Source organism: Dioscorea cayenensis, chromosome 7 (genome assembly GCF_009730915.1).
Source record: "Dioscorea cayenensis subsp. rotundata cultivar TDr96_F1 chromosome 7, TDr96_F1_v2_PseudoChromosome.rev07_lg8_w22 25.fasta, whole genome shotgun sequence".
NCBI lineage: Eukaryota > Viridiplantae > Streptophyta > Magnoliopsida > Dioscoreales > Dioscoreaceae > Dioscorea > Dioscorea cayenensis.
In genome coordinates, this window is record NC_052477.1 from 26,144,678 (window position 1) to 26,195,251 (window position 50,574).

At 32.7% G+C, this 50,574-nt stretch overlaps 7 protein-coding genes, 1 long non-coding RNA gene and 1 pseudogene across 8 annotated transcripts; 6 read left to right on the forward strand and 3 right to left on the reverse strand.

The window, feature by feature from the left end:
• Window positions 1–5,869: 5,869 nt before the first annotated feature.
• Window positions 5,870–9,881, forward strand: LOC120265250. Its single transcript, XM_039273130.1, has 3 exons — window positions 5,870–6,037; window positions 8,854–9,217; window positions 9,303–9,881. The coding sequence occupies exons 2-3, from the start codon at window positions 8,855–8,857 to the stop codon at window positions 9,879–9,881; spliced, it is 942 nt and encodes a 313-aa protein (XP_039129064.1). The 5' UTR covers window positions 5,870–6,037; window position 8,854.
• A 1,031-nt stretch (window positions 9,882–10,912) lies between these two features.
• Window positions 10,913–12,116, forward strand: LOC120265251 (ferredoxin--NADP reductase, root isozyme, chloroplastic-like). The gene is made up of 4 exons (XM_039273132.1): window positions 10,913–10,923; window positions 11,040–11,250; window positions 11,337–11,499; window positions 12,013–12,116. Exons 1-4 carry the CDS (start codon window positions 10,913–10,915, stop codon window positions 12,114–12,116), a joined length of 489 nt encoding a protein of 162 aa, XP_039129066.1.
• A 3,635-nt stretch (window positions 12,117–15,751) lies between these two features.
• LOC120265252 (ferredoxin--NADP reductase, root isozyme, chloroplastic-like) lies at window positions 15,752–20,216 on the forward strand. The gene is made up of 5 exons (XM_039273133.1): window positions 15,752–15,757; window positions 18,525–18,878; window positions 18,961–19,117; window positions 19,593–19,698; window positions 19,901–20,216. Exons 1-5 carry the CDS (start codon window positions 15,752–15,754, stop codon window positions 20,214–20,216), a joined length of 939 nt encoding a protein of 312 aa, XP_039129067.1.
• Window positions 20,217–26,993: 6,777 nt separating this feature from the next.
• LOC120265253 (ras-related protein RHN1-like) lies at window positions 26,994–27,986 on the forward strand. The gene is made up of 6 exons (XM_039273134.1): window positions 26,994–27,094; window positions 27,160–27,237; window positions 27,304–27,471; window positions 27,562–27,610; window positions 27,688–27,763; window positions 27,914–27,986. The coding sequence occupies exons 1-6, from the start codon at window positions 27,056–27,058 to the stop codon at window positions 27,984–27,986; spliced, it is 483 nt and encodes a 160-aa protein (XP_039129068.1). The 5' UTR covers window positions 26,994–27,055.
• Window positions 27,987–28,278: 292 nt separating this feature from the next.
• Window positions 28,279–29,838, forward strand: LOC120264433. The gene is made up of 3 exons (XR_005537428.1): window positions 28,279–28,339; window positions 28,831–28,931; window positions 29,558–29,838. It is a non-coding gene; the product is annotated as an uncharacterized LOC120264433 (long non-coding RNA).
• Window positions 29,839–30,221: 383 nt separating this feature from the next.
• LOC120264434 lies at window positions 30,222–32,180 on the forward strand. The gene is made up of 5 exons (XM_039272248.1): window positions 30,222–30,339; window positions 30,440–30,649; window positions 31,172–31,255; window positions 31,340–31,466; window positions 32,106–32,180. The coding sequence occupies exons 2-5, from the start codon at window positions 30,452–30,454 to the stop codon at window positions 32,144–32,146; spliced, it is 450 nt and encodes a 149-aa protein (XP_039128182.1). The 5' UTR covers window positions 30,222–30,339; window positions 30,440–30,451; the 3' UTR covers window positions 32,147–32,180.
• Window positions 32,181–33,301: 1,121 nt separating this feature from the next.
• On the reverse strand, window positions 33,302–36,540 carry LOC120264420 (probable adenylate kinase 1, chloroplastic). The gene is made up of 4 exons (XM_039272233.1): window positions 36,141–36,540; window positions 35,348–35,488; window positions 34,662–34,934; window positions 33,302–33,707 (listed from the first exon to the last, which is right to left on the reverse strand). The coding sequence occupies exons 1-4, from the start codon at window positions 36,447–36,449 to the stop codon at window positions 33,564–33,566; spliced, it is 867 nt and encodes a 288-aa protein (XP_039128167.1). The 5' UTR covers window positions 36,450–36,540; the 3' UTR covers window positions 33,302–33,563.
• A 2,809-nt stretch (window positions 36,541–39,349) lies between these two features.
• Window positions 39,350–40,774, reverse strand: LOC120265254 (annotated as a pseudogene).
• A 1,363-nt stretch (window positions 40,775–42,137) lies between these two features.
• Window positions 42,138–46,637, reverse strand: LOC120265951 (polyamine oxidase 5-like). Its single transcript, XM_039273900.1, has 10 exons — window positions 46,484–46,637; window positions 45,408–45,523; window positions 45,155–45,243; window positions 44,950–45,063; window positions 44,569–44,656; window positions 44,389–44,474; window positions 44,187–44,289; window positions 43,233–43,330; window positions 42,628–43,057; window positions 42,138–42,544 (listed from the first exon to the last, which is right to left on the reverse strand). Exons 1-10 carry the CDS (start codon window positions 46,509–46,511, stop codon window positions 42,233–42,235), a joined length of 1,464 nt encoding a protein of 487 aa, XP_039129834.1. The 5' UTR covers window positions 46,512–46,637; the 3' UTR covers window positions 42,138–42,232.
• Window positions 46,638–50,574: the final 3,937 nt, after the last annotated feature.

Below are 50,574 nucleotides of genomic sequence, written 5' to 3' on the forward strand. Positions count from 1 at the left end.
GGAGATCCCCATGTTTATAAAAAAATAATAATAATAATGATAATAAATAAATTAAACGAATCTCCTAATTTAAACAAAATATTCAAAATACACAAATCTCAGGACCAGTCGAGAGCACCGATCTCAAGACGGTCTAAAATACTCAAATCTTAGGATCAGCCGAGAGTACCTATCTCGAGGCGATCTAAAATATCCAAAATACACAAGTCTCAAGACCAGCCCAGAGCATCGATCTCGAGGCAGTCTAAAATACTCAAATCTTAGGATCAGCCGAGATCACCGATCTCGAGGTGATCCAAAATATCCAAAATACACAAATCTTAGGATCAACCGAGAGCACCGATCTCGAGGCGATCCAAAATATTCAAAAAACATAAATCTCAGGACCCGTCGAGAGCACTGATCTCAAGACGGTCTAAAATACTCAAATCTCAAGATCAGCCGAGCGCACCGATCTCGAGGTGATCCAAAATATCCAAATCTCAAGACTAGCTGAGAGCACAGATCTGAAATCAGTCTAAAATACTCAAGTCTCAAGATCAGCCGAGAGCACACATCTCGAGGTGATTCTAAATACACAAATCTAAAGATCAGCCCAGATCACACATCTAGAGGCAATCCAAATCCCAAGATCAGCCAAGAGCACCGATCTCGAAGTGATCCAAAATATACAAAATATCCAAATATAAAGATCGGCCGAGAGCACAGATCTCAAAGCAATCTAAATACTCAAATCTTAAGATCAGCTCAAATCTAAATTTCAAGATCATCCAAGAATATAGATCTCGAGGCGATCTAAAAATTCTCAAATCTTCGGATCAGCGTATAGCGATCTTGATGCAACCACAATACCAAGATCAACCGCGAATATAAATCACAAGGAGAAATATATATATATATATATATAACAAATATAATAGATTAAAATAAAAAAATTAAAAAAAAAATAATGATTAGTTTAAAAATAAATCAAATCCTAAATATATATATATATATATAACAAATATAATAAATTAAAATAAAAAAAATAAAAAATAAAAAATTAATAATAATTGGTTTAAAAATAAATCAAATCGTAATATATATATATATATATATATATATATATATATAATAAGATAAATTAAAACAAAATAAGCAAAAATATATATAATTAAAAATAAAATAAAATTCGATAATAAAAAAAATCAATCAATCAAATCAAATCGAATTATCATATGATAATAAAAATAATAAAATATATATATAATAAATAAAATAATATAGATATAGATATAGATATATATAACAACAAATCAATTAATCAAATCAAGTAATAATAATAATAATAATAATATATATATATATATATATATATATATATATATATATATATATATATCTTAAAAATAATAATAATAATAAATAAATAAAATACATATCTTATAAATATATATTATATACAAAACTGAAATCAGATATTGAAGATAATATATGTAATAAGGGTAATAAATTAATAATATAAAATATAAATAAAATAACTAAAACGATAAAATAAAATAATAAAATAAATAAAATAGAATAAATATTATATATATGTATATAATATAACAAAAATATATATAATATTATATATATATATATATATATATATATATTTAAGAGAGAGGGAGACGTGGGGTGCATGAGAACGTGAGAGGAATGGTCGCCCACGCGTCTCACAACTGCACAACCTCACGATCTTCATAACGGCCCACGTCCATGGTTTTTAAAAGGAAGAGTGGTTCGAAGATTGAAAGGAAGGGAAAGAACAAGTAGAAGGGCGAAGATCGAAGGAGAGGAGCGAAGAAGAAGGTTTTTTTTTCTCTTCAAACTTATATTCATATATATACATATATAAAGAGAAAAGAAAGTCGTCGCCTGCTGTCGCTGTCGTTGCTGCCTGCCGTCGCCTGCTGTTGCTGTACGCCGTCGCTGGGTTTGTGGTCATTGCTTGGTGTTGTTGCTACTCCCCTGCCGAAGCCGAAACCAAAAAAAAAAAAAGAACAGAGGAATCAATAAGCAAATAGGAAGAAGAACGTAGAGGAAGACGAGAAGAAGGACCTCGGCCATAGATCTTCGCTGGAGGAAGTCCAGAAGGAAGAGATCAGCCCGGTGAAGAGTCCTGTCCGAAGAAGGAGAAAGCCGAAGACAGAGACTTCCGAGACGAAGCCAAAGGAGGCGGAGGAGGAGAGCGCGGAAAAGAAGCAGAGGAGATCGTTGGACACGCCGTTGGTGGAGAGACCTGCGAGGGAAAGGAAGGCTGTCAGGAGGTATGCTGCGTTGTCACCGAGATGAGTCACGCCAAGCAAGATCCCGCTCATTGAACAGGGTCCTGGAACTAAGCTGAGGAACATCCCAAACGTGTTTTCAAATTATCGAAAAGAAAAGTTCATAAAAATCTTCAAGCGCTGCATACCATACTCTTTGGGGAGGAAAGCTAATGCACATTATTTGAAGAGGAGGTTTTGTTTGGACAAGTGATGAAGAAAAAAAAAACAGAAGACTATGGTGAAGGAAAAGCTTGATAAGTGCAACAAAGATAGGTTGCTGGATTTCTATGAGCTACTTGGTGTATGCACTGTGAAAGGCACTACAAAGAAGGAAGAACTCTCTGTGAAGTTGATGGAATTTTTGGAATTCCCATATTGTTAGCAGGGATGTTGTACTTGCTGAAAAAGAAAAAGCCAAGAAGTGCAAGAGGAGGAGAAAGGGGCCTCCAAAGACAACGTCAGGTGAAGCATCTTCAGACGAAGATGAGAAGACTGAAGGAGCTGGTTGCTTACAACATGAGAATCTGAAAGACACATGGGCAATTACAATACGAGGAGAAGAATGAGGATGCCGAGTTCTTGAGATGATATCATAACCTTTTATTCCAAAACATTTCAATGTAGTTGATCCCTTACGAATCAATAATAACCATGGTCACCAACGTGAACTATATGACTTAAATACTAATAATAAATGAATAAATAAGTAAGTTGCATGGAATGGACGTGAGCTAATTGCCTCGAACTTAAGTTATTTTCGCTTGATGATGATATCACAACCTTCCAATCATGATCAAATCTGAATCTTTCATGTTGCCTTGAACTTAAACTATTTATGCTTGATGATGAAATCATGGCCCTCCAATCTTATTTCCTGATGATCGAATCAGAACCATTCATCTTAAAATTGCCTCGAACTTAAGTTATTTTCGCTTGATGATGATATCACAACCTTCCAATCATGATCAAATCTGAATCTTTCATGTTGCCTTGAACTTAAACTATTTATGCTTGACGATGAAATCATTGCCATCCAATCTTATTTCCTGATGATCGAATCAGAACCATTCATCTTAAATTGCCTCGAACTTAAGCAATTCTTGCTTGATGATGAAATCACAGCCTTCCAATTATACAAACATCTGAATCACTCATGTTGCCTCGAACTTAAACTATTTCTTCTTGATGATGAAATCATAGCCCTCCAGTCATACCGCCTGATTATCAAATCAGAACCGTCCATCTTTATATTGCCTCGAACTTAAACTATTTCTTCTTGATGATGAAATCATAGCCCTCCAGTCATACCGCCTGATTATCAAATCAGAACCGTCCATCTTATATATTGCCTCGAACTTAAAATATTTCTTCTCGATGATGAAATCATAGCCCTCCAGTTATACCTCCTGATTATCAAATCAGAACCGTCCATCTTATATATTGCCTCGAACTTAGACTATTTCTGCTTGATGATGAAATTCTAGCCATCCAATCCTATCTCCTTGATGCTAAACATGATGATATAATCAGGATGATGATGATGCTATCATGAATGAAAATGATGAGAAGCATAATGAGAAGCATGTTATTGTGTGCCAACCATGATGATGATGATGCTATCAATGATGATCCTGATGCTAAAAATGATGATGATGATGATGATGCTATCATGAATGAAAATGAAAGGAGAAGCATATCATTGTGTGCATGCATGCATACGTGAACTAAAGAGAAGAATCTAAAGGCGGGTTCCACCATTCAAAGGATACCCATGGGATGGGTATGGATTAATATATATATATATATATATATATTATATTTTTGAGAAATGATATATTAAGATGATCATTTGAGGATGCATGGACTGGACTACATTTAATGTTATATTGTTGCACATGCTTTGCAACTTCAAAGCTTATATCAATCCAAGTGAAGATGGGAGTTATCTAGAATTGATGTATCAATCCAATGCAGTGAACTCATCCTAAAGCAATGGCATGGAAGATTATCTCGAGGCAGCGGCAATATCTAAAATAAATATACAAATTTCAAGGCAATAATATGTTCTATATTTTAAGGCAACAACGAGGCATGCAACGTAGGGCATGCAAGGCATAGGCAAAGAACACTAATATAAAGATATATATATATATATATATATATATATATATATATATATATATATATATATATATATATATATATATATATATATATATATATATATATATATATATATATATATAAGTTATATTTTGTAGTCCATATATATATAATAAATATCAAAATTTATAATTCGCACATTTTCTCGCCTTTTACTTGTACTTGAGCCCTTAATCGGAGGTTCCTAAGATCTCAGTCTGGGGTAATTAATAATGGAGGCTTGCCTCTATTAGGAATGGAAGAGCCTACAAAGATAAAAATAAATAAAATAAAATAACATTTGTGACTTGATATATTGCCTGGTGTTTCGTAACTGATACGATGCCAGGGCGCGTATTTTCGATCCCACACCCCATACTAAACCAAACCACGGAATCACAAAATTTCTCAGATTAACGAGATGAAACAACTCTAAAGATTCATAAATGCACCAACAAACTCCTAAATAAAGACAAATAAAGTAAACATAAACGAAGAAAATCTCAGATCAAGTAAAACAAGAGGACGATACCTATCGTTGCTGTTGAAAATATCCAAAAAAAATTTAAAAATAAAAAACAGTAAAAAAATAAGAGAAAAACGAAGATGAGAAGTAGACGAGCAAGAAGAATGTTAGATTTCTCACTTTTGCTTCTTGGCCGGAACAGGCACCGCAGTCTTCGTCAACTTCCCGAAAAGTAAATATCACCCAAAACCTAAAATTAAGATCACCAAAAACCCAAATAAAAAATTTAAAAAAAACTAAACACCAACCCACAAAAAATGGAGAAGAAGATGGAGGAAAAGAAGATGAACAATCAAAAGAAGGTGTCGCCGTTGTTGCTTGGCCAACGATGCCAAAGATTGGAGGAGAAAAGGTCTCGGAGATGAGAATAGCCAGCGATGAGAAGAAAGGGATGGAGGAGAAGCGTGGATGGAGGAGACCTTACAAATCCCGTGAATCGCTCACATGAGTCTCATGTGAGGGATTCAAAACTCATGGATTTTGGAATTCGGCCATTTTGACCGAATTCCAAAATCCCTCATTTTTGGGATTTGGAAATACAAGGATTTCTGAAATCCTTTGAAACAAACAGGGGATTTCTAAAATCCAAGGATTTCAGAATCCAAGTATTTGCAAATCTTGTAAAACAAACAACCACTAAGGCTCTGTTTGTTTGCCTGGATTCCAATGACATTGGATTTGTAAATCCCTGAAATTCTCAAATCCTTTGCTTGTTTGCTTGGATTTCAAAAGTGATTCACTTTCCAAATCCCACATATGAGGGATTTCATTTGTCTTCCAAAATGGATGTATAACCAACTCCAACACTTTGGAATCTTGCACATGGGCAATCACGTGGAGGCTTCACAAGTCATCTGATAGGGTGAAAGGATCTCATCCTCACCACTTTCCCTTCCTTTCATCCCTCACCATCTTGTTCAGCTGCCAAAAAATTCTTCTTCTTCTCATTTCTTGCAATCCGACAGGTCCGGCTTTCGTTAGATCTGAGTTGGATCTATTGCCATCAGACAAATCCGGATCTCATCTCGTGCCATCCGACAGATCCAGCCATTCAAGAGATCCAAGTCTCTTTTCTCATGTATGTTAAGGGTTTTATACATCATTTCATTTTCTTCATAATCTAAACCTTTGCATGGCATTATGTTTTCTCTTTCTTCTGTGGGAATTAATCAATCATGCCTAGCTTAAGTTTGGTGTTGACAATACACCCTTGCATTGATGTTTTACCAAGTTTCCCAAGTCCCACTTCTTGTTCGTAGACACATATAATATAATATAAATGCTCCAAGTTTTAAGTGTGCCAATTAATAAATAGACAATAAAGTTTGTTTTGATAGGTTGGAATAGTGCTTTTTAATGATGAACAAGTGTTTTTTTCCTATGAGTTTCTCAAGTTATTAATACATCAAATTCTTTCTTTCTTTGAAGTGTTCTATTTGATTTCATTTTCTTCATAATCTAAACCTTTGTATGGCATCATGTTTTCTCTTTCTCCTGTGGGAATTAATCAACCATGCCTAGCTTAAGTTTGGTGTTGATAATACACCCTTGCATTGATGTTTTACCAAGTTTCCTAAGTCCCACTTCTTGTTCGTAGACACATATAATATAATATAAATGCTCCAAGTTTTAAGAGTGCCAATTAATAAATAGCCAATAAAGTTTGTTTTGATAGGTTGACATAGTGCTTTTTAATGATGAACAAGTGTTTTTTTTTTCCTATGAGTTTCACAAGTTATTAATACATCAAATTCTTTCTTTCAATATATATAAATATATATTGATGATTAGCATAACTTTGTTTAGAAGCTTTCTTAATTAATTAGCTTTGTCTATTCACTGATTATTTAGTTTAATTCCAACACTAAACTTTGTTAATTAATTAGCTTTGTCTATTCACTGATTATTTAGTTTAATCCCAACACCATGCTATATCTCATGCTAAAGATTGTTTTGCAATCCTGATATCCCATCCTTTTCAATTATATATTATTTCACATCTTGACTATGTTTTTTTGTCATGTTTTTTTTTTAAATTAATTTTCATCATTTCTTTTATGTTTTCCTGTTTTCTATCAATTATTAATATATTATGTGTTCCATATAATGTGATTGTGGAAGCATCTCCAACAATATTTTTTTGATTAGATGCATGAAGTATTCATGTAGGATTACTTATTCTAGCAAACTATTGTTACATTCTGTATTTCTTTTCCCTTGATGATTATCTGATAAGGTGTAGTTCTAGTCAACATAATGTCTTATGTCCGATTTATATGTTGAAAGCTAATTAATCTCCTATCATTTTGTATTAGATGGATCATTTCGATGAAGATGATGAACTATACCTCCTTCAAGTAACAATTTTAGCTGTGGCATATACTGTGTTATTAATGATACACAACAAGAGACGTAGAATTTGTAGAGAACCATGGCGTGAAAGGTTCGAAATAAGGGAAAAGTATTTGTCTAGGTTGATTGATGGAGACGATGCCACTAGCATCAATATGGTCCGCATGAGAAAATCTACCTTTTTTAATTTATGCAACATATTATGTGGGAAAGGGCTTCTTAAAGATACAATTCATTTGAGCGTGGAGGAGCAATTGTTAATGTTCTTGCACACCATAGGCCACAATCAACGCAATCGAGTTATTGCACATAATTTTCTAAAATCTGGTGAGACAGTTAGCAGATACTTCAATCACGTGTTATTTGATATCGGTGTATTACAACATGAGTATATACGACCACCAAGTAGTCAAACTCCAACATACATAATAGCAAGACGCACACTATATCCTTATTTCAAGGTAATATTGTATAAGATTTGAAATAATTGTATTTATTAATGATTAATTCTAATCTAAAACATTGAACAATAGGACTGTGTCGGGGCCCTAGATGGGACACATATACATGCTTATGTCCCCGCATCCGAAGTAGCTGCATTTCGAGGAAGAAAACCTTACCCCACACAGAAAATACTTGCAGCTGTAGATTTTGACCTACGTTTTACTTTTGTTCTTGCTGGTTAAGAAGGATCAGCGCATGATTCCTTAGTTCTTTGTGATGCACTAGAACGACCTAATGGGCTAAAACTACCAGAAGGTATCCACCTTATTTGTTTTATACACCCACTTTTATGACAATGACACTTATTAAAGTTATTTTATGTCTTGTATTAGGGAAATATTACTTGGTTGATGCCGGTTATGCTACAAGACCTAGATTTATACCTCCTTACAGAGGAGTTAGGTATCACCTAAAGGAGTTCGGCTCCCGGACTCCTATGAATCCTAAGGAACTCTTTAACTTGCGACATTCATCTGCACATACCTCTATTGAGTGAGCGTTTGGTTCTTTGAAGGGCCGCTTTAAGGTCCTTGCATCTAGGCCTTTTTTTCCATTGAAAACACAAGTAGAGCTTGTATTGGCATGTTGCACCTTACATAATTATATCCTTAGTGGTGGTGAGGATGACTTTATACCTACTGAGGAAGATTGGGTAACTCAACGATTGTCACAAAACACTCTTAGGGAACAAAGAGAAGAAGCGCAAGAGTGGGCCACTCGTCGTGATCAAATTGCAAATGAAATGTGGGCGAACAAGTAGATTTTACTTTGTACAACTTTGTACTTTTGTTTGACAACTTTGTTATATGTTTTTTTTTTACTTTGTATAACTTTGTTATGTGGGCTAATTATCGTGTGCATCTATGTTATGTATTGCTTTTTTACTTTGTACAACTTTGTACTTCTATTTGACAATAGTATTTAATGTTAGCATGTAATCTATTGGTACAGGTTTTGTTATTATCAGTATATTTTCCTTCTAATATCTTGTAATTTATATCTTGGATTAATTATCTACGTACTAATCTATTAATGTAGAATGGAGAGATATAATGATATTGAAGGCAACCGAGGAGCATTAAAGACCACATCAAGGTCATCGGGTAACAAGAGATGGACATCAACTGAAAGTCGTTTCTTTATAAGATTTATGGCAAGTCAAGTTGAGCAAGGCTTAAAAGTAGATAAAAGCTTTAAGCCACAAGCGATTCATGGTGCTATTCGAGCCATGAAAGATACTTTTGGGGTGATAGTCACAGAGGCTAATGTAAGCAATCATCTTAGGACAATACGGAGAAGATGGGCAAAGATAAAAAAGTTGAAAGAGATGAGTGGCATGGGTTGGGATGATAACTTGAAAATGATTGTGATGGGTGAGGCAGAGTATATAGAATATATCAAGGTATTTCCTATTCAGAACACTGTGATTTGATTCATGTGTAACGATTAACTTTCAATTAATCGTTTTTTGTTTTGTTGAAATGTAGATCCACAGCCAGGACGAGCCATATTTAAACAAGCCTATTGAGGACTACGACCTCATCGAGACAATATGTGGAAATGATCAAGCTAGTGGCCAATATTCCATGATGTCTGGAAGTCGTATTGGCACACAAATGGATTACAACTCAGATCAAGACGTATCTCCTCATGCACAACGCCTTGATGATATGTCCTTTGGAGAGACAAATGGTTATAGTAATGCCTCACCATTCAGTCAACCCAATACTTCTAAACCTATGTCAGCAACTAGTCCAACACAAAAGAAGAAACAAAAAGGCAAGCGCAAAGCACACATTAGTGATGATTCAGTCAACAATTTGGCCAGTACTATTAGAGATGGGTTTGCATCTGTTAAATCCAGCCGATCTGTGAGTTTTGCACGAGATCTTCAAGATGAATGTATGAATTTGAAACAGTATGGGTATTCCATTGAACAAGCTCTCATGGCATATGAGTATTTGATGGCCGATGATGTACAAGCTCGAACCTTCTTTGGAATGTGTGAGGAATTTCGTCAAGTGTGGGCAAGTAAATTCTTTTCCACCATCGGTCGTGACCTTTGAGGTGTGGGAATGGTAAGAAATTCTTTGATACGGTAGTTATCAATCTTATTGATGTTATTTGACATATTTAGGCTTCCATTAGTTGTAGAGATTACATCATTGATGGCATGATCCTTGTTTATGAATTGATGTTAGCTTACATGAGAAAAATAAATTAATAATTGTTTTTTGGTTATCTCCAGTTGCGATCAATGAAACCTTTATGGATCTGTGTCTCTTTGTAGCGAGGTTGTGATTTTAGTATTTTTAATTTACTTATGTTCAGCCTTTACCAAATCCAAACATTGGATGTATCTAAACTTATATTGGTTTGTATCAAATTATATTTGGTCATGATCATAGAATATTGTGATGTGTGGTGAAGAATGATTTGTAAATGGCAGCCATGTTTCTTTTTTCTTTTCAACAAATGTGCTTAAAATGTTTAATGATGTGTTGCATTTGTTTGGCTTGGTTTTGGTCAATGGATGATTATGTTTTGGCTAAGGAATAATAAAAATTGTTTTGTAATAGTGGTATTTATATATGCTAATACATTCGGAGTCACCCTAGTGACACATTTGCTTTGTAAGTGAAAGACAAAATAAATAAATAAATAAATAATAAATAAAACCATCTAAATTATGATAACAAAAAATTATAATAATAATAAAATAACTATATTAAGCACATTATAAATAATAAAAATAAATTTATTTTATTTATTTATTTAGCATATAAATAGATAATAAATAAAATAAGATAATAAAGAAAATAATAAATTTATAACATACCTAATAAATAACTATGGGGTAATCTTACGAGGGTTTCCACATCTTGAAAATCATTAGACAGCAAGTTTTTCAGTCCAGGATTTATAAAAGCGTGCATTACAGAAGCAGGAATTCTATAATCCAAGGTTCGAATCTGATCGTGACTGTTTGAATTTCAACTCTCATATTTACGAATCTGAGAATCTACAATCACGAATCAGGCTCCGTTCGGAAATACGTGGCAAAGCCCAGCTACGCTTTTGTAGTTAAAACTCCGAAATGGCTCTCAAGTATATATCCATTTCACTGGCATATCCTTAATTTGTATTACTCTGTTACTCATGGTATATACATGCTTGGTTATTTGGTCAAGCTAAGGCTTTGGTTGTGATATGATTGATTGCAGGGCTGAAATCAAGTCTTTAAAAAATGAGGTTGCTAAAGAAGCACCATCGATCATCCACAAAGCTGGCAAGCCTTACAGTACAAAAGTTGTTTCCGTGGACACTCTTGTTGGCCCCAAAGGTGGGCTAGGAGAGATTTGCCATATTATACTTGATCACGGAGGCCAATTTCATTTTGTGGAAGGCCAATATCTTGGAATAATTTTACATCCGGTGAGCTTGTTTTAGTGCATTAATTATAATGTTTGTGATTTAATTTTATGCTTTTCTCTACTAATTAATTATATATTATCTTGCAGGATGATGATGATGATTCATTGCATACCCCGTTTCGCGTTATAATTCACTCTTTCTCCATTGCATCAGGCAGAGATGGAGATTCTTCTGATGGCAAGAAACTGAGTTTGAGTGTTCGTCGTGCAGAACTGTCACCGCACGATGCCAGTAACTTCCTCTGTAACGGTAAAGAAGGAGATGAAGTTGACATAATAGATTTGAAAATATATATATATATATATAAACTCTCTTAAATTTTGTGTTTGATTACCAGCTAGGATTAATTTATTTTAATTTTGTTAGAGTTGACATAAATATTTAGATATATTATGTGTTTCAAAAATAAGATACAGTTTGTATGTGTTTAATTGTTTGGATTAAGTCAAAAAAACAAGCTCGATTAATTAATTTGAGTTTTCATGAGTAGAATTAATTCATTTCATGTAACTCCTACAAGGACACTATATATATAGTAAACTATTATGAAGGTGGCGGTATGATCTTATATAGAAACATTGGGTACAGGAAGTTTGTTGAGATATCAATGGGGTGTAAATTTATTGCTTTATCAATATATATATATATATATATATTTGTATGTGTCTTTCTCTCACATAATTAATTTTTCTCACTATAATTAAATTTCACCATTTTTTCAACTGTAACAAAATTGGTTTTTGTCATATATTTTTAATGCAGGACCTTTTGGGAAAACAATGGTATTCTCAGAGAATCTGGAAGCAATACATATCATGGTTACAATGGCAACTAGTATTGCTCCTTTCCGTAGTAATATCCAGTGATTGTTTGTAGATTTTTTTTTTTTTTGAAAAGGTGGATAAACCACTTCAATTAAAAAACAGAATGAGGAAACATAACAACATGCCCCAACTACCGGCACACCTACCGACAGAGGGGAACAAAACAAGAAACAACAAAACAACCATAAGAAGTGGTACAACACAGAGTGAAGATAGCCCAAAAAGACACCACAACACAAGCCACAACTAAGCGGCAGAAACAAAAACTACAACAACAACTAGCCCGTGATCTGAGTCTGAGCTTCCTCAGAAGGAACATCGCCTCCTGACTCCTCCATCCTCGGGCCAAAAAAATCCAGACTCCGGCGGATGGCAACAGTGAAATTCTTCATCTTCTCTCTTGGACCCTCAGTAACTGTAGAGAACCAAGATAACAGCATTTGGTCAATTTTAATGATAAGAGCATGCACAGACAAGCAATTGGCATTAAATATGCAATCATTCCTAGCCGAAACCGGATATTCGCAGCAATAAACTTTTTACTACAAGATCAGCCACATCCCCGCAAGCCGATCTCACGCTAGCTTCTCCAGGATCCCCAAGCCAAGGACAAGGAAATAGGAGGATCCGAGAGACGAAGTACCCTCACGAAAAGATAAATTCAAAGGATCAGCTTGGTTGATCAATGAAGCTGACAATTATAACAGCCTTATTTACAACGGGGAATTCACTAATATCTTGAAGAGCAATCCTAACCACTTCAAGTTAGTACTTGGGATAAACAAGCAATCAATCATTTGTAATTATTAATTATTAATTAAAATTTTGCAGGTATGAGACGGCCTGAATAACTCTGTGGCTGACCGCATCTACGAGAATGGTGATGAAATTTGTTGAGGTTTGGATTTGAGAACTGAAGCGAAAAACACCACTGTTTGATGAAATGCTCAGTATATTGGTAAGTGTTTGATGAAATGCTCTTCTATTTCATCACTGGGTTCTCCTGGTCAATAATAATACAAGAACAAAGGCTTGAGAAGAAAAGTTAACCAACCAACCACACACTCCCACTATCTATTAATTTATATATCAAAAGTTCGTGAGATAGGGGGACACAAAACATAGCAACCATTGGGCAACACACTGGCCTTCACCCCATTGATCATAACATAACCTTAACTTGATCCAGCATTGGTCAGGTGCTAACTACTAGAGATTACAATAATAAAATACTATTTCTTTTCTCCAAAACACATCTACTTCAACTACCATGCCTGAGAAACATGTTGACTTGCTTCTCAGCCACACCATACTCCACCATCCCAGCCAAGACACAGCGCCATCTTTGTAAGGATCCCGTACTTCTCTTCGCCTACCTCCTGCAAGCACCATGCGGCAGAGACCCCCTCACCACACCTGTGATGGTCGCTAGCCAAGGACACCAACACCCACAGCCTGTGACCCTCCTTCAATCAAATCCTCAACAATTTTCACGCTTTTGGACACAGGTGCATATATATATTTTTCTGGATCAAAGACAATGATGCCCAGAATTCTGGAGACATTTCAGAAAATGGCTAAGGAAAAAGGTGTGATTTGGGAAGAGATGTTAGCCCGGCTGAAGAAAAATAATCAATGGCGTGTTGAAGTTTACTAGACCATAACTTCAATCCAATGGTTTTTAAGTTAAATCAGCTGTGGCAATGGTATTGATTAATGTCTTTTATTTATCATAGTTTAATGAGTTCCACTTGCGTTTGTGTTTGTGTGTTTGTGTCTGCATCTGCATCTGCATGGTTTCTAAGTCCGGTGAGGATATTAATAAATGTATTTGGTATGAGATAATGTTTTACTCTCTTTTTGGTTTCTAATGTTTGTTGGTATGTTTTGTTTTATTGGAGCTAAAATTTACTTAATTAGTTTAAGAGATCAAAGATAATATATTTTTACGTAATGGATCGCAAAACATGTACAGATCCCAATTCAGTGGTGTTGAATTAGGTTTAAATTATGTAAAATTGATTTTTTTTCATTAAATATATATAAATTTATTATAAATTTGTACAAAGAGAGTCTTCCTCATGACTATAGAAATGAATCTGGTTGGAATTTAAGGTTTTTCGTTCATTGCTCATATAATAGTTATAAAAAATGTTACTATCCTATAGCTAGCATTATATGAGGTTTGCTTAACAAAAAGCTCATCAATTGTTTAAGCTCATTTTCATGTTTGTGATTAAATTTGAAGTGTTTCTGTAGTGATTATTCCATACCTACGAGGTAAACAATGATCTAAAATTTTCAATCCAAAAACCCTCTCGATCAACCTCTCGTTGATCATGACTTCATCAATCTCCACCACAAGCACCATGGACAATAAGCTCCCTCTCACTCTCACGAGACAGACTGATACTTCCATACCTACTCTCTCTCTCTCTCTCTCTCTCATCATAAATCCATAAGCAAGGCCTTATATAGTCCTTCATACAAATCGTCTCTTAACTGAGTTGCAATTTGGCCCGCCTATTAACACCAACTCAGTTCCAATTTGACCTCAGGCCCTCTTTAACGCTCCTAATTTAATTGAAGATGGCCGAATCTTCCTGAACTCTAGTGACAACAATAACCAGTTGAACTCCATTGTCATACTAGCAAGAACACTTCCGGTTCTTCACAGACGCCCATACACGAATCATACTATAATAGGTCTTCACATGTGATCTTCATCAATCTCAATCTTTAATTTACCAAATTTGGTCTTCACTCATGCATCCAAATTTGGCCTTTAATCCACCCTCAATTAGCTCCATGTGATCTTCATCAAATCTCCAACCGGCTAAGTTAGTCTTCAATTAATCTTGGTCTCCACTAATTTGAGCCGCACCTAATTTAGCCTCATGCAAAAGTTCTGCCATAAATATCTTTTGGTTTCTATCTTTGGTCTTCAATTTTCTATGCTTGGTCTTCAATTCATTTTAAAGTTTCCCTAAAAATAGCTTGAAGACACCCTACTTATTTAGCTTCATTCAAACTCTGGGTGCATGATCTCCAACCAATTAGGTGCTTACCAAAGATAACTTGTTCAAGTTTGGCCTTTAATCAATCTTTACTCCAAACTTGGTCGCTCACAAATGGGCTCTCATCAAATATATTCTCCTTGGGATTTTCTTACCACCTTGAAGCTCCTCCAAAGATAATCTTTATCATCTCGTCACATCATCTTTTGTCGTGTCATCATCACTAGACCACATCATCATCAGCTACCTCAGTATGTGATGCATCTCCATAAATATATTGCTTATAACTATTGTTGAATAATAAAAAAATAAAATTCTTTATTTTCCATATCTGTCGTGTCCAGTGATGTTGATAGTGAACAATGCAACCAAGGCCGCCCTTAGGTATAGGCAACTATGACATGTGCCTAGGGCCCTACAATTCATGATTTTTTAAAAAATTCTATTTAATTTTTTATTTATTATTATTATTATTATTTTATCAACATAAATCTTAATTTTTAAATATAAAACTTTGATTTATCTTATATATTTATGATCTATATATATTTTTTTTTATCATATAATTTGTTATTTAATAAAATTATTTAAATTTTACTTCATAATTTAGTTTAGGGCTCCGTTTACACGAAAGATCAACCCTGAATACAACTATCAACCATGCAGGTAAATTGATATCTATGACAACAATCAAATTGATATCCTTGACCTCAATATAGTCAATTTCAAATTTTCCCATTATAGAATCATATATGTCACTTATCTGTCCATTCTAAAACCATAAATGTTGAAAATTACACCAAAATAATGGAGTCAAATTAATTGAGAAGTAGATCAACTGTTGTCCACTTAAAATTTTAATCTCTCATAATATAAGCCCTAACTTAATATAATAATCTTTGCAATATCACAAGCCAGTTCCTTGGCAGGTGATGTATTTATTTAAGATATTAGTGTCTATTAAGATAAATGTTTATGTAAATTGTGGTTGATAGAAAAGGCTCCTATCATGTTTTTATCCACAGGGGATGATTTATTCCAAATGTATATGGCTTTGTTTGGGTTAGCTTTAAAAAAAAAAGTGTTTTTTTTTTAAGTTGTAGAAGCACTTATTTTAAAAGTACTTTTGAGAGTAAGTTAAGTGCTTTTTAGTGTTTTATGTTTGGGTAAGCTAATGTAAAAGTACTTATATATATGTGAAGTTCGTTTTGATATGGATTTTTTAAAAGGGCTTTTTAGAGTGTCAAATTACTAAAAAGTGGGCATTCATTGAGTTATTTTTATACATTGCTATTAATAGTGATTATTAAAATATTAATGATAATAATAATAATAACTTAATGTATTATAATTATAATTATTATTATAACTTAATGTATTGTAATTATAATTATAATTATAATTATAATTATTATTAATTATTATAACTTAATGTGTTATGATTATAATAATAATTATTATTACTAATAATAATAATTATTATTATAACGTAATGTATTAATAATAATTATTATTATTATTATTATAGAATTATTATTATTATAGTTAAGTTTTTGTTGTTTAATAAGCTAGGACTAAGGGTATTAGTTTGTTTAATTGTTGAGGGTAAACCCAGTAATTTACAAAAACCCAAAACAATCTTTTTAAAAGTCTTTTTTCAAAAACACTCTTTACTGTACTGAAAAAGTTCGAATTTGGCTTTTTAATGAAATCTTTCGCTGCAGAAAAGTCTAATACAAACATCTTTTTCTACGTCTAAAAAGTGCTTAACTTATGAAAAATGCTTTCTGAGCAAAGCTCAATCCAAACAACCCCTATTATCCACAAGGACCACAACCGATGAATCCACCCTCATTACACAATAAGGAAATAAAATCACAACCACACTATATATATATATATATATATATATATATATATATATATATATATATATATATATATATATATATATATAGTCTCCGTCTTTAAAGTTTAAATTGCATATTTGAGTCAAGTCTTGCAAAACAACAAGCTGACAACAAACTAAACATCAGCCACAAATATTGTCGAAAAAAAATGATAATCATTAAATATATTTAATAATTAATTTAAAAATATTAATATTAATCAATATATTTTAAAATTGATTAAAAAATAATAATCACAATATTCAAGCGGAGAGAAGTGAAATAGTCAACTTCTTATTCACTTTTTGTGTGTTATGTACAATATTACATGGGAAAATGAATAAACATCCACATAAATTAATGTTTCATAACACAATATTAATTATTATTCAAAAAATTTTAATATTAAAATATTTAATTTTTATGAATATTAATTAATCTAAATGATGATCAATTTAGATAAAAAATTTTCTTTTTACTATTGTATTTTATTAGGGGGAAAAATTAAAAACTCTCATGAAGTTCTGTGTATTCATGCAAGATCCACGCCATAGGTGTTCACACGAACTTGTTTTATACGTTGTTGGTAGGGATATCAGCTTCCGATGTTACAGATGATAAGACAGCGAATTAATCTGCCAATTCTTTTGCAGTGGTAATATAGCCTATATTGATCAACAATAGCTCAAAAGGTCTAGGCATTCACACCCAAATGAGAAGGGGTACGTGACCCCAGACCCCAGTCCCCCTCATTTCTCTTCTATATATAGCTTTAGGGTTTGGAGTCCCTCGCTGCACCATCGACTCTTCATACCTTTCAGTTTGCGTTGTTGAAACTCCGAAATGGCTCTCACGTATATATCCATATATATATTAATTCACTAACATCCTTTGCATTAATTATTCATACACATGCTTGTGTTGTTAATATATTTTTTATATCTATATATATATATATATAAAGCTAAGGTTTTGGTCGTGGTTGATTGCAGGGCTGGCTTTTGCAGTGTCATGCATGCTGAGATGCGCCCTGTGAGGGGTTTAGGGCTTCATAGTCCTCGCTCACGGGTGAACATGTTTATCCTTTTATAATTTTCTCCTTTTGTTGTTGTATTTTGTTAGCAAAAAAACAATAGAGAATTGCAAGAGAAATCAAAAGAGAGTAAAAAGACAACGCAAATACAAAGTTTAACAATGTGCTAACACTCTCAGGAGTAAAGTAGTTGTATTTTTCTTATTCACTCGTCTCCCATAAAAAACAACAGAGTTATATATAAAATAAAAAAAAATTCAAGCCTATCCAAGATCCTAACCATATCGAGATCCTAAACTATTTAGATGCTCAATTTATACCATACAAAATCCTAGCCCTATCAGATATGAATCCCTACCGTGAGATATGAGCCATATATAGTCTATAATTTGTTCTATTTTGTACGTGTGTGTCTATATATGAATTTGGAAGGCATAATGTAATAATTATTAATGAAGTAGTAGCTACTAGCTAGCTAGCTCATTCATTAATATATTTTCTTGTTATGCAGATTTTCAGTAATCTGAACTTGAGGAACAATGTGCCGAAATCCTCGCCGTGTTTATCATTGACAAATGATCAGATACAACAGCATTTCAAGTATAATTACCACAAGGATCTCTGCATGTCTGCACAACGAGCTACAAAATGCAGTGCTGCAGGCGAGGCTACAGAAGCTGAGGTTGCCAACAAGGCAACTCCGAACATCGACGAAGCAGGCCAACTTTACAAAACAAAAGTTATCTCAAATAAGACTCTTGTTGGCCCCAAAGACGAGCTGGGAGAGATTTGCCATATCATACTCGATCACGGAGGCAAATTTCATTTCGTGGAAGGCCAATATCTTCGAGTAATTTTACATCCGGTAAGCTTGTTTTAGTGCATTAATTTTCATGTTTGTGATTTAATTTTATGCTTTTCTCTACTAACTATATATAGTCTTGCAGGGTGATGATAACGTTTTCTCCATTGCATCATGCAGAGATGGAGATTCTTCTGATGGCAAGACACTCAGTTTGTGTGTTCGCCGTGCAGAACTGTCACCGCATAGTGTCAGTGACTTCCTCTGTAACTGTAAAGAAGGAGATAAAGTTGATATTAAAGGTTTGAAAATATATAAACTCTCTTCAAATTTAATTTGTGTTTGATTACGAGCTAGGCTTAATATGTTCCAAATTTGTTAGAATATATGGACATTAATATTTAAAAATTATATGTTATGAGTTTTAAAAATAAGATACAGTTTGAATGTGTTTAATCAATTGGATTAAGTTGAAAAATAAGCTCGATTAATTAATTTGAGTTTTCATGATTAGAATTAATTTATTTCATATGACTCCTACAAGGAGACTATATATATATATATATAGAACTAACTATAATGAAGGTGTCGATGTGATCATATATAGAAACATTGGGTACAGGAAATTTGTTGAGATATCCATGAGGTGTTAATTTATTAGTTTTGCATGTGTTTTTTTCTCACATTAATTCTTCTCACTATAATTAAATTTTCACCATTCTTAATTAATTAACACCTGTAATAAAATTTGATTTTTGTTGTACATTTTTAATGCAGGCCCTTTTGGGAACACAATGATATTCCCAGATGATCCAGAAGCCAAACATATCATGATTGCAACGGCAACTGGTATTGCTCCTTTCCGCGGCAACACTCAGCAATTGTTCCCAGATTGACACCTACCAAAACATAAATTCCAAGGATTGGCCTGGTTGATCAACGGAGCTGACAACTATAACAGCCTTCTTTACAACGAGGAATTCACTCATATCCTAAAAGGCAATCCTGACCACTTCAAGTACGTACTTGGGATAAACAAACTATCAATCATTTGCAATTAATGATCATTAATTAAAATTATGCAGGTATGAGACGGCCTTGAATAACTCTGTGGCTGACTGCATCTATGTGAACGGTGATGAAATTTTCACGCTTTTGGATAAAGGTGCATATATATATTTCGCTGGATCAAAGACAATGATGCTTGGAATTCTGGAGACATTTCAGAAAATGGCTAAGGAAAGAGGTGTGATTTGGGAAGAGATGTTAGCCCGGCTGAAGAAAAATAATCAATGGCGTGTTGAAGTTTACAAGATCATAACTTCAATCCAATGGTTTTATGTTAAATCAGTTGTGGCAATGGCATTGAGTAATGCCTTTTATTCATCATGTATAGTTTAATAAGTGCCACTTCCGTTTGTGTCTGCGTCTATGTCTGTGTCTGTTTGTGTCTGTGACGATCTGCATGGTTTCTAAGTCCTGTCATAATATTAATAAATGTATTTGGTATGAGATAATGTTTTACTCTGTTTGGTTTTTAATGTTTGTTGGTATGTTTTGTTTTATTGGAGCTAGATGCATTTTGTTCTTAAGCCTAAGTGACCATACTTTAGTCATTACATACAATGGCAATTTTATTTATTTATTTTATTATTATTTTGTAAGAAAACAGTCGTTTTTTTAAACAATAAAGCACATTTGTTAATAAATATCATTTATATCTTATGAAATTAATTATTTTTAATAATATATTTTTTATAAAAAAAAATAGAGGGAGATAATGAGATGAAACAAGTAAAAAGATCATTTAAGCTCTCTTCTCTGTCGCACCACGACTTTTGAAAAAAATTACATACAAACTTTAAATTTTAAATAAATGTATATAAATAATTACAAATTTTGTAATGATATATATATTGAATTATAAATGTTATGGAATTCGTAAGAGATCTAGAAAGATAAAGATGTAAACAGACATGGTACACAAAGAGTAGTATAAATAGTACTAAAAGCATATACTTATACCGAGAACAAATAGTTGGGTCTCTGATGAGACAACTATTTATGATACTGTGCATCCCCTCCCTGCTATTTATTGAACTGGTGAGTCTATTATGTCCGAGCATTGTGCATCATCACTGTTCATAAAAAGAGTTGCTTTACAGGTTATGCATGAACACCTGTAAAAAAAACGGCCTCATATATATATATATATATATATATATATATATATATTCAGGGGCGGAAGGAAGGGAGCACCCCTTTGGCCCAACTAATATTTTATATATATATATATATATATATTCAAAGGAATAATTAGATGCATCTATTCACCCGCAGCACCCTCTCTCTCTCTCTCCCACTCCCTCTATCTCTCTTTCTCTCTCTCTCTCTATATATATATATGTTTAATTACTAGTTTATATATATTTTTAGAGAAATAGTTTGATGTATTTATGCACCCCTCTCTTTTATAACACACACACACTCTCTCTCTCTCTCTCTCAATCAATATATATATATATATATATGCATAATTCATTGGATATTTATTTTTATTTTCTTAAAAATATTATTGTTTTTACAAATTAATACTGATAGTAAAATAATAATAATAATTAGAATAAAAATAAAATTTATTATTTAGATATTTTATAAATTATTTTATTTAATATAAAAGATTTTTTCAAAAAATTATTATTTGGTCCTCTATTTATTACAAATTAATTTATATAGAAGAAAAATTATATTTTAAAAATTGCAAAATATTTATTGGTTGAAACCGTGGTTTTTTTATTAGTTGGATATACCATACAAAATATATTTAAAAATATAAATATATATATAGAAAAAATAATTATAAAAATTTATTATTTTGCCCCTTAATTTTTTTTTGTTTTGGATAAAAAAATTGTGAATATATATTTTTAAATTTTAAAAAAATTTAAAAAATTTATAATTTTTAAATAAGCACCCCCTTCTTTGTTCTTCTGGCACCACCACTGTATATATTTATATACACCTCTCTAAGACTACATATATATATATATATATATAATTAGTTCCGATATTATTTTAATGAGGTAAAACCAACAAAATTTGTTTGATTAGTTTAAGAGATCAAATGTAGTATATTTTCACAAATAGATCAAACAACATAGATCTCAATTCAGTGGTGTCGAATTAGGTTTAAATTATGTAAAAATGATTTTCTTCATTAAATATATATATAAATTAATTATAAATTTGTTCAAGGAGAGTCGTTCTCATGACTATAGAAAATGAATCTATTTGGAAGTTAAGGTTTTTAGTTCATATATTGCTCATATATTAGCTATAATGTTACAATGCTAGCATTATATGAGGTTTGCTTAACAAAAAGCTCTTGGGCCATTGAATTATCATTTATTTGGTGGTGATATGATACCAAGAGGGATAAGTTTTTTAAATAAAAAAAAAGTATAATTCCTTCAACAATCTATCTATTTTTTCAAATTTATTTTTTTAGTCCCTTTATTTTAGATTGTAATATTTTAGTTTTTTTCATTATTTTAATTGAGTCATGTCAATTCTCCTAAACCCTAAACTCTCAAGAAACTACACTAATATGACTCAATTAAAATAATAGAATGGCTAAAAAATTATAATTTAAACAAAAAAAAACTAAAAAAAATATTTTGAAGAAATAAAGGACTTTTCAAAAAATTATACTAATAAAAACAAAGCATACATACTGTACACCTAAACTTACATTGTCTTGTGAAATAAGAAATGCGTGTGAAATCTTTTCTAAATTTTGAAACGGGACCATTAGTTCCATATCTAAGTGATTTGGTGAAAAGGTTTTTAGAATATGTCTTTAACTTGAATTATTAACATATTAGGGAAAAATATTATTAAACTAAAATTTTTCTCGTAGTATTCTATCCCAAGGATATAAATCAAATACAATGTGAAAATCTAATTGAAGAAATAAATGATGCATCTTAGTAGAAAATTGCTTAAACTACAGAGAAAAAGTCTTTATTTTCCACATCTTTCATGTCCAATGGTCTTTGATAGCAAGGCAATATAAGAATGGGTCACTTCATGTTTTCACATACTAAAAAAATAAGTTTTGGAGGGTTAAATCTACCGGGGATATCTTTAAAAGAATGCTATATTTGCTCAACAGGAAAATCTACTTAGGCCACTAAATTATTATTTATTAATTGCTACATGATATTAAGAAGGAAAAATTTATTAGTTTCGTTAAGGGTTGTGGACTAGTAATTTTTTGATGATCAAGCACGCATGCACCACAACAATCAAAAGAAGAGGCACAAACATTTGGCAACACAGTTGGCACCATGTGCTTCGTCTGCGGGGCCAAGTTAGGAGAATCAAATCCACTTGAAGTGGCAACACACAGGTACAAACTATCTTGTAAACATATCCTCATCACGAAGTAAACGGTGATCTAAAATATCCAATCCAAAAACTGGCTCAATCAACCTCTCGTTGATAATGACTTCTCGTCAACGTGACATGGCTTCATCAAGATCTCCACCACAATCACCATGGACAATAAGCTCCTTCTCACGAGACCGACGTACTGATGCTTCAATACCTACTCCTTAGGGCATATTTTTCTCTCTCTCTCTCTCTCTCTCTCTCTCTCTCTCTCTCTCTAGCATCATAAATCCATAAGCAACGCCTTATATATATAGTCCTTCACACAAATCGTCTCTTAACAACTTTCCTCTTCAATCTAGAAGTACAACTCTGTTGTAACTGTGCTGCAACTTGGCTCATCTACTAACACTAACTCAGTTCCAACCTAGTTACAATTCGACCTTAAGACCAATCCAATCATCCTAATTAAGTCCAAGGTTGCCGAAACCTTCCAAACTCTACTGACAACAATAACCAGTTAAACTCCATTGTCATGCTAGCAAGAACCCTTTCGGTTCTTCACATACGCCTATATATGGCAATCATACTATAATAGGTCTTCACATGTGATCTTCATGCTAGTAAAATTCATTCACAGATCATGTAGCAAAATCGATGTTGGCGTGCGAACCTTGTGTAACCCTAAAATTGCTCGCACACCTCACGCTGACCTTAGTGCGCCTATATGCGGCCCGCATACCTTACTTCTATAGTCTTCCCAAGCCTTCTACAACTCTTCAAAGCTCTCAAAACAAAGCTTAAAAACACTACTAAACCCACTTAATTAGCATTAGAATGGGATGATCGAAACATCCTGACAATCGAGAGCAGGCGATTTTTTGCGTGAAAACCGCTTCAAATCGAAGGAAAAAACCATGGGATTCTTTAGGCCTTTTTACAAAACTTTCACTATGTCGATTAATGGAGATATGAAAGGTTCTTTCTAGCTAACTAGAGGTTTACAAGAGGAATGAGAGCATAACAAGTTAAGAGCTCATTCTCAACAGCATATACATCATCACTAGGGATGGATCTACACAATAGATCAAACCCGGTAGATTAGGAGAGCCACCCGCAGGATTCTCTACCCGAGATTTGGGCAAGATCCCGAGTCTTGATTTGTCAGTCAGATAGTCTTGCTTTGCTCAAGCCCTAATCCCTTTTTCTCCTCCTCTTCTTCTTGGCTTCTTACCTCTCTTTCTTTCACCCTTTCCCCTTTCTTTCTTTCTCTCTCTCTCTCTCCAATAAATGAGAGAATTCATCAAATAGAGTTTCATGTGAAAACCCAACTTTGCCCTTACCCTTTTCACAAATTGACATAGCTTCATTTTTTTCATTTTATATTGGGTCAACGCCCAAGTTATTTTTTCTAGCCCAAATGGGCTGAAACCCAATACATATATATTTCACTGGATCAAAGACGATGATACTTGGATTTATGGATGCATTTAAGAAAATTGCTGCCAAAAAAGGTGAGGAATAGCCAAAAATGCTAGCCGAGCTGAAGAAGAATGATCGTTGGCTTGTTGAAGTTTACTAGATCATATATAGCTTCAATTTAATATGTAGTAATGGTCTTATATATGTTAAATTGGTGGCAATGACATTGAGTAATGTCTTTTTATGTATCTGTTATATATAGTTAAATAAGTGCCACCTGCATGGTTTGTAAAATGTAATGTAAGTCTTGTGAAAAATATTATAAATGTACATATTGGTGTGAGATGTTGATATTTTACTTTGTTAAGTTTCTAGTAGTTGTTAGCATGTTTTATTTTATTATAAGATATATATATATGTGCGTATGCCAATTCTTAGTCACGGAGTACAACTAGAGAATTTGTTAAAAAGTATCATTTATTTGTCTTCGTTATTAATGTACTTTAATAATAGATTTAAAAAGGAAGTAGTAGCTTTCCTTCACTCTCATCTAGGTGATATAGAATAGAAAGAGAGGATATATATATATATATATAGGTATATATATATATATATATATATATATATATAAGACCAAAGCCTTGATTTGAGATGCAGGCACGACCACGCAATTCAGTGTCTTTTTTATAATAAATATAATATAAGATAAAATCCAAGGATTCAGAGCATCTTCTTAGCTAACGCAAACGTAATTAGGAAATAATTATATATAAGAAATGTTTTTTTTATTATTATGCATGATATTAGATTTGGAGAAATTCCAAACAAATCTATATAAGTAATTACAATTTTTTTTTAACAAAAACAATAAACATCATCACAAGGACGGACAAACATGGAAATGTATCAATTATGATAATTTAACTATCTCTTAGAGATAAATTTCTCTTATTATGCAACCTTGGGGTGAAAACACTGTTTTTTCTCACAATTGATCCACACCAAGACCAGAACAACAATAATGAACAATATTATTAGATCCTAATATATAGTGTGTGAATAATACTTATAAACAATTATATAGGAGTAAGATTTTAAACCCTCATCTCCTTGTACACTTTGTGATTAGTTACCATTGAATTATCAATGTTTTAAGTAATTAATTACAAATTTTGTGATGGCATACATAACAAAATAATTAAATATGAGAGGTTTATATGTGTGTATACCCTTAAAAAATTGATATAATTATAGAAAGCTTGAAAAATTCAGAAGATTCACATATTTATCTTGTGCATATATATATAATCATATACAATAAATATTTATATAAATTACTATGTAACATAAAAATCAACTAAATTTTTAAAAAAATTTAAACGCAGTTCATGAGCTATATATGGTTTATGAACAAAGATAATGTTTATCCATGCCTTTAAATTGTTAATGATTTTTTTGTTTGACAAAGACCATAAGTGTCGTCCCATTAAAAGATTATTAAAGAATAAACATGTATAATAGTGCATTAATTATAGTGGTTAATTAACCACGTAAAAATTTATTAACTCTATCATATATTACATGTGGTGATGAAAACCCTATTACGTGCCCGCACGGAAGACTTTTAAAAACTAAACCGAGCTAATAAATTTCTCTTACCTTAAAACTCTGGAAGAAGAGGGATATAATTAACACCACTCACAAGGGATCTAGCTAGTTAATTTATTTGAAATAATACCATAAACAATATCTAGGCCTAGTACGCTATATGAATAATTAATACAACTACAAAACTTGTACGGTGTCACTATAATATTGTAATAATACTCTGGTACACAGTCAAAACTTTACACTTTTACTCACCCATTGCATGTAATTATCACTGGGCTAACCAATAGTCATCATTGTTAATCAAAGTAATGTGATTAATGTTTGGCATATTCACTGCAATATTAATTTACTAAATTAAAATTAAAAAAATTTATCTTACTTAAAGAGCCAAAATTAATATATTTTTATACGTGGCCTGACAGAAAGAATCAAACAGGACTTTCATTGATAAAAAAATAAAAAAATTAAAAAAATTAAAAAAAAGGCCGCTTGGCTTGCAAGCACCACCGTCTATTTGCCGAGGCCGTTTTAAACCAAGTGAAAAAGAATTTTACAAGTGAATATAAATAATAAATTTTCATAGGGCCATACATGCAGATTTTCCAAATTAAAAAAAAAATAAATAAATAAAAATATAAGTTGGAAAATAAGGAATTTTATCATTATATATAAATTATAAAATTTTACAGGGTCATATATGCAAAGTTCCAAATTTAAAAAAAAAAAAAGTTGGAAAATAAGGACGACAAGACTTCCATTTCAGTCATTCTCTGGAACAACAACAAAAAACCTTCGCAACTTCTCCTTCTCCGGCGATGGCGACCATCGGAAACAACCACCTCAACGCCAAGCTCGTAAGTCCTCCATCTCTTCCGACCTTCATCTCTCATTCAACATCTCCATCTCTCTCGATTCGCAGGTGCTTCTTGGTGACATGGGAACCGGCAAGTCTAGTCTCGTCCTTCGCTTCGTCAAGGGCCAATTCCTTGAATTCCAGGTCTTTTTTTGATTCATTGCGGATTTAGGGTTTGGGGCTTGGTTTTCAGCTTGATTTGGATTGCAGGAGTCGACAATCGGGGCGGCTTTCTTCTCGCAGACGCTCGCCGTGAGTGATGCCACAGTGAAGCTTGAGATCTGGGACACCGCCGGGCAGGAACGATACCATAGTCTCGCTCCCATGTATTATCGCGGTGCCGCCGCCGCCATCATTGTCTACGATATCACCAGCACTGTAAATGTCACTGATTAAATGCTTGAATGTATGAATTTCGGTTTCCTTTTCTGGTTTTCTTGATGAAAATTTGTTTTTTTTTTGTTGTAGGAATCGTTTGAGCGAGCGAAAAAATGGGTCTTGGAGCTCCAGAAGCAAGGTTTGTTGTTTAATGTTGTAATTTTTGTGCATTTAATGTGGCTCTGGAATTGAAAGTGTGGATGTGTTCAATCGCAGGCAATCCAAACATGGTGACGGCTTTAGCTGGAAATAAGGTGGATTTGCAAGATAAAAAGAAAAGGTCACAACTGAGGCAAGTTTGCAAAAATCAATCTTCTTGTCAAATTAATGTGTCCTTGAGTTCTTATGCTCATGCTTTCAAATTGTCCTCTCTGCAATAGAATTATTCAGCACTTTGAGAAATTTTTGCTTTATGACTTGGTTTTTTTATGTAATTCAATAGTATTGCATTTGTTAAGCGATCTGGTGATCTTAATTTAGTTTTTAGTTCACTTCAGTTTTTGGTGGAAATCTAGGATCAATCAACAGGTGGTTTGACATCTTGAATTATATTTTAACCTGGAATTGTTCCATGTTGGAGTGTGTAACTTATCTTCAAGCGCTGACCTATTTCTTGTCAAAGGATGTGTAGAGATATATGGATTCCTGAGTGGGAAACTTATGCTTCACTTGTTAATGAGTCGCTGATGTACCTAAGTTTATTATTGAATATTGGCTTTAGATCTTATTTGAGTTACTTTATGTTTGTTGTTTCTAAGTCATGACTAATGATGCAGGAAGCACGCTCATATGCTGATGAGAATGGTCTTTTTCATGGAAACATCTGCCAAGACTACTGTCAATGTGAATGACATTTTTGTTGAAATAGGTGAAGTCTTTTCTATTTCCTTTATCTGGTAGAAAATGACTATCAGTTCTTGACTTTTTCTAATTTTTAGAATTCACTTGTAGTTCTGTTAGGTATCATGATGGAATGTTCAGATTTGATTATACATAAAGGATATCTCATTTGTTTATTGTCCTAATAATGGTTTTTATTGTAATAATGTGAATGAAGATAGTTGCATTTGGAATTTTGCACCTCCTAGAAAATCCCATTTTTGTTAACATATCTAAGTAAATGGTGCCACAGAATTTTTCGTGTGAATAAGTTTTGTAGATTATTTGCACTTTTCATTATCTTTTTCGCATAAACTGCCTTACAATGCATTGCTGATATCAATGGTTGAGATACATGATTTGATCTTCTATAGGTTATCCTGCAAAATTGCTTCCAAAACTAGTGTGTCTTTTTTATTCCTGGTTATTCAACAAAATGAGTTTCGTATTTCATGATGCAAGTATTTTTCTCACATACAGCAAGAAGGTTACCGCGTGCCCAACCAGCTCTGAACCCCTCTGGGATGGTCCTTGCCAATAGACCTGCAGAGCAAGTGCAGACTTCTGCATGCTGTTCTTAGGTATTACTAGATGAAACTATGGCCTACTCATATCATGAGGAATGCATTATTTGTGCTTTAATTGAAATGTCATTAAGTGGTAGGATAGGATATGACTGCATTAATCGAAGTTAGTAGCCGCATATAACACAGGGTGACTTCGTTTCTAGGTTTTGAAACAAACAAACAAGAGAAGTAGGAAATCAATTTAAATAAAGTTTTTGAGGCTATTGCTATTCCACTGCTGTTAGGAAACCATCCAAAGTTGCACGAGTACAGGGTTAGCCATGAAAGCAAATCCCCAGCGTGCATTATTTGGTTTGATTTAGTCTAGCTATTGGACTACTATCACTCTTTCTTCAATGCTAGTCTACACTGTTTTCTCCACATTTATTTGGAAGTTCTTCTCACAATATCAGTAACAATGGAAAACAATACCACTTGAATGATTACATTTATTTTACCGTATAGTATTGATTATGTATTTTTCTTTAAGTTTGGCATATGTGTGATTTACTTTGTCAATCAAGACTAAATTGGAGCATTTTCATCCAACTTTTAACCACTTTTAGCAATGATGTAAATGCAATTACTAGTCTTCAATTTGATCTTGTTTGCTTTATACCTCACCGATTGTTACTGATCAGGTTGTTGGCCTTCAAATGCTTGCTTACTCTCCTACTTCCATGTGATGCAAGTGAAAGAATATGAAACCATTGAATGGGAGCTTGCTTTCAGGTTGGCAAATTGGTTTGCATTTGGAAATATCACTTGTGTTCAAGTTGTCCATCTTTGTTGATCCTGTAAATGTTCAAATGTTATGCTGTGAAATATAAATATAATTACTGTCCATGAAAGCTGTCAGAATTTCTCGTGTTTATTTGTTTAAATTTATGTATTAATCAGAGAGATTTATGTAATTTCAGTGTTTGAATGAGTCTATTGTGTTATATTCTTATTGTTATTTGAAGGAAATAAATAACAATGAAACGCACACACACGAATCCGAATGCATCCGTGTGTAAATCCCGAGGCAACTCCATATGACGTCATCTTCATATCGGATTCGGGATTGATAACGGATCTTGTCTCAAAAGAATCCGAACCCGTTAAGGAGTTTCAAATCTGTGGATCGATCATCCCTCGCTTTTTCTCTCGAGACGAAGCTCCAACACCCCATTTTTCCAGTGCTAGGGTTAGGGTTAGGGTTAGGGTTTTTGGTTCTCTCGCTGGTGATGGATCTCTCGCCGGAGACCGATGAGTACATCCGTGAATCCATTGAGGACTCTGTCGGCCTCCCCCATCCCCTGCTCGGACTCTCCGCCTCAAACTCATCGCCTCCGAGGATGAGCGCCACCGCCTGCAGGACCATATTTTTCTCCTCGGTGATCGCCTTGAAGATGCTGAGCGGCGGCTGGAGGAGTGCCGGGTCTGATCCATTGAACCTCTTGTTTCCCCGATCTTGATTTTTAGGGTTTTTTTGGTTTGGGCTCTGATGGGTGATCTTGGGGCTCTTCGTTGTGGAATAGGTGGAGGCGAGTATGAATGCACTGGAGCTGAGGAAGTGCATCGAGGAGAAGGCAGCGATGATCTCGGAACATCGGGCATTGACCGAACATTGCGCCTGTCTGGAAGAAGAGTGCTTGCGGTATGAGCGGGATCTCAAGAGGCTTATGGAGGCTTGTGATGAGTTGGGAAAGGAGAACGATGCTCTCCAAGAATGTATTCTGGATAACTCGGTGAGATCACTGTCATTGCCCTTTTGGAATTTGATGGAGATACTAATCTTGCTTAATTGAAAAAAAGGGTGAAAAAACAGTAATCTTGCATTTTGTTTTTTCAGTTTATGTGTTTATATTCATTGAATTACCTTGATTAGATAATTGGATTTTTTTTCGGGCCTGAGAATCCCCCAATGTGAGAAATTGTTAATGATATTATCTTGAGTTGATCCTCTTGTTTTTCTTTGTTATTGCAAATGATATAATTAGCTTCTATACAATGAGGCTATATAGCCTTCTCTATAACAAACCTAAATCTGGTCTTGAAGTGGGAATTGTTCTAACCTGTGTGATTCTGAGATCTATATTTACTCAATTGTGATTTTAATTGGGAAATTGTTTAGTTGAGTATAAAAGGCAAGTTTTGGACTGTGCAATGCCCTCTCTATGATCAGAGACTTGTTTTTATTACCTTCTTGTCTTAAATTTGAGGATTTTATATGATGGTGATTTTGTTTCAAAATTTTCTGTATGCGCTAGGTTGTGAGATTAGTGGATGAAATTGGGTTACTGAAACAGGATAAGCAACAAATGAGGGTCAATCTTTGCAGAGCTGAAGACGAGGTAAAAATGTAAATGAGCTTTTTTTATTTTTCTTCCCTTTTTTGTGCTTGCAAATCAAAATATAATCTGTTTGCTTCCTTCTAGGTTAAGGCACTCTTTGAGGAAAATAAACTCCTGGACCAAGAGAATAGGAGGTTGTTGACGCAGTTAAAAAAAGAAAGACAGCACCAAGAAACTGATGACCAACATTCTGCTGGTGCTTCTGTTGAGGTAAGAAAAAAAAATTCATATTTTTTAATTTTGAGTTTTGCTGGTCCTAATTCTGAACGAAAAAAAAAAAAATGGTAGATGTGCTTACTGGAGCTAAGTCATTGTTTGTATCTGTAAGGCATATAACCAGAGTGAGTAATTCACACCCATCAAAAACAATTTTTGAATTCTCTGAAAATCAATGGTTCAGGTGATTTTTGAGTAATATTATGTCATTCATATATGTAGCTTGGTGGGTCTATAGGTCCTTTTAGTTGTTAATATCCGCATGCCATTCTTAGGTTAGTTGTTTGACGCCCACACACCATTATTCCCAGAACTTTAAAAGTTGTGTCAAGCTGGATGAATACAGAAAATGTTCAGTTGTCATCCTGTTCACCAGCTCCGTCTTTAAAAGTTGTCAAGCTTGATGAATTCAACATTACTACTTTGTTGTATCATGACAACATCAACATGATACATGATTGACGTGTTTTGAGTCGTGTGTGGAAGACTGGCAACAGAGGATCCTGTCTATATTCTTAATCTTATATTAGATGTTCCTTGTTATGCTTAATCTGCTCTTTTGTCAGTTATGGGAATTACTTGGATACCAGAAGTCTAAACAAAGTGACATACTTATATTTTTTATTGTTTGCAGGAAAGCCAAAAATCAACATTAAAGGGAGGAGGCAACCCTGAACAAGCTCCGGATCCTCAAAAATAAAGGTACACCTAGAAAAACCATTGTCTCCCTGCAGCATAATTAATTGGCCCGTTGATAAGAAATTAGAGACGCAAATGACTGTTATCCAGTTTCCAACCCAGTGCTTGTACATGTTAATGCCCTGTTTTTCTGAGTTTCTATACTACAGGGCACCATAGAAGCATTTGTAGCTAATATCATATCCCAACTTGCTCTGCTAGGTATTACCCGCGCCACTCTGATGGACTCATTTTTATTTTGGGTGCAAATGAACTCTGGTCTGATTGTAGATTCTCAGGGATAATCAGATAATATATACTTTTCGTTTTGGAGGAAATTGAAGATTTCCAAATGTTGTTTAGCCAATTAAATATAACTTTATAATATTTGTTAATGATATCTTAATTCATTGACACTGAATTTTCTGCATAAAGTGTTTATATCCTTGTCAAAAAGACTGATTGGAATCTCAATTCATTAGAGTAATTCATCAGAGTAAGAGCACAGATGTGTCGAGATGATAATTTCATATCTGTGCATATCTCGACAAATAATTTATTCATATTTCATTAAAAAAAAAAATTAATACCTGGATAAAGGAGGGGAAGGACATTTAAAAGTGTTTGATTTTTTTAAAAAAATTAATTTTTATAAATATTTTGGTCAAAAAATAACCGCAAATGTTTTTCTTACTCTTTATATATTTATATATAAAGTTTTTTTTATATATAAATTATATAATACAAGTTGAAAACAATTGATGGCTATAATTTTTTTTCCAATGAAACACATTTGCTTCCTAAACTAAACACCCATTCCTACAAATTCCTATGGAATCTTGTAATACTAAATAGGAATGAATGCTATTCTTATGGAATTTAGGGCCATCCAAACAGGCCCTAAATATGTTTGTCATATCAAAAAAGTTAATTTGTTTAATTCAGATGCCAAAATCATTGGCGTACATCAAAACAACCTCGTGATCCCACCGGTGATTCAAAAAAAATACACACACACACACACACACAAACACTCAAGTAAAACAATAAATTATAGCCAAATATCATGGTAACGGACCATACTCTTCACTATGATATTGAATTGAACCTTCTCAAGGGTAAAAACCCAAATAAACTAAACTGCGAGGTAACTAAACAATGTGTTTGGCATATGCCAGCCATACCAATGAAATCAAAATTTAGTATCATGCCAAATTGCACTTGTCTCACTTAACACCATCTTTTTGGAAATTATGACATGGACGTAAGCAATCGATCAAACTGACCTTCGAATAAATGAAAATCAATAGCCAAACCGCTGCCCACTTTATTTGGGGCGCAATATAAATAAAACCAAAATTTTGTCTAAAATAATATCCAATGTGCAGCTAGACAGTAGCTCACCAATGGCCGATCATGCTGCTGCAGATTGCTTGTGATCGGAATCTTCAATGTTTAATGCTTCCAACAGCTTTGGCCAGGACTCTGAAATTCCTCCAGGTAGATCGAACTCTTGTAGTTTTCCTCGACTAGTATAGAACTCCTCCACCGGTTTGCTCTGCACAGAGATTCCAATTATTTTCTACTTAGAGCAGAAATCTGAAACATGAATCAGGTATATTCTTGCTACACAGAGATGCCAAGTGGATGAACAATTGATACTGATGGTAAAAATTACTGTGTGAAATTAGTAAATACGACAAGAGCTTGTAGCTAATAATCATGGGAATATCACGTGTAAGGTTACACACATATTAGTCCATGCAAGTTACATTGCACCGTTCGAACAAAACATATTCCATCAACCAGGTGAACTTCTATTTTAGCTGTAAAAATATGTTTATTTAACGAAGATTGTGGTTTAGTATTTCATTTTTATTTACATTTTGTACTAATCAAAACAGGTAACAATGGTTAAATGCAAAGCATGACAAGACCATACTAATGAAATTATCAAGATTGTTACCCACAAATTACCACTCTTCTTCATTGCATGAAAGGTCTCATTTGCTAATCTTAAATAATGCCTGGCAAAGCCCTTAGAATTGCTTTAGCATCTAAAAGTTGATCATGTTACTCATTCGAGCCTCAAGTCAATGGTGTTTGGCAAGAGTCGAAAGACAGATTCTGACCATTTGGATTCCCAGTTATTTGGTAATCTATGGGTAAATTTAGATTAGCTAATCTCAGCTCACATGAATAGGTAACAATAGAGAGTTATCAAAGTGCCTAACACTGCAGTTTATAATGATCTTGGTAGTTTGATTTTCTTCAGATGCCTTGTAAGTAATCTTGAGAGCAACATACATCCACATTAAATAATTAGATGAATAAACATTCTACAGCAAACAATAGAGCATGAAAGATTGATCACTACTATGTTTTGAACTTTCTCCATATTGAAGTATGATGTCTAGAGTTATAAAACTTAATTATACTACGCATGTTCATAAAAGAAACAAAAGAAATATTAGCTTATGGAGAAAATGACAAGATGAAAGTTATGAAATACCATTTCATTGTATATCCGGAGGCGCTCTTTCACCACCTCTTCAGTATCATCAGATCGAGTAATGAGCTTTGAGGTGCAGTGTGAGGGAGGGAGGAGTGGGGCCATATAGATACCAGGCATTCCATTTTCCCCCTTGACACTAATGGAGGCAACATTGAAGTTCCCTCCACATTGGCTGCAAATTCTTCTCCCAAGGCATTTTTCAATCAGCACATCTTCTCTTAGCTTGAGATTGAGCACCAAGTCTAAGTCAGTCACTCCCTCCAGTATTTCCTACATTTTGTTTACACATATCAATTGCTAAACATCACTGGAACAGAATTCTCTGATATTCTAGCATAAAAGGATCCGATCACCTGCTTTAGCTAGCACACAAACTGAGGGTGCAACATATATATCCTAGGCATTTTATGATCTAGTACAGCAATCCTTCTGGAGTTGTGGGCAAGAAGGATTATAATTTGAATTTTATCACTACTCCTATCTTAGCTTTATTTGTGAACTGATTGTGGGGTTCCACCAGCCATTCTACAAGTCTTCCAGGAACTAGAGTAAAGCATTATAAGACAGATTTATCTAATTAACAAGATACAGTGATTCATACACATAAATTCATTATTATGGGATGCATGATAGCAATTTCTAATGCTTCATAATCAGTATAAATTGGATTAGGAGATGCTTACAGCTTGCCTAATTGTCCGAGGAAAACCATCAAGAATAAATCCTGATTCACCTTTAGCAGCCCCATTCTCAAGTCGTTTGGATAGCAGATCTATTACTATTTCATCAGACACCAATTTGCCTTGATTCACAATGGCAGCAAGCTGTAAAATGGAACAGAAAAAATAACATAATAAAACTCACTTGCCTTACATAAACACTTTCAATCTCTTTATAGAAAATAAAATCCAACAAAATTGAATGCAATACAAATGTAAGTACAGTAAATTTTACCAACTTAAAAACTGTTGCAAACTTTGTCTTTATCCCACTGAAATTTTTGTTTCATGTGAAGTGAATGCTACATTCATCATCTCAATAAAGCATGTTCTTTCAAAGTTCAAACAACATATAGTAACTACAGTAACCACATTTTCAGCATATAAGAATGCATTGAACCATAAAACTACAATTTTTCAGAAAAACAATAATAAAAAGCTCAACTTTTCAGTGAGAAAGAAAAAAAAAACCATTTATCATCCTCACATGCTCAAAGTAGTAAACGCATCCTAAAGATCATTTTCCAATAAAAATTAAGTATATTGCAAACTGAGGATCAAATGTACTAATCTTGTCATGCATTTCCACAATTCATTTACAACATACTATCAATCCATCCTAAATTGAAATAACACCAAGATTATCACATCAAGAACCAACAACAAACGCACAATACCATTCATAGATCACCAAACTCAACCAAAAAAAAAAAAAACACTGAATTTCCCAAATCAAAGCAAGAAAAAGGATGAGGACCTGTTGAGCAAGGGGACCAGAAGAGCTAAGCTCTTCGCGGACGAGGTCGCCAGTGGCGATGTGAGGAACACCGAGGAGCTGCGAGAGCCGGCTGGCGTACGTACCCTTGCCAACACCAGGGCAACCAAGGAAAACCCATTGGACGTTCCTCTCACCCAGATCCCTCGTCTCCACCAACGTCACCGAGGAACCCATATTCGGCCCAGCAGCAAGCCCTGCCGGGTATATCACACTGGATTCTGGAGCCACCGTCGACATGCCTCTAGCGGCAGTAGCCGTGGCACGGAGGAAGCGGCTGAGAGCCGCCATGGACGTAGACGGAGGAGAGGAGTCGGAGATCTGGAGGAGTCCTAGGGTTTGGGAGAATGGAGATTTCTAGGGTTTGGGAATTTGGTCACGTGGGATGGTGATTGACGGCTGAGATTTCAAGATTACTTCGCTGATCTCTCAATCTGAGCCGTATATTTATTGAAGGAAATTCACTGCACGTGAATATTTGAAAGATTACGTTTATGCCCCTAAGAAAATATTTATTCTGAGAAATTTTTTACATAATGTTTTAAAGAAGTGGTTTATCCGTCTTTAAAAAAAAATAAATTATTATATAAATCAATTATTTTCACTGTATATATTAAGGTATTAACTCCACGTTTATATACAATATTATATATTATAATTTTTTTAATTTTAAATATTTTTTTTACCTGAGATTTGTTAAGATGAATTATTTTGCATTTATATATATATATATATATATATATATATATATGTATTTATATATTTGACGAGATATGGTTCAAAACATATGAACACAAAAAATATTTTTTTATTTATTAATTTATTTTAAATATATTTACTTGTTGATAAAGGCTAGCAAAAGAGTTTTTTATTTATTTATTTATTTATTTATTATTAACATGCAGAAAATCATTTTAAATGCACCTAATTTTTTTTAAATGGTACTTAAATCATACATCAGAGTCCGTTTGATTTGTTTATAGGGCAAGACTTAGGCGGTGTTCGATTTCAGGGGAAGTGAAGGGTAGTGGTCTGACTTCCTCCACTTCTGGTGTTCATTTGTGCTGAAGTGGGGGAAGTGGCACTTCCCCCACTTCCGACTAAAGTGGATTTTGAACTAAGCCTACTTCAATATTTTTTTTACTGAAGTGGGGGGAAGTGAGTCAATCTAAAAAAACTAACTTATTTTCACTTCTAAAGTATTTTTTGAACTCATAGAACTTCATCCAACACTAAATCCTCTCGATTCTATTCTCGACTTTCGACAGAATGAACACGAGTCCCGGAAGTGATATCACTTCCCCACTCGGGGAGTGACACTTCCCTCGTTCCTAACTTCACTCACTTACGAGTGAAATAAACGCCCTTTAGTGAAGTGCAATGGGTGGAGTTGGTGTAGTTACCAATAACATAATGACATGTGTCCCACTAATAACAAATTTATATACTTTAGTTTTTTTATTTTCCTCTGTTAACTCTTTTTCTCCTGTTAGCTTTTAATTGTTCATCGAGATTCTACAAACAAGAAAGGGCACACTTCTTTTCCCACTCTCTTCTATGGTTCTTGAACTTCTACCTTTCCTCGTTCTTCTCTTCTTCTTTCCTTTTTTTTCCAATGGCGTCCTTCTTTATACAATAATATGTTTTTTTTCTTATGCTTTAAACCTGTCCAAAAAAAATTAGCACGAAAAAACCAATAATCCAAGGTTATCAATATGAAAATTGCACAAGTTTAGCTCAGGTGAATACTTACTCTCTTTTTTGTTATAATTACTTGCTATGTTTCTTGCTAATTTCTTTGGTTATTTTTACCTTGATTAAATTTTTAATGTTTTTTCTTGATGAATGGAGGTATCTATTACTAGTAAATTTTGTATTTATTGGTTGTCTTATTACTACTTATACTACCAATTGTATTATAACTTTTGGAATAATTTTTATGTTTATTTTTTTGAAATTTTATTGCAAGAGTCATCTTCATGTGTGAACTCCTTGTTGACTGAACAAGCTTCCCAACATAAGTAATTGTGACTACATTAATCAATTAGATTCAAAAAGTGTACTTATCAAGATGAGATGGATGTAACTGAAGAATGAATCATATTCAGTTGTTCTTTTTGTTTTATTGTTTTGGTTATGATATAGTTGGTCTTTATTTGATTGGAGACTAAAGAATGTGGTGATTATGATAAACAAATATTCTATTTCAAATTATTATCTAATTATATGATGACAAGGTGATCTATTTTTCATCAGTAAAATGTTTTTTTATTAAGTTTAACAATATATTTTATGTTTTCTCATAGCTAATCTATAAAGAGACATGCATGTTAAATTAAACGTGTTTGTGTGATGTCTCATGATTTTTTGTTATAATATGGTTGTTTTTTTTTTTTAATTATTGGATTGAAGACAAGGGAGTGAGTGAAGTAGATTAATTGATTTATTTGTTGATATTTTTTTTTGTTATGATATGGTTGAGTTTGTTTGATGGAGATTAGTATAACTAATTCAATTACTAATGATATTTTTTTTATTAACAAAATGAAGAAAGATGGAAGAGAAGAGAGTAGGAAAGAAGTGTGCCCTTTTTTGTTTGTAAAATCTCGAGGAACAATTAAAGCTAACGGGAGAGAAGAGTTAAAAGGAGAAAATGAAAACTAAAATTTAAATATTAGTTATTAGTGGGACACATGTCATCATGTTATTGGTAACTACACCAACTCCACCCATTGCACTTCACCTAAGTCGTGCCCAATAAAAGAACATCATTATAGTATACAAAATTTTTCGTATTATTTAATGTTTAATTTGCATGAATATAAAACAAAAAATAATGAAATTGGAATAAGAATTTTTTTACTATTCTATATTTTTGAACATTGAATTTATCGATGGCCATGAATTCTTTTAAATAAAACCACTTATATTCTTCCATTAAAATACAATTAATTACTAAAGAAAAGACATTGCCAAGAATATAATTTTTTTTTTTCTTGTTTAACAAATACAATAACATAGTAGCCAAACAATTTTTTAACATATCAACAAACATAACATCTTATTATTTCAAAGATTGAACAAGCACCCATAATACAAACAAATACAACTTCTTGAAAGTAAGACAAACAACAAATCAACACAACACATATAAACACTTGCCATAAATAAAGAATTAAACTTCTCTCTGATTAATTAACAACACTACAAACCTTTCTAATCTCACCAGAAGACCCAGTGAGTGGATTAATATCACCCATTTTCACCATTGCTGATGCAAAATCCCTGAAAAATACATCAATGTTCTTGCTATAACTAGTAACAATAGCATCAGTTGAATCACCATTGAATAGAACCTGGTCTGAATGAAGTAGACCCTTTTTCTGGATCAGGTTCTTGTAATACTTGTTATCAAACAGGTTTGGTGTGGCCTGGTCAAGTGGGGCCAAGCTATTGTTCCGGCCGGTGTTCTCCGGGCATGAGCGCCGTCGGGTTTTCGCAAAACCCGGTATCAATGTTGTTCTCTTTGTAGATTCTATCTCTAAATGTTGCACATTGAGCTTGTCCTATGGTATGTGCACCTGCATGTTTTTGTATAATTTTAGTTTTTTTTAATTTAATTATTTTGTTTCCCTTTGACATTGGTAACTTAATTTATAATAAGAAAAAATATTAAGATTTTTAAGTTAAGAAAGAAACCTGAGAGGGCTACCATGTCTCTAACACTGAGACCTTGTCTGGAAAATGAAGTGATAAGTGCATCTAAATCATCAAAAGCTTTTGGAATGTTTTGCTCTGCAAGTTGTTTGTTTGCTGTTGTTGAATCTCTTCTTCCAAGCTTCACCCTCCATGTTGGACCATTCATCTGATTTTCAATTGCCAAATGGTAAATGGTAAATGGTAATTAATTAACTCTGGACTAGCCTCTACCTTGAGCATACATAAACTTTTAATTATTACACTTCAATTATATTTTCGGATGAGTCAAACTATTGACATTCTGCATGAGAGTCAAATACTTTAACTACGGATTTATTACTGTGGTGGCTATGTATTTAAATATTTATTTTTATCAAAATTAATGTAATATGAATAGTAAAAATAACTAGAATAAAAAGTACTAGAGTAAAAGTTTTAAATTTACATATAGGGAAGAATCATGAGCTGCAATTGTGAGGATATCAGCACAAGAAACAACTCCTGGGCATGCTTTTTCCACTTCAGATTTAATTTTGTCAATCACTTCATACCCTCTTGCAGATTTAAAATTCTGCAAAGCTTTTTGTTCAGTTTCAAAAGATGGATTTTCTTTTAGAAGAATTGATGCATCACATCCCTGTAAAAAACCATTAAAAAAAACATTTGTTATATTCTTATAATATTATTATAATTAATAAATAATTATTTATATCAATTTAAGCTTTTGAGTTGAATTGAACTCGGCTGACCTGAACAAAACAGTCGTGAAAATGAAGACGAATGAGAGAAGCTGCCATGCGACGTTCCTTCACAATTGCGTCCCCGACAATAGCTCGAATAATCGGGAGTGCAAACGGGCATGATTTCGAGTAGTAATTCGGTGTAAGTTTTGCATCAATGGACATTGTGAATGTCATTAACACAAAACATGCAAGCTTCATGATCAACATTTTTACTATTGCTCAAAGGGTATCTTTTTGGATTCCTCCAAGGCTAAAGAAGAACAGATGGATTTATAAAAGTGAAAGAAGGATGATATGAGAAACATTGAGAAGTGGTGCAATTTATAGAATGCACACAAAGTCACACATTGTCAACAAAAGAACATGCATTTGGATAGGTTAAGGCAATGTGATGATTTGTTTTTGGTCTTTAGAGAAACTTTTCATGCTTATGATTTAGTCTTTTCCAAAATACTTTTCAATTATATAAAAGCTATCAATTGATGCGTGATGCACTTTTTGAAAAAGGTGATGCACATTATTTGATTTTTTTTTATTAATTATTTTTGTCAATTTATTCCTAAACTCAAAAAAATAAATAAATTGAGAACTTAGTTTAATGATAATCTTGAGTCATGATATTTACTTGTAATAGTATATATAAATACAAAGAAATTATTTTTATTTTTTTAGCAAAAATAAAGTCTCAATTATATGTTTGAGTTTAATATTTATTTAATTAAATAACATGAGACTATTATTCAAAAGATGAGAAAGTTGGTGGCTAACAGCTATAAAAACCTGGAAAAAAAAAGTTACATAAGATTTGGCGCAGCCTTCTTTGTTTTGACTTCTCTTTCTATTTATCTTTTTACAATAATTATTTATTTTGTAAAAAAAATTCATCTCTAATGTAAAAAGACTCTTACATTATCTAAAAATAATATTAACTCAATATAATATAAATTTAAGTAAATGATTTCGAATTTAAATTTATATATATATATATATATATATATATATATATATATATAAATGCTGAAAGAAGCCTCTATTGAGTGCTCAATAACTTTCTGTTTTAAGAAATTAGTGAGTGATCTCACAACTTAAATATTATTTTTTTATTATATCAATTAAATTAAAAATTTAAAAGTATTGAGCATCAAGAGAGCATAATCATTAAGTTTAAACAAAGTTCTTTTCTTGTTCTATGGCCATCAAATAAGAATCAAAGTATCAGACAAATACATTCCTCTTAATCATTACATTAAAGAAGAAAAACATAAAAACATTAAAGAAGAAAAAACATAAAAACATAAAAAGAAAAAGAAGTTGGTTTTAGTTAATCTAATCATATAATTATTAGCTTGTACTTTCAATCTCACCTAACAAAACCGGCATGTTTTACTTTGAATTAACATCAAAGACAAGTCGAAAACGTCACGATTCCACTAAACATTGATTATAATTACATAATCAGTAAATGTTAATGATGTAATCTGATGAAACATAAAATGCTTTTTTTGCAGCATCTGATTACATATAAAAAGAAAAAAACAAATGAGATGGAACACAATTCATGCATTTGTGTTCAGAAATTCAGTCTGCATTGACAGATTCAATATTCATTGATCTTGCGAATGATCGATTCAATTACAGCCTGGAAATTTGAAGAGGGAACATAATTTCATTTATGTCATCCCGAAGAACGATTTGGAAAAGATCTGGAAAACCATGCTGCAACGATAAACGCCTTCGGCATTCTTCTGCAGCTAATTTGCCTGAAGAGTATGCGCCGTGCACAGTTCCGGAGTGGTCAATGCTCATGGCTTCGCCGGCAAAATAAAGATTGTTAACAGGGGCTTGAAGCCTATGGCATAAGTCAGCCGGCTTCCCGACTAAATCGCAGGAATAAGCTCCAAGGGAATTCGGGTCCATTCCCCAGCGAGAAACCAAAAAATCCATCTGATACAAAACTAGAATAATCAGTGAATTATTACAATTCATTATAACAAAAAAAATCAAGGCAAAGGAAAGAATGTTATTACCGGTTTTTTAGCATGAGGTAACATCTTCTTTAGTTCAGACATTGCAAAATTAGCAGCTTCTTCATCAGATAACTTTTCGATGTCATACGCAATCCTCCCCGCAGCCATGTATACAAGAACAGGGTTTCCTGTTGCCTTGTGAAGATTGAGGAAGTAACCACAAGCATAGGATGTGGGAGCGACGATACCTAACACTTCTACATTGGGCCAGAAGACAGTATCAAAGTGCAGAGCAATTTTGTTCTCATTGCCAACACCGAGATCAGATATTGCTGAGGTCTTCCATTCAGGTAATCTAGGAACAAACTGAATCATATTTGCTTTAAGGACGCCTAAAGGGACGGTGATTATAGCGGCATCAGCTACGAAAGTAGCCCCAGTCTCGATAGTGAGCATGACCTTGTTGCTACATTGGACAATTTGTGTTACCCTGAATCACAGTTCAAAAGGATATGAGACGTGAGGTGTATGTGATTCAACTAATTTATAGTTCTCTAGATTTCCATGTTTCACGGCTTACATGCCTAGAGGAATAGAAATATGATTTTGAAAACACAAAGAACATTAAACATTAACAGTAATTCCATTTCCTATAAAAGACATACCTGTGATTTAAACGAATGTCAAGATCTTTCGCAAGATTTTTAATTAAAGGGTTGTAACCCTCCACCATAAGTCCATGGCCACCAGTGAGAACATGCTCCTGCATTTAGATAAAAGATTGGATTGGTATGATCAAGTTAGTTAAACTCTTGAACATTTCCATTAGATAAAATATTTAGTATAGCAATGCACAATTCACACAAGCACTAGTGTTCTATAACATGGGAGGAAATTAAGTTATAACATTTTCTGGACAAATTGTAATGGATTTAAAAAAAAAAAAAGGCTAACAAGAGATAAATGAAAGACACAAGCAAAAGAAAAAAGAAAGGTTGGAAGTAAAAATTTTTGGAATGGGGAAGGACATGACATCCTATGTCCAGATGCAGTTCTTCTCTGACTAAAAATGACCAAGAAACCTGTGAACAATGATAGATTTCTGTTATACGTATATGAAGAATCTATGCCATGCCCAATGAGAACACCTTCGATTGGAAAACTAGTAGTATGATATTCTAGGGCTGCAATCTCTCGAAAAGAATAGATACAACTTATAAAAATCAAATATTTCCTGTCATAAACCAGCCTGTAAAAGTTTAATGGCATGAGATTATTACAATCCTACCTAAATCTGAAATGTTTTTAATGAAATACATAGTAAAAAAAAATTTGTTCTCTTTGGATTGAGTTTAGCTCGGACAGAAATATAGACCGGAAAATCATTCCAAAAGAACCAAATTCAATACAAAAAGACAAAATTGGATGACTGCCATAACCCTAATCCAGGCTTTAGGATCCAGCTACATACAAGTACTGTTGCTACTAATAAAGTCGTACACAATTGGTGTTAGGAGACTAGCATGCCAAGTTCATTAGCTTAAGATTAGGAAAGAATCAATGACAAATCATATCCAAATGGAGCAGAAAGAACACAACCGCAGGTTAGAAATACTCACTTGATCCCAGTTTTTTAGAGAAATATTGTCCACATCTGAAGCAAACCATGCTTCCATTCTGCAGATATACCACTGCATTACTTCATATGCTAATCCTTCTTGCCTATAAACCAAAACTTACGGTTATTTACTTTTGACAGGTCATTTGGAGAAAACATGTTGGTACCAAAGCAAATGTGCAGGTCTGTAAATTCATCCTTACCGTAGCTCAGGATGCCTATCAAGAACAATAGTAATTGCTTGGAGCACTGACATATCATCAGCATGCTCATCCCTTACTTTGATGGTCTGCAATCCTCAAGGAAAAAATTATAAACATTTCATAATATGATCAAATCAGATTATGTCATTAGATGATAGTATGACAAAGAAAATAGATTACCTCTTTGAGAATTCTTTCAAACTTCCCCCCAACTTCAATAACTAATTGCTGAGGTACTTGGTGGCCATCTTTGTCAAAAAGGGCATAGCTGTAGAAAGAATGCATTTAGCCATTAACAAATGTTTGATATGAATGATCAACTTGAAAGAACATCTGAATAAATTGGGTTTCCAACTAGAATATTTGACCAAAACATATTTCAAGATAGTCCTAGGATACATTATGTAATCAGTAATCTACAAAACCTAAAACAAGTGAAATTTTCTGTGGAACATCACCATATGATTTAAAGATTAGGTTAGACAAATCAGACATGTCATTAATCAAATGAAACAACCATTAAAAAGAAAGAAAAAAAAAAGAAGCAGAGACAGGATTTACCTCTCCAGATCATGGTCATACAAGACAGAATTATCACCACTAGTGCGATACATTCTGAGACCAAGCTGCCGAAGCAATGGAGCAAGAGAATTCTCATTGCAGACACCATGAAGCCTGAGAGATCAAATAGAAAGAGAAAACCTATCCATGAAATAAACGTCCAATATATGTTGTGAGAAGAGCCAGCACCAGGTAAGAAACTAACCATGATGCTCCCATATCAACAGGGCAGCCAAAAGAATATTCAGTGTGGACTCGACCACCAATCCGATTACGTGATTCTAGAAGAGTGACCTAAACAAGAGATAAATAATTAAAAGAATAAGATCAGGAAAGTGAAAATCTGTTATATATATATATATATATGATCACATGTGAAGAAAAATACACATTATGGAATCACCAAATATGATAAGAAAAACATAATTGAGCATTAACTGCAAACCAAAATGCCAAACCTGGAAGGAAGCATTTGATAATGCACGAGCAGCTGCAATCCCTGATATTCCTCCACCTACTACAATAACTGAAGGGGGGGAAGTGTGTTGTCTCTCAAGGCAAGTAAGAAAGGAACCCTGATTGTGTAAAAAAACAAGAAGTTATCACAAATATAATGCATGGTGGGTGGGGAACACCAAGAAAAATTGCAGCATTTGCAGTCAAGAGACTGCTCATGCTATACACCGCTATAAGAAAAATTGTAAGCGCCTTCCAACTAGATAACTCAAAGGAGTCCAACTAACTAAATTTTGGAGCATACAATTTCTCTTGTTATTGGCCGGATCCCTCAGTCTGTAATACTTCAATATTTCATATCTTTGCATATGTTGGAAACAGGATGTTTAAAAGAGATCCACTATCATTGCTGATTGAAAGTCGTTGGTCAACATGGTTATGAGCCTCCTAGAGCATAAACTCCATGCTTCTAGCAAGTATTTAACTCTTTTAAAATTTTCCATGCTCTCAAACACAATGAATTTAAAAAAAAAAATTGAAAAATTTCAAATTAACAGACTCCTGCACAAAGAAGAGATACACCTAAATGACGAGCAATGTGATACATAAAGGCTACAGACTAACAATCACCAATGAATCTAACACTACCTTAGCCACTGCAGGTAAGACCTATGCAAACCATATCTCTCCTTAATTTTTGTGAGAAAATCAAATTTGTTAGCTATAGCCGCACAGGCCTGGCTAGAATAGTTGAATCTCTTTTTCAAAAACAAACAAAAAGTTCACATTTTTTTCTTCCAAAAAGTTACGATGTCTTTCCTTCCAAACAAGTAAGCCTAAATATTGCAATGCCTAAACGTTCCAATACATTCTTCTTCTAAGTCCTTCACTCCGCTTCTTTTCCCCTTAAATTTTAACCAACTAGACCACAAATCGAATAGATCTCTAACGCATCAGCCAAAAATTCAACAACAACAACCAAAAAAACAATCTTTCTTGCAAAATTAAATTAAATTAACATAAATTTCCAATTCAAACACAAATATATAAAAAATTAACAAATCTATCAATCACTTACCTCCAACGACGAAATTCTTCTGCTCCATGGCGTCCAAAAAGGGGGGAATCAACAGAATCGAAACAAAAACCAGAAAACTCGAAACCAAAATCAAGATTTAGTCACGTATAGAATTTAACGACGAATTACAACGCATAGGAATCAATCTAGGGTAAAGACCAAAAGATCATGAGACCCTCGCCGAAGTGACTCGGATCGGACAAACACCGGAGCCTATCAAACCACCTCATTCCCCTAAAAATTCCTCCAAAACCGGCAAAAATCGGATCAAGAACAAACGAATGATCGAAATCGAGAGAAATTTGAAGCTTTGCTTCAACGCTTCGAGATCGAGACGGCGAGGAAAAGCCTCGCAGGAGACGTCAATTTATAGAGAAGAATGATGTCAGTTTACATTATTACCCCTAAATTTGAAACTATTTACCGTGATTGTAGTGAGTTTTAGTGTAAATAATAAGAAAAAGGAGGGTATTATTGACGTTTTAAGATGAAGGGCTATAATTGGGTTTGGACTTGGATGTCACTGAAAGTACTCATATTTGTCCAATTAAAAGTAGAATAAATCATTGAAATAGCTAATTGCTTTTTTTGTGATTTGACCCTTAATTTATCCAGAATTACCAATCTTGCCAACTCTTTATAATTTTTTTATTTATTTATTTATTATTATTATTTCCAGCTTATAAATAATATTCAAAAGCTTGAAAAAATCTATATAAAATATAATTTATTTAAATTAAATTGAGTTAAGTAAATATAATTAAACTAATTTCAAATTCCTTGTCTACAACGTCGCTCTATCCATATATTTTTATCTTTCGACAGGGTAGATTTAAGTTTCAATCTACGTATATGAACATCCATCATATACGAAAAGTCTAGATATTTTTGAATCTATGGACATCGGATTAATTCAACAGTTTTATGACTCATTCGATGAAAGTATTACTCTACTTATAAATAGTAACATAGTAAAAAAAATATGATACACAATGCCTATTTTTATACTAGACATACAGGAACTAAAAAAACCAAAAACTAAAACTAATTAATCCTAATTAACCCTACTAAACTTTAATTAGCACTCATTATGGTTACTTAATTGTTATCGCAGCTCAACTCACCGATATTCTATGAATATCCAGAATTGATGTATGCTTATATATATATATATATATATATATATATATATATATATATATATATATGCCAATTCTTCATCTGCGGACACACAGACGATCAATTTGAATAAGAGTATATATATATTCAATTTTGTATAAAATTTTGAAGGGTATATTTGGAAAAGTACTATTATACTCAACCTAATCACATCCGTGAGCATAAATAAAAAAACATAAATCTCTGTATATGTTTTGGTTTTTTCTAACGTCGGTTTGTTGTTTTTAGTTAAATTATTGAAGCCATGGATTGTTTACTTGGTAGCATCTTCAAGTATTCAAAGTTAGGTTTATGATAGATTAATCATTGGTATCTGACAGCAGTGCACTATTTATTTTTAATTAAAGTAATAAAATAAATTCACATATATACCCCCAAAGCAAGTGTATAATTACATAAAACACATAAATATATATAATATATATAATATTGTTTTTAAGAGATATGTGTAAATAATTGAAAAACAATGTGGCAAACATCCCAAGAAATCAAAAGAAAATTTCTAAAGTCGATAAATAAATAATAATTTACACTATGTAGCTGTCTAATTTGTTCCCTCGAGTATTTTCAAAGAACAAATATGAATTTTTTAAAGTATAACATTTAAATTTTTGTTTGCATTAAATATAATATTAGTAACACAAATGTTTTTTTTTAATATGAAAGACAAGTGCTATATGCATGAAAGATTTGCACACAAGTTAAAAAAATTAATCGCTCTAATATGTGCACTCTCAACTGGGAACAAGGGGTTTTACTGCTAATCCACACTCTCAACTCAGGAACGAGGGTATGATAACAGAAAATTTTAATTACATTCATTAGTTTTGCATAAAATATTTCATTAAAATTTTCAAAAATCAATTATAAGTACCGAAATTTTTTTTGGTTTTGCAGCAAAATACGTACCAAAGGTTTAATATGTAAGGAGTTATTTATCATGAATTTTTTTAGTCCAACATACAAGTCATAATTGAAAATAGATTTTTGCTTTAGTTTATGTCTAAACAAAATAAAAGAAATTGAAAATGAAATTAAAAGATAGGAAACGTTGAAACTCCAAAAACTTAATGGATTCCTAAAAGTTGTAGTCAATATCCTAAATCAATAGTTTAAATTTTGACTTTTCAATGAGTTGTAAAAAATGTTGTGAAACCTAATTAAATTTACTTTTTTGTTTTTCTTTTATTTTTTTCTTTCTCAAGTAGTTTTTGTACTTAGTTTTATTTCATTTGCATTTGATTTGCTCATTTTCACATAAATATCATATGTATAATGTATTATTGTTATAATTTTTCAATTAAAATAATTTCTTTATATTTCAAATTATATGTGTATATGTAATATTACCGCACAACAACCAAAATTGCATTAAAAAAAAATGATGCGAAGCAAGAATATGTCCTTAGTAAATAATAAATAATGAAGTAACTCGAGTTACTAGTTTTTTTTATTCTTTTAAAATCAAAAATATTTTCATTTTTTTTTAAATTAAAAAATCTTACATAAAAAATATATAAATAATAAATAATTGGATCAACTCAAGTTATTAGAGAAAATTTAAAAAAAATAATAATAATAAATAAATGAAAGGACGGAGTTAAGGTTACCAAAGTCAAATTTCGGAATTAAAGTGGTTTGATCAACCAAACGTAAGTGATGCACTTTTTCCCCAAACCAACCAGCTCAATGTACGTCCAGCAACATTTCATCCCCTAACAAGTCTTTGATCTATCTCTTTCATTTTTATTTTAAATTTTTTTTAGTTTAAATATAAATACTGTGAGTTATATAAATAGATAGTTTTTTTTCCTGAAAATATTATAGATGACTTTTTTTCTACACAGATACGCAGATTACTGTTTATTAGAAATATTTGTTTACATCCGTTGGATGATGATCTAATAGATATTATTTATATAGATACAGTAAAATTAGATAATGATCAAATGGCTATTGTGGGACACCACTAGATGATAGATTTTTAGATATATATTTGGATATCATTTCCATAATAAAAAAAAAGATAATTCATTCATTTAGTAAAAATTAAAGGTTTATTTTTTCCGGCTATGATCAAGAATTGTAGTTTGTCTATATTTATTAAAAATATAAAATAAATATAAATTTAAAACCACATGTTTAAACCATCAAATTTTTATAAAGTTTAGATTTTTATTTTAATTATTTAATAATTCAATTGATTTCAACAACTCTATTTATAAGATAAGGGAGCATAATATAATAAAAATTTGTTCAAGCTGCTGACACATGATTTTGTCCATCATGAGAGAATTGCATGGGGATAAGGGAGAAAGATTGGGGGTAATTAGATATTAGATTATGATCTAACACTGGTCGAAGGCACATTCATAAATTAGGGTCTTTATATAAATTTATACTCTCTTTGTACTTGTAATATTTTTGGAGCTTTTTATTACTTATCATATTAGGAATTTTATACAGTATTAAATAATTTTTTTAAAATTTATCTTTTAATTTAATATATTTGTACAATTTTTAATAAATCACTATTAACTAAACATGAAATTATATATTTCATTTATTGGAGTTTTAAATAAGCCAGTTTCAAAAAGTAATAGAATTTTTATTAAATATAAATAATTAATTAATTTTAATTAATTTTTTTTTTAAAGTGCGTGTGAATTACATAAAGGAAGGAGTATATATTAAGAAAAATAAATGAATTAACTAATTAATGTGAAAGTGAGTGTACAAGGTACAACCATGAAAAAAGTGCATGGCACTGTATTGAAGACCACATACACATATTGGGACAGAGACAGTAATATATGGAGTAATAAATAATAATATTAATTTAAGAGAAGACTTTTATTACAATCGTGCCACATGTGTGAACATGTGTCCGCACTTGTTCTTCCTCAATGCAT

Coding starts and splice junctions, on each gene's coding strand:
- LOC120265250 (XM_039273130.1), top strand. CDS start 8,855: ATGGAGAGATATAATGATATTGAAGGCAACCGAGGAGCATTAAAGACC. Junction 9,218..9,302: donor AGTATATAGAATATATCAAG/GTATTTCCTATT, acceptor GTTGAAATGTAG/ATCCACAGCCAGGACGAGCC.
- LOC120265251 (XM_039273132.1), top strand. Junction 11,251..11,336: donor TTGGAATAATTTTACATCCG/GTGAGCTTGTTT, acceptor ATTATCTTGCAG/GATGATGATGATGATTCATT. Junction 11,500..12,012: donor CAGTAACTTCCTCTGTAACG/GTAAAGAAGGAG, acceptor TTTTTAATGCAG/GACCTTTTGGGAAAACAATG.
- LOC120265252 (XM_039273133.1), top strand. Junction 19,118..19,592: donor AGATAAAGTTGATATTAAAG/GTTTGAAAATAT, acceptor TTTTTAATGCAG/GCCCTTTTGGGAACACAATG. Junction 19,699..19,900: donor CGCGGCAACACTCAGCAATT/GTTCCCAGATTG, acceptor AAAATTATGCAG/GTATGAGACGGCCTTGAATA.
- LOC120265253 (XM_039273134.1), top strand. CDS start 27,056: ATGGCGACCATCGGAAACAACCACCTCAACGCCAAGCTC. Junction 27,238..27,303: donor GCCAATTCCTTGAATTCCAG/GTCTTTTTTTGA, acceptor TTTGGATTGCAG/GAGTCGACAATCGGGGCGGC. Junction 27,472..27,561: donor TCTACGATATCACCAGCACT/GTAAATGTCACT, acceptor TTTTTGTTGTAG/GAATCGTTTGAGCGAGCGAA.
- LOC120264434 (XM_039272248.1), top strand. CDS start 30,452: ATGAATGCACTGGAGCTGAGGAAGTGCATCGAGGAGAAGGCAGCGATG. Junction 30,650..31,171: donor AATGTATTCTGGATAACTCG/GTGAGATCACTG, acceptor TGTATGCGCTAG/GTTGTGAGATTAGTGGATGA. Junction 31,467..32,105: donor TGCTGGTGCTTCTGTTGAGG/TAAGAAAAAAAA, acceptor TATTGTTTGCAG/GAAAGCCAAAAATCAACATT.
- LOC120264420 (XM_039272233.1), bottom strand. CDS start 36,449: ATGGCGGCTCTCAGCCGCTTCCTCCGTGCCACGGCTACTGCCGCTAGA. Junction 35,489..36,140: donor CTGGTCCCCTTGCTCAACAG/GTCCTCATCCTT, acceptor TCCATTTTACAG/CTTGCTGCCATTGTGAATCA. Junction 33,708..34,661: donor TCCGGATATACAATGAAATG/GTATTTCATAAC, acceptor ATCTCTGTGCAG/AGCAAACCGGTGGAGGAGTT.
- LOC120265951 (XM_039273900.1), bottom strand. CDS start 46,511: ATGGAGCAGAAGAATTTCGTCGTTGGAG. Junction 45,244..45,407: donor TATCAAATGCTTCCTTCCAG/GTTTGGCATTTT, acceptor TCTCTTGTTTAG/GTCACTCTTCTAGAATCACG. Junction 45,064..45,154: donor GTTGATATGGGAGCATCATG/GTTAGTTTCTTA, acceptor TTGATCTCTCAG/GCTTCATGGTGTCTGCAATG.